The sequence below is a fragment of the Sinohyriopsis cumingii genome, chromosome 18 (assembly GCF_028554795.1).
Source record: "Sinohyriopsis cumingii isolate HCF-2022 chromosome 18, ASM2855479v2, whole genome shotgun sequence".
Taxonomy (NCBI): domain Eukaryota; kingdom Metazoa; phylum Mollusca; class Bivalvia; order Unionida; family Unionidae; genus Sinohyriopsis; species Sinohyriopsis cumingii.
This window is the reverse complement of record NC_142978.1, coordinates 89,286,219-89,343,523: the sequence shown is the minus strand read 5'-3', so window position 1 is coordinate 89,343,523 and position 57,305 is coordinate 89,286,219. Positions and strand designations below refer to the sequence as shown.

General features: G+C 34.9%; 1 protein-coding gene across 3 annotated transcripts; it reads right to left on the bottom strand.

The window, feature by feature from the left end:
• Window positions 1-8,701: 8,701 nt before the first annotated feature.
• LOC149777404 (CUE domain-containing protein 1-like) lies at window positions 8,702-57,089 on the bottom strand. 3 transcript variants are annotated; one of them, XM_089942028.1, is made up of 9 exons: window positions 57,030-57,089; window positions 52,915-53,321; window positions 46,511-47,263; window positions 38,957-39,164; window positions 37,982-38,065; window positions 33,733-33,864; window positions 26,833-26,905; window positions 22,415-22,541; window positions 8,702-18,224 (listed from the first exon to the last, which is right to left on the bottom strand). In XM_089942028.1, exons 2-9 carry the CDS (start codon window positions 53,230-53,232, stop codon window positions 18,117-18,119), a joined length of 1,803 nt encoding a protein of 600 aa, XP_089798154.1. In that variant the 5' UTR covers window positions 53,233-53,321; window positions 57,030-57,089; the 3' UTR covers window positions 8,702-18,116. The 3 variants fall into 3 exon arrangements, with proteins under 3 accessions (XP_089798154.1, XP_089798153.1, XP_089798155.1); XM_089942027.1 differs by having other exon boundaries at window positions 57,016-57,083; XM_089942029.1 differs by having other exon boundaries at window positions 33,733-33,861; window positions 57,016-57,083.
• Window positions 57,090-57,305: the final 216 nt, after the last annotated feature.

Below are 57,305 nucleotides of genomic sequence, written 5' to 3'. Positions count from 1 at the left end.
TTCGCGTAACGGCATCTTGTACGTTCCATATAGCAAGAATGGCAATACAGTTAAACACTAGATCAATATCTGATCTCAGGCCTGGTGTGGTTGACCCTTCAATCTGACTGCCAAATACGTTAATTTAGGTGTATTTATCTTTTACATTTATATTCATTATTTATTCAGTTGTTAAAACTGTTTCCACGTGTTCTTTCTTTTACAGCGGATCATTTCATTGACTCCAAGTTGATGCAATATTTCCGTAAGAATCAAGGAGACTTGTATCCTCTGTGTCACTGTTTGCCAAGGAATCTGAAATTATAGATTAACTACAAATAATAATAATAATAATAATAATAATAATAATAATAATTGGATTAATTATGTATATTATTCGTTGCATTTAAAGGTCACCTGTATTAAAAGGAAAGTTTGCCTTTTCCGATGAGTGGCTGCTTAAGAAAGATTTGAAATTACCTATCTTTGCGTGGGGCTCTTTGTGCCTAAGATTCTTATGACATTGTTATTTATACGCTGGATGGCAATGTTTTCTTACCATAATGAATATAGCTTGATTATTCCACCTAATTGTAGTTATTTCATCGTAAAACTACAGAATGATTGAATGTGGTGATCTGTGTACTGAGTATCTGAGGAAAAAAATCATTTGCCACCAAAACTTCTTGTTTTTTTAAGTGATCTTTCATGTTGCTATTATATGAAAAGTCTCTTTAATAGCTTTCATAGACGTCTATTTCTGCTACAGCATTTTTTGATCATATTCAAGAATATTCATACAAGTATAAAGTGCAAATAAACATATACAATGAGAACATACACAATAAGTGAGAGTAAATAATCAACTTGTGTTGACTTGTATATCTAGCTCCGTGAATTATATGCACTAACAGTTTTAAACAACTTGCAAAATCTGACACATTATTAATGGAGTATGAAAATGACATCATTTGTTTCTCATAAAAAAGGATGTTTCCATTATTAATTTATGGTTTGTAGATTTCTTCCATATTAAAACATCTCTTTACTTTGCACAAGAGAATTCAGGCTGATATCCATTCATGTATAATGTATTTCTTTCCTTTACAAAGATGATTTCAGATTGATATCCATTCATGTATAATGCATTTCTTACTTGAAAAGGGTAAATTCAGAATGATATATATTGATGTGTAATACATTTCATGTTTGAGATTCACTTTATTTGGGTACTGAAACATTTGTGAAATGATTGGAAGGGCAATGAACTCCTAACATTCAATCCAAAATTACCTGTGAGGAAAACTGGCTATGACAAAAGTAATAGGTTACCATAAAATTAATTTGTGTTATCTTTCTTTATACTTGCCATATTCACTTATGACCGTAATTGGAAGATCTTGAATTTAATCAGATTCTTATACAAAACATAGGTATATAATATATTTCATTATAATGTGCCATAGTCAACGCTGTTATTTTGAAACTGATTTGTTTGAACTGTTTGATATAAAAGTATTGGCGTACTTCTGAAACTGATGTACATTTCTCACTGCTTTAATGTCTAGAAGTTGGAAGGTTCTAACAGTTAAATTGTGGGTGAGGTTGGAGCTGGAATATTCATTCAAGCCGAACTTTATGTTATTCTTTTTGCCCTTATAAAGGATAAGCATTTAGTAACCTAAATATATCAGATAAATTGACATTTTTCTAGTAGAGGACCAATGCGTAAAAGGACGTAGAGTATAAAACATTTCCGGTACAACGCCCAGTGTGCTTTGTGTGGTGTTGTATGGTATGTTATGGTATAGTGTGGTGTGACATGATATGAAATATTGTTTCATAAATATCGCATTTCGTGGAATGGATTCTTTTCAGTATATTACATGCCTTAATAATATTCTTCAATTCAGTGTGTTTGTATTTATATAGTCAGGTTTACTCAGTCCCAGTTGGTATTTCGTGTATAAACTAAGGTATTATTACAGGCCATGGTTTGATGTCTAAACATTGCCGCAGGCTACAGTTAATCGCTTACGCAAGGTTACCGTGACCAGAGAGAAGACCCGACATCTTGGATCGGCACAGGTGTTTGATCGAGCGACTTGACCCACCTATGTGTTACAGCTTAGTCGTAAGATCAGAGGAACCCGCGATGTGATGCAATTTATTGATTTATGTATGAGGAGTAATAGTTTCCGTGCTTTTATTATGACGTTGTTTTACCATTCAAGAATGTACGAGTATTTCGATGTGAATGAATGCGTGACCGACGAAATTTAATAGTCGTTATCTGATGATAGACTGGGTGTAGTGTGAGATGAGAGGGCTAAGATAAATAATGTACCGTTCTTGTGTTTTCAAAGGAAGCTTTTTGGGGTACATAACTTCCGGTTTAGTTGAGTCCCAAGTCTCTAAGTTGGGAGACAGAAGTGAGACTAGCAGAGCAGTCGTCGACAAGTCTAGTCGGTGGAGACAGTCGAGGAGGAGGATGAAGGGAAACGAGGAGGAGGAAGTGGGGGAAGGATGAGGAGTATAGAGAAGTCAAGAAAAAGAAGGAATTTGGAGGAAGTCAGGAGGAAGAGGAGAATGAATTGGAGGAATAGGAGAGAAGAATACACAGATGAGTAGAATACAAGGACAGATGGAAAGCTATCTCACTACGAATCAAGTAATACAATAATCTATCACAGGGTCGAGTGGAAGGAGAGTACTTGGGAAATTTTGATCAATTTTTTGACTTTTGAATTGTCATTAAAATGTTAATCGCTGAATTTCATATTTTTGTATATTCAATGATTTAACCATCGGCATCGATGACTGGGGTCTCAGAGCTTTACAGCTATCTTTCAGTGATCTTACTTGCAATCAAAATCGAACCAGGGTGGGTCTTCTATAATAATTTAAATAAAATATTGGAAGCACCCCACACCTACCACTGTGACGGCATCGCAACCCCTCACGTCTCACACACACACACACACACACATATATATATATATATATATATATATATATATATATATATATATATATATATATAGGCTGCATGGTGGATGAAACATGAACTAATAGAAATTTTAATTATTTTCAGCACTTAGCAGTTCCTGTGTATAAATATTTTCTTTTACAAAAGAAACTTGGCAATTATTGGTATTTTTACAATGGATACATTTACAAGAAAGGAAATTGGTAATTGTCCGTATCTTTACAAAGAAAAAATGAGATCTATGGATACTTTTGCAAAGGAAAATTGGGAATTGATGATAATTTTACAATGGAGAATTGCGGGTACTTCTACAAAAGATAAATGGGAACTGTGGTAAGTTTCACAAAAAAAGAAAAATCGGGTATGTGGGAGCTATTACAAATGAAAACTGAGAATTGTGTCTTTGTGTCTGCTTTTATAATGGAAAATTTGGAATTTTGGCAACGTTTACAAATAAAAATTGAGAAAAGTGTTTTTTTATTAAAGACATTTGAGAACTGGTAGTACTTTTATAAAGGATAATTGGGATTTGTGTGTACATTTACAAAAGAAAATTATGGATTGTGTGAACTTTTACAAAAAGGCAAAATTGGGAACTGTGGATACTTTTACAAAAGAAAATTTGGATTTGTGTGTACTTTTGTAAGGATTATTACGGAATTGTGTGTATTTTTTACACAGAATAAAATTGGGAATTGTGGGTAGTTTAACAAATAAAAATCGAGAAATATAGGAACTCTTACAAAGGACAGTTGGGAATTGTGTGTAGTTTTACAAAGGAAAATTGGGAATTGTGTGATCCTTTCCAAGGGACAGATGGGAATTATGGGTATTCTAACAAAGGAAAATTGGGAATTGTGTCAACTTTTGCAAAGGACAATTGTGAACCATAGGTACTTTTACAAAGGAAAATTTGGAATTGTGGATAGTATAATAGTTATAGTTAATATTCTGTCTAGAAAGAGACTTGGAGATAGTATTGACTCTCGTTATTTGTCAACTGGTTAAAGTAGAAATAGAATGAACTACACTTTACAACATTTGCTAGGTTTTTTTTACTCAATCCACATGCTCACATAGATAATGCAAGACTACATTAAAGCGATAAATCTGATCAATTGCTAATTTGAATATGACTGGCATAACAGCCATTGTATCTAAGACCCACTTGGATATCGTCATTTATGATAGTAAGCACATATACTCACTTGTAGTCCTTGAAAAGGTTTGCATCCAGTCATTTTCTGACAATAAACCTCGCAAATGTCAAGAACATTAACAAATGCTTTATGCATCTCATTAAATACTGCAAGGCCTATTTGTTCTAATCACCATATTTTTGAATTTTCCAATATCAAAACAAGATCATGTGGAATGCTTTCTCTCTTAATGTGTCGATTCTTATTACACACAAGCAATTTACAACATGATCGGTTTTATGGTTACTGTACTTTTGAAGCATTAGCTTAGCAGATAGTCTTTCAGTTTTAAGGATATTGGGCCCCACAAAAACTATCTGGGGACCTTGTTTGGCCGAATAGTCTAAAGCGTTCACTTTTACCAATCTCTGCCATTACACCTCGTTCCGCTTGGGTTCAAGTCTTGGGCTTGGCCAGCGTGGGAATGTAAGAGAGCTTGCCAGTAGCTTCCAGTGGGTCGGTGCTTCTTACCAGGCTTTTCCTGGGTTCTTCCTCCACCAGTTATACTGTCGCCATATATTTGTGCTGAGAAATGGCAATACAACCCTCCCCCACAAAAAAACAAACAGCAAAAAACTATTTGAATGATTACTTAATTGGCTGTCTTTCAAGGTAAGGCATATAAACTATTTCACTATAAGAAATAAAATCTATCATGTACTGTATAGTATATATATATATATATATATATATAATATATATATATATATATATATATATATATATATATATATATATATATATATATATAATGGTAACTTGTTTAGTAGAGTATCAGAGTTGTAATCAAAAAATTGCAGGTTCGACACCTGCCTGGCTAGCCCAAGTTGTCAGGCTAGGTGTGTCCTTGAAAAAGGGACTCAGTTCTCATTTTCTTGTCATGGTATAGCCACTAATGTGTTGAAAGCGTGATTAGAAACCAACATACTCCTCACAGTAGCCCAAGTTGTCAGGCTAGGTGTGTCCTTGAAAAAGGAACTCAGTTCCCATTTTCTTGTCATGGTATAGCCACTAATGTGTTGAAAGCGTGATTAGAAACCAACATACTCCTCACAGTAGGTTATCTTTAGTTTCCATGTACCACCACACCATAAAAATGACACCTGGAGAAACTGTATTCTTTGATATACACATTGTATCACAATGCAAGTGAGCTACTAAGTGTTTTTGTATAAAGAAATGTCTGTGAGAAAAATAGTATTAATATGATGTTGTATGCATTAGCTAGTAATTGTAATATATTCATCATCTGATGTCATATGCAAATGTATTATCATGAATAACAATTCCAATTATTAGCCTAGGAAAGAGGATGAAAAATTGTTTCATACTTCAATTTGTGTTCTTTCTTATAGGTAGACATGGGCTTACTGCTTTAAATTGCACTTGCTGTAAAACTGCGTTTACTTTATCTGAGGTTGCGGGGCTAGTGAATTGGTCTTCCCCAATAATCCCACATCACTCATTAATTATATCATATCGATGATTTGCAAATATTAAGTAAGTCTATCTTAATGCAGTAGTATGTAAATTTACATCACCTTCAATGTTGTGTAGTAATGAGAGTTATTACTTAAATTTTGAAACAATATATTATAAAAAGGAATCTGATTAAAAGTAAGGTCTACTTATCAATAAATAGATCTGATAGGCTCCAGCTGGAGACACTGTTCTATTGACCTTTTGATTCACCAAATTATAGCACACTTACTGCTGAAAGTGACAACTTATTCAGGTTATAATTTGTTAATGATATCTGTCTGTAAAACAAAATGTAATACTTTATTTGAGAGGCTACTGAAATAAGAGGACAGGGTTCCAAAGGTTGTTAGAATGTAAATTTGTATATATGCCTGTCATATCCACCATATTTGAATCATTGATTTTCAACATTATGGCTGCCTATTATTTTTACAGACCTGGGATTTTCAAACTAATGGCTACCTATTATTTTTACACACCTGGGATTTTCAACTTAATGGCTGACTACTATTTTTACCCACCTGGGATAATCAACTTAATGGGTGAAAGTATTACTGTACCCAGAATGTGATTCTATTTTTAGACACTGGCAGTCTTTCAAGGTGTAAGATGAGTAAACTTTTTTTGAAAAGCCATTATACTATACCTTTCTGTCCTAAAACTGCATTATGCTGGCATTTCCTTTCTGTCCTAAAACTGCATAATGCTGGCATTTCCTTTCCGTCCTAAAACTGTATTATGCTGGCATTTCCTTTCTGTCTTAAAACTGCGTTATGCTGGCATTTCCTTTCCATCCTAAAACTGCATTATGCTGGCATTTCCTTTCTGTCTTAAAGCTGCATTATGCTGGCATTTCCTTTCCGTCCTAAAACTACATTATGCTGGCATTTCCTTTCTGTCCTAAAACTGCATTATGCTGGCATTTCCTTTCTGTCTTAAAGCTGCATTATGCTGGCATTTCCTTTCTGTCCTAAAACTGCATTATGCTGGCATTTCCTTTCCGTCCTAAAACTGCATTATGCTGGCATTTCCTTTCTGTCCTAAAACTGCATTACGTGGCATTTCTGAATGTTTTGCATTTATGCTATTTTATATATGTAGTTCTTTAAGTCAATTCTCTGTCCATTTATGTTTATATTTAAATCTATCTCATGCACACAATATACGTTTTATTTCCAAGGCTGACATTTTTTTCCAAACCTACCATACTGATGGTAAAACAATTGTTAACAATAGTATTAAGACTTAAAGGCAATATATTTTGATAACATGTAAAAACAGTTACACAATTCTGGTTTGATGTGGTCACAATGTCCTATTGTAAGACTGAAAAACGACAAGTCTTCTGATTTTACATTATGTATGGAAAGGAATTACACTGGCAAATTGCCACTGGAAACAAGGCAGACTTTTTTTTTTAGATTTCTTTAGTAGTATGGAATTGTCTAAAAGTTCAGAAATGGTTTTGTCTTACAAATCTATTATATATATATATATATATATATATATATATATATATATATATATATATATATATATATATATATATGTAAAGACATGTCCATATTCATATAATACATTCATTGTATCATAAGTATTCACAGAAATAGTAAGATAAAAAGGTCAAACATCAATCTGCATACATCATAGATGTAAGGACCCAATCTTAGCTCTAAGCACAAATGATAAAGTTTAAGTTTTCAATATCTTGGCTTCCTTCATTTACATAACATATAGTTGCTTAGCCAGCAGTATTGTCCCATCAGGCCTATTCTACATCCTAATGCTCATAGGGGAATACCTTATTATGGTGGAAGTCCCATCATTCTTATTTGACATTTCATAGCTCATTGGGGACAATTTATTATGGTGAAGGTCCCATTAGGCCTATGCTATATCCCATAGCTCATTGGGGAATACGTTATTATGGTGGAGGTTCCATTACCTCATTGCCTGAGGTAAGATGGCAGTGTTCAGTAAAGACAAGTGCTAAAGATCACTTGGCCACCCATTGCCCTATCTGACTGGGTCAGTAAATATCAATCTCCTTTTACTAATCAATAACCCAGCCATATGTAGACAGCAGGATCATAATGTATGCCTGGTTTTTCTGGCAGGACCAGAACACCCTCACCCCTTTAACTAATGTATGACCCAACTACATGGAGATAGTAGGATCATTCTGTATGCCCGGTTTCTATGACTGGACCAGTATCAATCTCCTAATAGATAACTCCTGTATAATGAGTCAGCTGAATCATTCTGTATGCTCAGTTTCCATGACTGGACCAGTATCAATCTCTTAATAGATAACTCCTCTATAAGGAGTCAGCTGGATTATTATGTATGCCCGGTTTCTATGACTGGAGCAGTATCAATCTCTTAATAGATAACTCCTCTATAAGGAGTCAGCTGGATTATTATGTATGCCCGGTTTCTATGACTGGAGCAGTATCGATCTCCTTTAACTAATAGATAAGTCCTGTATAAGGAGTCAGCTGGATCATTCTGTATGCCCTGTTTCTATGACTGGACCAGTATCAATCTCCTAATAGATAACTCCTGTATAAGAAGTCAGCTGGATCATTCTGTATGCCCAGTTTCTATGACTGGACCAGTATCAATCTCCTTTAACTAATAGATAAGTCCTGTATAAGGAGTCAGCTGGATCATTCTGTATACCCAGTTTCTATGACTGGACCAGTATCAATCTCCTAATAGATAACTCCTGTATAATGAGTCAGCTGGATCATTCTGTATGCCCAGTTTCTATGACTGGAGCAGTATCGATCTCCTTTAACTAATAAATAAGTCCTCTATAAGGAGTCAGCTGGATTATTATGTATGCCTGGTTTCTCTGGATGGACCAGTAAATATCAATTAATATGACAGTAGGCACCTATTCCAACAGTCTGGATCCAGGAATAATTCTATGAATGCTTATCTAGTTATTTTTGTCTGATCTAGAACTTTCCAAACTTGAATCAGAAAGAGTAAAAATGCAATGGGTACAAGCAGAGGGATTGATGGAAGAAAGTGGAAAACTAATACATGTATTTGTACAGTTTTAATGAAAAAGTCGCTTAAAATCTATTACATGTACATGCAATACATGCAACAAGTCTATGTAATTTAATCTACATAACACAATAACCCCATCATCTATAGGTATTAACTCTGTAAGCTGTGCAGTGAAAGATCTCATACATTGTAAAACAAGAGATCCTCATTTTGTTAAGCCTGCCTTTTATTTAACATGATCTCATACACTGTCAAACAATAGATCCCCATCTTGTTAAGCCTGCCTTTTCTTTAGCTAAGACTGAGGTTGATCTAAACTTTGACACTGTGATTAAAACAGGGTGTGGACAGACACATGTAGTCAATGCTTAATCTCATGCTAACTTAGTAGCATATCTGTTCTTTCCTGTATATTAGGGCAGATCCGATATAAATAAATTTGGGCTGTGTGAGTGCTACAGATGAGATATATATGGTATGAGGTATTAAAAAAGTAACCACATACAGATATAAAGGATTAAAAAGTAGTCCCATATCAATATCATGGGTAAAAAAGTAGTCCCATATCGATATCAAGGGTACAAAAGTAGTCCCATATCAATATCAAGGGTAAAAAAGTAGCTCCATATTAATATCATGGTTAAAAAGTAGCCCCACTTGTTACTATCAATTCCATTTTCTTTTTGTTCCTGGATATATATTTTCTTGGTTTTGTGAATTTAAAGTCAATTTTCTTGGTCTTGTGAAAGAGACAAACATTTTTGGCCACTACTTAAATTCATGGATTTTAGAAAATCTTATTGATTTCTACAGAAAGATTATCATTCAGTGGGTCTTTAAATCGTTAAATTTGTGGCATGTAGCATCCCCCAAAAGCTGTGAAAATTGTTACCCTCAAAAATAAAGAAATCAATGACCTTAAGGAAGGTCCGATTGTTTCCTTGAAGAACAAAAGCTCATGAATACATAGCAAATAAGTGTCCCTTCTTCAATTTTTATTCAACAACAAAAGGGAAACAGAAGGACTTCAACAAGCAATGAGGTATATTTAACAAAATTGCTACCTAACAAGTGCATGAATCTATTACACTGAATTTATTGCATCAATAAATAATTACCATACATTCTCCTTGTCCCATATGGGATAAATGACAAATAGTAATTACATATAGTTTCACTGACCCATATGAGACCAACAAAAAATAGTAATTACATATATTCTCATTATACCATATGGGATAAAAACAAATAGTAATTATATACATTCTTACTGTCCCATATGGGACAAATGACAAATAGTAATTACCTACATTCTCATTGTCACATATGATAAAAGACAAATAGTAATTACATACATTTTAATAAATATTAATTACATATGTTTTCATTGTTCCACATGGATAAAAGACAAATATTACTTAGATGTATTACCCTAAACAAAATTCCAATGCATAAGTCAAATGTTTCAAGTATCAAATGAAACAGAGTTAATGACTTGTGTATACTTTCTTATTTATGTGGGTAGATGCATGAAAGTAGGTCACTGTGCTTATATCATATTTCATGTGAATATTCTTTCAATTAACTACTAGTAAATAACAACAAAAATTATCATTCAAAACAATTTTAACATTCATCAGTTTACCAACAAATTTAAGGAAGAATGAATACAGTACACATAAATGAAACTTGATACAAATTTTAAATTGTGCTGGTGTAATTTCAAATATGCAAATGCTAAGATGTTCTAATGTACTAATAAAACTGAAATAACCAACAGTTCGACCTAATAACTCTGTATACTGGACTTGATAATTGAACATTACAACCAAATAACTATGTAAGCTGGGCATGATAATTTAACATTACAACCAAATAACTGAATGATGCACATAACAATTTAATATCAAATTTACAAAGAAAAGAAAACACTTTAAACATGCAGTAATGTTCTTACTTTATGAAGTATAATTTTCATCACCCATTTTTGATTCAAAACATTTTAATAAAGTTGTTCAATCATCGCTACCTATATTCTAAATTACATCTGGACTTCTAACAAAAGGAAGCAAGATACATGATACTAACAAATTGTACATTTATGTTTTTAGTTGTTGTGGGCATAAACATGGTGGACAGTAAATCTGGTAGAGGAAGAATCCAGGAACACCCCCAGCAAGAACCATTGATTTATAGGAGGCTACTGGTAAGAGGCAAGATTTCTCACATATCCATGTTGACTGATCCTGAGTCTCAAACCCATGCAGACAGAGGTGAAATGTCAGCGATCTTTAAAGGCAAGTACCTAAGACCACGCAAAACATGCCAACCCTAACAAGGCCTTCTCAGTCAATTTGTATCCATAAGCTAGACCAGTTTTCAGTAAAGTGTAACAAATTATCATGTACTGCTACTGTCAAGCTGGAAAACATGCATTAAAAGTACTGAACTGTGATTCAAGACTGATGCAGTGACAGTAAACATTGTGTTCAACTAGGCCTAACAAGTTTGAAAACTTTACTTGAACCTTAATTGCCTCCAGTACAGTTTCACAAACTGCAGTTCCAAACCCTATGGAGCTCAAATGACTTCTTGCTCTCAACTTGATGTAAGCTGTATAAAACATTATATTTCACATGGGCCATAGTGATGGCAATCATCTTTCATGCCATGTGACAGATCAACACATATTGTTCAATAAATGTAATTGTTGCCCTTCCTGCATTATTTCTCAAAGAATCTGAACATTCCTTTTTATTCCTATGGCCTATTATTTAAGAGGTATATTTCATTCTGAAAATGTCACTGGATGGATGCCATTAAAAAAAAAAAGTTTGATCATACAGACATTTTGCTTTAAAAATATGTGCAGTCTCAAGCGTCTGCGGTACTCCTGTAAAGTTGGTCTGGTTCCTGACAAATCCCACTGAATCTAAGAGGAAACTTGGATCTGAATCAAACATGAACAAGCCAGAATCTGGATTTTACTGCAAACAATCCTATTTCTGTACTTTGTGCTTTTATTTCGAAGTCCTTATTTTAAGGGTGACTTCAATAAGACTTATAGAGAAATCATAATGGTTGGCAGGTATGCCACTCAGCCAGCCCCCTTTTTTTATAGATCAATTTACATACAGATATTGATTGTTTGTTTTAAAATCACTTTTAACACATTACTGGCTTTAACATACTGAAGAAATGGCAGCTAGGTGCCTTTCTCAAGGACACATCAAACCAGCAGACCCTGGCTGGCCTAGGCAGGTAATCAACCCATGACCTTGGATTATGAGTCTGACCATATACCATCTGAAACACTGTGGAATTTCTTACATGCAGAAATACATAAATACTCAAAGATGGTGGTTACCTCAATCCTACAGATAAAACAAAAATGCATAATACTGATAATTAAAAATTAAACTTATTTTCAAGGAGGCACAAGACTATATCACTAAAGAAAACAAAAATAATGACTACAGGGTATCCATTAAAAGATATCCAAACACATCTTACACCCAAATTAGTTTACAAGAAGTGCAGAATTTTATCACTACAATGCATTACATTCATTGACTCAATCTATTCTGTTTAACGGATATCCAAGCATATTAAAGACCAGATTTGTCAAGTGGCCAAGTGGTCTAAAGCGCTCACCATTCTGGGTCACTGCCATCTCACCTCTGCGTGGGTTCGAGTCTCAGGCTCGGCTAACATGGGTATGTGAGAAAGCCTGCCAGTAGCTTGTCGTGGGGTGGTGGTTCTTCCCAGGTTTTCCAGAGTTCTTCCTCCACCAGTTATACTGGCCACCATGTATAGCCTATCTTGTGCTGAGAAATGGACTTAAACCCTACAACAACAACAAGAGTTCCCAGCCTAGACTGGTATCACATTTCTAAGGCTTGAATGGTTCTGCATCTCAAGAAAATTTTTCTGACATACCTAATAACCAGACAGGATACTGGTCTAATTCTAAGCTGGAAGTATGAGACATAGTGAGTCTACTTTGCATGAATCCCTCAAGGGTTTGTCCTGGCTGAAAGAGTGCTAATGTTTGGTAGATATTCATTTCAAACTCAATAATGCAACTTTTTATAAGAGTTTTGTTTTGTTATCATGCTCACCTTCCATTTTGCTAGAAAGTAAATTACTTTAACACTGAGAACAATCTAAACAACAGAAACAATGGCCTTAATTTAGAATGAGGATGGAATGATAGATGGATGCATGGAAATACATATGGATGCCAAAGTGAGCATTATATCAAGGTGGGATAAAACAAAATCAAGAGAAAATCCAAAGTATTTCTTTTACCTATAAATGATTTCTACACCTACAAGTAATAAATAACAAGTGCATTAAAATTAATAGACAACATAGTACGCAGACATACATATATACACACATATACATATACACACACATAAAACAAAAACTTTGATTTGCTCAAGAACTGATGGTCTATATAATCATTCACAACATATAATATCTTCAATAATTCTAGTTTCTGTAAACAGAAAAACAAAAGTGTATTGCAAATATAACAATATTAAAATACATTTTTAATTACTTTTTTAATATTTAGAAATTAAATATAAGCTATGTCACAATGCAAATAAATGTACAATGAAGTGCCATTTTTAACATATGCCATTTTAACACAACACATTTCAAACAAAACATGAGTAACATGAATGGCACATTATACACCTACATCAGGTTTAATAGTCTTCTCTGCAGATAACTTAAATTTCTGAACAGGAGAAGAAAAAAAAATCAGTCAATGACCTTGACCTTTGACCACAAATCAAAGTCTTCTGCCTTGCCAAGAATGAAGCTCTGACAAAGTTTTTGTTAGTTTTGTTTAGATATGTCAAGGAGGACTAATGTTATTGTGTTGAAGCCATTTTTCCTTCTTTTAATCAACATGATCTTGACCTTTGACTCCTGAATCAACAGCATTCTTCCTCATACCAAGTGCAAACCATCCATGAAGTTTGGTAACTGTACATAAAGGAGAATTCAAATCATTGTGCAGAAACACTTTTTCTTCTTTAAGTCAGTGACCAAGACCTCAGGATTTTTTAATAGCCTAAGATCTATTGGTTTCTTCCGTAACCTATGTGCAAACAATCCATAAAGTTTGGTAAATGGATGGTGGAGAGCAAGTTATTTTATGGAAACCCTATTTCTTCTTCCTGACAGTGAAATTTAAACTTTAGACCAATAAATTGAATGAGTTCTTCCCTACCCAAAGTGCAACCTATCCATAAAGTTTGATAACTGCAGATGGTGGACAACAAGAGTTATTGTACAGAAATCAAGGCGGCAATGGAATGACTACATTTCAAAAAAGTATCTTCATTAGAAAAGTACCATGAATTAGCAAATATAACACATAGGTTATCCAAGTTTTTCCTTAACATGCCCCCTCCCCCTGGGTAGATATGTCTGTGTGTTATATAAAATTTGATTTTTACTCATATTACCATGTTGTAGTAATATTTTAAAAGACTTGTTTCCTATTTCAATCAATGCACCAAATTCAAAATACTAAATGAGTCACATGTTCATTATAAATTGCACATTTCAGCTAAATATTTTTAAGTTTAAAGATGATATAATAACGAGAAATCATGAGCAACATAATTGAATCAGCATCTTCAATTTAATAACTTACTAATTTATGAGGAGTGGAAATACTGTTGTGTTTGCTAAATTCTCAAAGTGCCAGAGATATAATTTTAGAATATGAACTTATATAGTGCAGTATATCAATGTCAATAGCATTAAAAATGAGTGATAAAATGTTTATTAATTATAATTTCAACATATTCGCTGTCTTAAAAAACATCCATAATCTCTGATAAGTGTTCTTTATTGATGGTTGAGACCTGTGATGATGCATTTACTTCGCTATCATAGTCAGATTCAAAGCCAGAAAAACCCACTTGTGGAAGAGTTTCACAATTTCAGAAACCATTGCGAACAGTAACCAGTGTTATTCTTGCCCAAGCTACCATATACTAATAGACTACACTGATCATTGTAAAACTGGATGGTGTGTAGTTCATGCCATCTGACATTTATTTACGAGTCATTGATCGTTTTACTCATTTTAAATTAACGGATAAGCATGGCTTTTTTTCCTGCATTAAGCAAAGAAAGCACATGGCGTAATCAAGGAACGGTTGAGACAGCTCAAGGTGAGGAAAATAATTTTTAATTGACCCAGCTCTGTTGCAGTGTGTACTTTATCAAGCGGAGCAAGTGGATTGAAATTTAGTTTAGGGTTTCAGTGGTAAACAAACAATGATTCACCATACCTTTGTATTTCGGTTGTTTATTATTCTTTACGAAAACCTGTTGGTAATGCAAGTCTGTGGGTAATTTCCACTGTCCAATACTAATCATAATGTAGATCATAGTCATCCATTTCTGATGCAACTGTATAGTAATCCTTGGCAGTGATCCCTTTTAATGACCCTATAGTGATTATTGCTTGATGAATCAACTTAAACACATAATTTATCCATAGACAATGAAGCACTGAATATAGTTCACACTGACCTATATACCAGGTCCTATGTTGCTCATATATAAATGCATGCCCTAGCCAAATTTCATGACAACCATAAAAAGTATATAAAAAAAATTTGCACTAAGAAAGAAGTCAAATAAGTTTAAAATTGCTCAACGATGATGATAAAAAGCAAGTACTGTAAATTACAAAAAAAATGAAAGTAAAAGGGATGCAACAAATTCAACTTGCCTCAAACCTGTTACTTGTATACAACAATGTCTAACACATTACTAGCATGTCATTTACAATGTTTTTACACTTGGGTTATACCAAAACTAGAAGGCTATATTGTTATTTATATTTTTGCTTCCCCAGAAATTTTTGTCCCAATCAGAAGTTTTAAATACTATATAAACTAGTTTGTCACATAGTTGGTACACGTTATATAGTGTTAGCAGTTTTATATTTCTTATATTCCAACACGTTACTGCATCACTTTCTGAGAATCTGATTGGTCCAAATAAGCCCTGAATGTCCTGCAGACCTGGGCCTATGCAATTTGTTAGGAGTTACCAGTAGATGAAACAATGCTGACCCTAATTTGCCAGTGCATTATGCGATGACAGATTAGGGTCTACAATCTCTGTTGTTTTACCCAGCTTACAAGGAAGTGCACATGGTATGAAAATTGAATCAATAATATTCAATTATGCAAAATCCTTACTGAACATCTGGTTGTTTGACATTTTTGCCCGGTCTTCAATTAATTTAACAGTTACAAATGTAGTAAAATGCAGTCTTATCATATAGGTCTTACAACGTAACCCTAGATCATATATTTGTTCCTATTAGCAAACATTAACCAATTATTTATAAAACAGAAATAGAAATGTAACAAAATCCCTTGTCCAAAATTGTTCCCCAAATTAAATTCATGTCTTTAGCTGGAAAACAAACAGATACTTAGTCTGAAGTTTTCTGTGGTATAGAATGGGGTTTCTTGTCATAATTATGAAAGGGAGACAACTACCACAAGCATTTCCTCTGACAGCTCTAATTCTCATGAACTGCACAAACCAGATCCAATGAAAATGACCTCCATGAATATACCTTTGCAACTACCTCCATGTCACTACAATGTTTCTTACACATGCTTACATTTTTTTAATTCACAAGACATAAAATATATACATCTTACAAAACAAAACATATCTTTACATGTAATAAAAATAATACACATCTTACAAAACAATACAAATCTTTACAGGTATTAAAGGTAATATGACTAAGTTTACTGCTTTATGTTCATATTTTTCAGTAACAGAAAAGTCCAACACAAAATGATAAATTGAAACATTTATTTGACATACTAATTTATTTTCTGATACAGTAAAGAAATTAATTGACATAGTTTGCATTATTAGTTCACAAATGTCCATCAAGACTCGATGAGTTCATCCTAATTAGAAAACTTCAGAAAAATGGCTATATATAATCTCTGTACTTACATAATCATGTGGAAAGTTGAAATAAACTCAATTATTTTCATGAATCCTTTGTCAGACTATAATTATATTACAAATACTCTGTATTACTCCCATGGTACAAATACTCTGCATTACTCCCATGGTACCAAATATTCTGTATTACTCCCACGGTACAAATACTCTGTATTACTCCCATGGTATCTGATGACTGCCATCAGTCTCCATCTATTATATGAACAAATATTGTTAATTTTGTTTCATTAATACTGTTGGATAAATTTAACTCTTGGATAAATTTGATAAATTTAACTGTTCACTGGATGACTACTACTGAATAGATGACTACTATTGGATAGATGACTGCTATTGGATAGATGGTTACTATTGGATAGATGACTACTATTGGATAGATGGTTACTTTTGGATAGATGGTTACTACTGGATAGATGGCTTCTATTGGATAGATGGTTACTATTGGATAGATGGCTACTATTGGACAGATGGTTACTATTGAATAGATGGTTACTAGTTTTTGATTAATCTTCAGTAAACTCATCACAACATTAACTTGTACAAATTGCAACAACTGAAATGGCTTGTCATTAGATGTCACCATCTTTTTATTTTTACCTACTGCCTAATTTTAAACAAATTTTGACCCCATATTCCCAGCCAGAAACATAGGGGTCATAATATGAAATTCAATAAATTTGTCTTCCTGTATAGAGTTTGATTAAACTTTAAATGTGTTCAAAGAAATGCCACCACAGTATATATAAAACTAACCTAAATTAAAATCTTAAACGAGGTGTGATGGATGGCCATGCATGGATAGTTCTATATACCCTATCACTGTCATTTTTAATATTTAGACTGAAAGAAAACATATTGAACATTTTAAAAATGTTTTTTGTACCTCTTTCCAGGACCCTTACGGCTAAAAGAAAAAAGATGAAAAGAAAAGAAATAAAAGCCCATTTGGGTGGTTAGCTACTATATAAATGAGTTCCATACAAAGTTTGGTGAAATACTACTAAGTGGTTCAAAAGGAGATAAAATAATGGGCAGACAGACTGATGGCACCATAATATTCTTAATGACAAGACATTAATCCAAGCTAAAGTCTGATTCATAAGACTAGTCAGCAATGCATGAAAATATGTTAAACTATATCCACCAATGACTGCTGAAATGTGTTACACCATATCCACTCATGATTGCTGAAATGTGTTACACCATATCCACTGGATGACTGCTGAAATGTGTTACTCCATTTCAGCTGGGTAATTGCTGAAATGTGTTACACCATATCCACTGATGATTGCTGAAATGTGTTACACCATATCCACTGGATGATTGCTGAAATGTGTTACTCCATTTCAGCTGGGTAATTGCTGAAATGTGTTACTCCATATCAGCTGGGTAATTGCTGAAATGTGTTACACCATATCTACTGGATGATTGCTGAAATGTGTGACAACTCCTTCTGGCCGGTAAGGAGGTCGCTGCACCGTCCTGTAGCTTGGTATCTGCTGAAGATTTGATGGCTATGAAAAAAGGAAATATTTATATTTTTAAGCATACAACTGAATCTTTCAGATGTGACAAATTAATTAAATTGATGGTCAGTTTACTTCTGGACATTGTTTTACAGTTTATTTGATATTGCAAACTGGTTTAAAATAAAAGATGATATTCAATTTTGGGAGAAGAGTTAGCTCGTAAAATATAATAGTTTTTCCCCAATTTAATTTCCATGTATAACAGACTCTATGACACAAATTATTTAATTAGGACAAGCATCAATGCTTAATTTATAAATTATTAACTCTGTGTGCAACATTTAGATATGCAATTATAGTACAGCTCATGGTTTTTTATTTCTCCACCCAATGTAATGCAGCAGTTAATCCCCTCCATGCTCACACCATATTGAAACTTGACTGTGGATGGGAAATTATGTAGGAAATCACCGCCATAATTAAGGAGGCATGTGTTGGTAGACATTATTGACTGACTTTTGAATAACCAATACATGAAGACCACTCATTTAAAAATTGAGATGTTTGAGAGATTTACAATTCGTTACCAAATGAAGAATCAATCACTTATGTCAAGTATATATCTAGACAATACAAAATTCAAAAGAGTCTTGTATATTCAATACATGTGTGTTTAAAAATGGTTAGTCTGCTTCTGTGCGTAACTTCTATTTTTAGTCATTGTCAATGTATATAATGCATGTGCATTCATAATAATTTAAATGATGCAGTCTAACAATTATGCATCATGACTTATGGAAAGAAGACACAAGTGTCATTTCTAGGAATTTAACATTCTGACTTTATTCAGTGTAATCTGAACTAAATGATTCACTGACCTGATGAAAGGAACACCTATCAGCTTCTCTTACATGGCATATATTTATCCACATGTTACATGGGAATCTTAAATGGCATACATTTATCACAATGTTACAAGGGAATCTTAAATGGCATACATTTATCCCAATTTTACAAGGGAATCTTAAATGACATACATTTATCCCAATGTTACAAAGGAATCTTAAATGACATACATTTATCCCAATTTTACAAGGGAATCTTAAATGACATACATTTATCTCTATGTTACAAGGGAATCTTAAATGACATACATTTATCCCAATGTTACAAAGGAATCTTAAATGACATACATTTATCCCAATGTTACAAAGGAATCTTAAATGACATACATTTATCCCAGTGTTACAAAGGAATCTTTAATGTCATATATTTATCCTAATATTCAAAAGAAATCTCTAATGGCATACATTTATCCCTAGGTTACAAAGGAATCTTTAATGTCATACAGTTATCCCAATATTACAAAGGAAAAGCAATCTGACACAATATGAACTATTAAAAATTCCAAAGGACGAGCAATGCTATTTAAAACAGAGAAAACAGAAAACCAAATTTACATCAAAAAGCAAAACCATGTACAGGTAAAACCAGTTATAATGCGATGCTCAGGGTCCAAAGAATAACATCAAGTTAAATTTTTTTCTTCGAAAAACGTCCCCATAGAAAATGTGCCTGGAAATTTCAATGTCATCAGTTTTAACTAACCTCTTGATCACATACTGTTTGAACTTGATAGCTTTTCTTATCTTCATTAACAAATGTGCCAGCGCAATAAGTTTTTTAAAAAATCTTAAGTTAAGGCAACACGAAGCACAGTGCTGGGATTACAAAAATGCTAGGGATATAAATAATCGGCTTTTCCGATGTATTTAAGATATTAAAAAAAGAGGTCACCTTAAATTAAAAAATGAAAGTCATGCTGACATCACCTTATAAGTGGAATTGCATTATAACGAGTTTTACATGAACTTAGTATTTAAGCACTAATGGTGGTACATATGTCTACACGATTGTGCAATACACAACTTTGAGCCAGCTAGATTCTGATCCAAAATGACCCCACTTATAGCCCAGCAAGTTAACAGTGGACATTCAATAGCTGTCCATAATTAAACTGAATTAAGTTTATTGTTGAAATGAATAATGTGGGGATATTTTATCCTACTTCAAGACTAATTAATCTTAGTATCTGAAGATTAAGTTGCAATCACATAATGCTCAGGTATTTCATTTCCAACAAAGTAGAAACACATTGTACAATCAATTATACCTCGCTCACTTGCACTCTCCTATTTTGGTCTAAAATTGTAATGTACTACCAGAACCCTGTATCCAAAATCAAAATCAGTCACTCTTCCTTGTGTTAAGTGAATATCTGATCCACTTAGTTACCTAGATGTGTCACTAAGCTTCTGTACTGTAGGTTGCTGTTGGCATTAAAATTGTCATTTTTCATGTCTTTTATGCAAAACAATCATGCAAAGTACTTTGCACAGGGATATACGATATCATCTTTAACTGCCTTGGTATTAAATAACTCCAACTTTCATATTAATCTCTATCTGTTTGTTCCCTCATTTTCTTGTTATTCTCAACGTTTGATTTTACATCTTTTCCCAATCAAGGTTAATTTAAAATAATGGCGTTCATTTTAAGCTACAACTCATATCCTGCAGCAAATATTTCAACTACTGCTCACAACTTACTCCTGCTGTATGCTTTTTAAACATCTCACTCACAACCTGCTCTCTCTCTCTCCATGTATTTTGTTGAACATTTTGATCACAACCTATTCTCTCTCTCTCTCCATGTATTTTGCTGAACATTTTTATCACAACCTATTCTCTCTCTCTCCATGTATTTTGGTGAACATTTTTATCACAACCTATTCTCTCTCTCTCCATGTATTTTGCTGAACATTTTTATCACAACCTATTCTCTCTCTCTCTCTCTCCATGTATTTTGTTTAACATTTTGATCACAACCCACTCTGTTTTTTGATGATCTTGCTCAAAACTGTCCTCTCTCCATAACGTCTTGCTTACAACCTGTCCTCTCTCCATAACATCTTGCTTACAACCTGTCCTCTCTTCATAACATCTTGTTTACAACCTGTCCTCTCTTCATAACATCTTGCTTACAACCTGTCCTCTCTTCTTAACATCTTGCTTACAACCTGTCCTCTCTTCATAACATCTTGCTTACAACCTGTCCTCTCTTCATAACATCTTGCTTGCAACCTACTTTCTCTCCATATTTGTTGAGCATCTTTGCCAGCACTTGGACTCTGATGCTGATGATTAGTTAAAACTCATCAAATATATGATATTCTTCATAAAGTTTGGGGGAAATGACTGCATGCATTATGAAACTACCAGTAGAGTTTACACATTTTCAGCATTTGTCAGCAGTTTGATATCACTGCTTGCTTTCTCTCTCTTAACAAAAAATTTGATAATTTGATATGCTGTATTTTCATCTGACATTTAGCTGATAATAAAACTGCCATTTCATGACATTCTATTTTTCTTGATGTTGGGACAGCACTGAGATTCTTATCCAGCCCTAGTTCTGAAATCCTTATCCTTTGCTGTTTTGTCTTCATTTCTGTTCTTCTCATAGCTTGATTTTCTTCTTCTTTCCAACTGTGGTTAATTTAAAATAATCAACATTCAATTTTACCTGCAACTTAGTATCCTGCAGGGCTGTTTCTTGTGACCACAACCCCTACCCCTCTATCTCTCTGCCCTTAATTTCATTCTATGTACATAAAATTAATTTCCACAATACTTATTAAACAATTAAATTTTTCCTACAATTAGCAAACTCTGGCTTTGTCAGCTTCTGCAGATAAAGATTTCAGTAACTTTGTTTTTAAATATATAACATTTTAACAACCAAAGAAACCATGTTTTATGGTTTTAATTATTTTGATGATTAAAAAACTGCCTGTAGTTTGGATAAAACAAGATTTTTAATAAAAACAATGGGAGAAAAAAAGCACCCTCCCCAAAATGAAAGTTTGATACTTTAAGAGATATATAGTATTATGAATTTTTTTCGCATCATTGGCATCATGCTCATGTAATCTAAAATTTAATGGATAATTACATAGGTAACTCAGTGTCTCAAAATAGTACCCATGAAAAATATCCCCATGAAAATAATATCCCTGAAAATTATGCTCATAAAAATTATACCCATTAAAATAATATCCATGAAATGTATAGCCCTGAAAATCCTAACTGAAATAACACCCCTGAAAATCATACACATCAAAATTAACGGATTCAATGGGTTCACAGTTCTAACATAGGAGAAAAGAATCTTACAATAGGTTCAATTTCTGTCCTCTGACCATATTGAGTCAGAGGGTTAAAGTTGTCATCTGGTTCATCATCCCCTCCTTCCTCATTGTCAAGGAGATTCATCATAGAAGGCGCTGTCTGCTCCTTCAATCTGGGAAAGCTAAGGAAAATGGTGACTACTGGCAGTGTAGAATATGTGAATATGAAAGAAAATATTATCATCTTCTCTAGATATCATATCATATGTACCTTTATGCACTTGTAACTTTTTTAAACTTTGTGGGTTTAACGAGTCCTTCTGTAAATTTCAAAAACATCAACTTTTAGATAGGTCAGTATGTATCGTTTTAACTTGGTCTTTAAACTTATAAAGAAAAATGGTTGATTCAGATGATGACTGCAGCTATTACCAATGTAAAATAACATAATTTTGCAACTGCATGTCCAGTGACCCTGAACTTCGATATCTCAGACTCAATAGGGGTCTGCCCTTTCTTTCTCAAATGTATTGAAACTCTGAAGATGCTAAATATTTTGGGTAGGAAAGCTGACTTGTTACATGGAGTCCCAAACCATTTGCTAGGGCCATATAAATAATTTGGGTAGGAAAGCAGATCTGTCATGTTTGTTAAAGTCATGTTTTTTTTTTTACTCTTTGAATTTAAATTTGGAAGCAGTTCAAAAGAAAAGCACACTGGGTTATTATTTGATTAAAAGCTAATAACATAAAAGAATGCGTTTTTAACAAATTGAGTAATGCATGATACATGTAATACAAACAAAACGGCAATGTTTTTGGTACTTTAACAGGGCCAGAGTAGCAACAGTCAAATCCTATTTTACCAATGTGTCAAAGTTGCTTTAAAAAATACTTAAAAATTTCAAATGTGGCAAAAAATGCAGAAACTTAGACATAGTTTTTGTTCAGATACACTAGTATATCACTATAATGTATGCTTCATAAAAAAGTCAAATTTCTCCACTGACTGAGCTAATAAAATGCAAGATGGCCTCATTAACTGGTGTGGACCCAGCTCATTACTGAACCTATCCAAGGGCTTCATCATGCATTGTAGGTTTGATCAAAGTCAGATCCAACATGTGGCTTCAGAGTGGTAACATTCTCAGTCAACCTTTACAAGATGACCTCCTTTGGGCCTTGGATCTTTCCTATTATCTTGATGATACAAGACCATATACTAAGTCTGATCAAAATTATGTCAGAAATATGGCTCCTAGAGGGTAAAAACATGATATGGCTCCTAGCAGGTAAAAACTCAATATGGATCCTTAACGGTAAAAACTCAGTATGGCTCTTAGCAGGCAAAAGTTCAATATGGCACCTTAAGAGTAAAAACTCTGTATGGCTCCTTAAGGGTAAAAACTCGATATGGCTCCTTAAGGGTAAAAACTCAATATGGCTCTTAGCAGGTAAGAAATCAATATGGCTCCTAGAGGGTAAAGACTCAAATGGCTCCTTAAGGGTGAAAACTCGATATGGCTCCTTAAGGGTAAAAACTCAATATGGCTCCTAGCAGGTAAGAAATCAATATGGCTCCTAAAGGGTAAAGACTCAAATGGCTCCTTAAGGGTGAAAACTCGATATGGCTCCTTAAGGGTAAAAACTCAATATGGCTCTTAGCAGGTAAGAAATCAATATGGCTCCTAGAGGGTAAAGACTCAATCAGGTACAAGAGGACCTCATTATTATGTTATTTCTCCAGCTATCAAAACTGTCCAAAACCTTCATGGTACACACATACAAAGTTTGATCAAAACTGGACCAAATGGAAACAAGTTTAACCAATCAGATACAAGATCATCTAATGCATTATCTTTGGATTTATCCCCGATATTGTTGAGATAAGCCCACAGTTTTAACAAGCTCAGTCAATCCCATGGATGATGACCCCATTAGTATGCATAGATCTTGCTCACATTGGAACTTGTCCAAGATACAGAGAAGATAAACAAGTTCCAATTTTTATCGAGATCAGACACAAAACATGGGCTGAAGAGTGGTAACAAGCAAATGTTGATGTACAAACACAGGACTAAGCCATAAGCTTATTACGTCATTATGGTCAGGTGAACAAATACATTTCCAGCAAATGAAAAACAAACAACCACACAACCATATGGAAGCATATATGAATAGCAACTTTAGATACTACTTCTAGCAAGAAAGTCTGCAAGAATATGGTCATCAATTAATGTAAATAATATTATGAATATTTAATCTGTATTGTGTGCTTGACCATTGTCTTTTTTGTAAGTTATATATAGGTTGCTTACTGATATTTGAGTTCAAGGTTTAACCTTGTTTACAAACTTAAAATATTCTTGAATCAATTTTTTTACTCACATCCTTAGTTTTTTTTATAAGGCCGATGTAAACAAAATTAATGTTTTCATACTTTAAATTCAGTCTGAGGAATTATTTTTAATTGTACTCAGATATAATTTGAGAGAAATCAGTTATTTAAATTGTTCATTGGAATTACAAAGTACTTATTGATATTTTGGACCAAAACACTATTCTGGGATTATTGGGAATTCATTCAGAGACATTCTGGATTATATCATTGTGATACAAGACTATTGGAAAATCAGCTTATTCAAGACTTGGTACACCAACACATTCAAGACCTGGAACTCATTCAGAATATTCTATGTTTAGACTTGTGATAGAACATACAGGATTATTTGGGATTTAATTCATGGCACTATCAGTTTCTTTTACATTTTCACTTTGTATTCCAGGGAAATAAATTATTTCTTGAATTTTACAAAACATTTCGGTTTCACTTCTTTCCGTCACTTAGTTTTAAGCCCATAGACTTGTGACAACATCTATGCCAAATCAATTTTATTTCAACTTAAATACACCTTATGTGTGTATACAAGAGAGTGATTGATTGATCCACCTGAAGGAATCTCATTCATACTGAAGCTACAGATTTTGAATGGAGGAGAACTGCAGAGCAGTGCTGAAGTGTGAGCATCATTAATCTAAACAAAAGCACATCCTCCAAGCAAACCCAAGCAGCATCTTCTGTCAAGTGTGCCACAGACTGTTCAGAGGAAATATTTGGCTGATCAGCCATTCATACACTCTGAGAAAACAAACAAGTCAGTGATGTCATGGTCTTCTTCGAACTCAAAGGATGAACAAAACAAAAAAAAACAAGTGAGAGTGAGGAATGCTAACTGAATGGCATACTGTCTGCATTTACCTAGCCAGAAATTACTTGTGACAAAGGAACATTAATAACATGATATGCACGGGTATTTTACCCTAACTTTTGCTCACTCTCCTATGGATTTAAGTAAGATCAATTTCTAAAACCGACACTGGTTGTTTTGGATCACGTCAAGGAGTGTACGCTCTCCATTGTTCTCCAGCCATAGGGGTAAGTGTTAAATTTACATTTTCATTTGATATGCGAAGCTTATTCGGTTTCTAATGTCTTATCTCGTAATAATGCATTTATTACAACGCAGATTTGAACTTTGAATTACAAGTCACTATTAGAGGTTAAAGTATTATCATATATCTAGAGATTATACAGAAACTATTATTATGACCAATTTGGTTTTATTGTAGCTGATTGTGTCTGTCGCTGTGATTGTGTCTGTCGCTGTGATTGGGTCTGTTGCTGTGATTGTGACTGTGAATATGACTAGAGCTGTCTGATGCTGTCTAAAGTTGTTTAGAGCTGTCTGGAGTTTCCAGAGTATTTAGGGCTGTGTGCTGTCGATACGTATGTATGTACGTATGTCTGTGCCACAGACGTAGACGTAGCAAAATAAAAGTGTGCTGTATGCTGTCTGTACATGTGTATACGTATGACTGTACATGTGGTGGATCCATAAAGGGTGTGAGCGGCCAATAAGAGTGTGGGCCAACCCAAAGAATCGTGCGACTGTACAAGGGGTCTAGAAGCATACATTTGGATCAATTGTTGTTCCAATTGCATTTTTATGTTCATAAGATTATTCTGAATCTTCGTTGTGTTCATAAGATCATTTTGAATCTTAATAGAGTACATATTCGAGATTATGTGAATCTCTCTTATAGTGTAAAATACTGTTTGAAGTGTATCTGCAGTCCATGAGGTTTCTTGGATCTGTACATCATATTGATTTAATATTTTTGGTTTATTTTCGATGTGTGAATGTTGTGTAGAGTGATTTGAGTAAATCGTATGTTGAGAGCATGAGAGAATCATTGTATTTTTACATCATATATTTTTCTTTATTAATTCATTCATAAATTTCCATCTTTATCACATTGTGTTTGTCTTATTCATTTAGTCAAAAGACCCACTCGGTTTCTATTCTGTGACGCATAAAACCCTACATATACCTTCACCTGAAGGAAATGGCAAACCATAATACCCAAAAACGTTTAAGGCATGGCATCAAGATAATAAGGATACGTATACCTAGATCCCTTTTTCCTCTTTGGCGTGAAAAATCTCCTAGCCAGAGCAGCAAACTGCTTCCTTGAGGCTGAAATATAAGAAAGATTTCCCATGACAATACAGTTTTAAATAACTCATCCAATGATACTGTACTTGATAGTATATTTACCATACATACTTGCCAGTAACTTGAGTCCATATTTACCATACATACTTGCCAGTAACTTGAGTCCATATTTACCACATATACTTGCCAGTAACTTGAGTCCATATTTACCACACATACGTGCCAGTAACTTGAGTCCATATTTACCACACATACTTGCCAGTAACTTGAGTCCATATTTACCATACATACTTGCCAGTAACTTGAGTCCATATTTACCACACATACTTGCCAGTAACTTGAGTCCATATTTACCACACATACTTGCCAGTAACTTGAGTCCATATTTACCACACATACTTGCCAGTAACTTGAGTCCATATTTACCACACATACTTGCCAGTAACTTGAGTCCATATTTACCACACATACTTGCCAGTAACTTGAGTCCATATTTACCATACATACTTGCCAATAACTTGAGTCCATATTTACCATACATACTTGCCAATAACTTGATTGTATATTTACCATACATACTTGCCAATAACTTGATTGTATATTTACCATACATACTTGCCAATAACTTGATTGTATATTTACCATACATACTTGCCAATAACTTGACTGCATATTTACCATACATACTTGCCAATAACTTGACTGCATATTTACCATACATACTTGCCAATAACTTGACTGCATATTTACCATACATACATACTTGCCAATAACTTGATTACATATCTACCACACATACTTGCCAATAACTTGATTGCATATTTACCATACATAATTGCCAATAGCTTGAGTCCATCTGCAAACAACATGCATAATGTGCTGGCAGATTAGGGTCTAAGTTTCACTAGTTCTACCCTAACAAACTGCACAGACCCAGATCTGCCAGCATAGTAAGTGATGGCAGATCTGGGTCTATGCAGATGGATCTGACTTGCATAAGATTATACACAAAAAAGGAAATAATAATTGACTGATATATGAACATGGATTTTTTTCGAAAGTTATTATATCTGATCTTACTGTCACCAGACACTCCCTCAAACTGTCATCTTCTATGTGTTTGAAACAAATTCTATTTTTTCAGACATCAGGAGTGATGCAACCCTTCAGTCAGCTGTTGTTGTTGTTGTTGTTGTTGTGGGGTTTAACGCCATTTTTCAGCACATGATAGGCTATACATGGCGGCCAGTATTATTGGTGGAGGAAGAACCCGGGAAGACCCGAAAAGAACCACCGACCCACGAGAAGCTACTGGCAAGCTTTCTCACATACCCACATATTGGCTGAATCCGAGACTCGAACCGGCGCAGACAGAGGTGAGATGGCAGTGATCCGTAACGGAGAGCACTTTAGACCACTCGGCCACTCAGGGCCCCTTCAGTCAGCTGTAAATAATTCCATAAATTTCTGTAACTTTGAGACTTGCATCCCTTTAAACCCATGTACATAAGAGTTCCACAACTTTTCCTCTTGAATCTGCTAAATGTGTGGAAAAAATATTAAAACTATACATTACAAATATTGACTACAAATGACAATGTTTACCTTCTATGTATGTTTAGTGCATGATTCTCACTCCTACACTTAAAATAGACTTTTCCAGAAACCAGAAGAAAAAAAAAACACATGAGCAGACATGTTCTTTGCACTGAAAACTCCTGCATGGTTTGAAACACAAAACAAAATGATATTGTTGGGGACCCCTGCAACAATTAGTTTAGGAATTCAAACACATCAAGGAATTTATAACTGATGTGTTCAGAACCATTCTACTAAGATGCATAATGTGGAATAATTTATACCAAATTCTATAAATACAAAGACTTAAAACATTTTTTTTGTATTGGGTTTTAATACTGTTCTACTTAATAAAATAAAGGAGTTAATTAATATTCTGAAGGTTAATTATTTAAGGTGATTACAACACTCCCATCATTTGCAATTTGACTCCTTTTGAGAAATTATGCATCAAATATTTTTTCTTAACACACAGAACCCCAAATAATTATTAAAAACTCTTCATATTTCCTAATCATGACCATCCAAAAATAAGAGTATAGAAATTTTTTTCAGTATGAAAATATAAGAAGCTGAATCAATAATTTAAAAAAAAAATGTTTCTCACCAATACTCGATTAGTTTCTAATGAATAACGGAAGGAAACTACACTGAATAAACTAAGCATAACGTAGCTGATTCGCCATCATCAAAGTTGACTTCAAAGACTGCATTTTGATTGAAAACTTTCTATTGTGCATCTATGTATCTAGTTATATAATTACACAGTTTCTAAGAATCTGAGCTAAATGCGATTTTTAAAACAGGTCATGCAACTGTAAAATAAAGGTCATTGTGACCTACTTGGAAAATATTTCCATGTCAGTTAAGTTAAAACATGAATTCTACAAAGTGCTACATCTGTTTCACCACTGAATCATCCTAAACCATAACCTGACCTTGATCTAAATCTGGACCAAGTTTCATCTGACCTTTCTTACCATGTTTAAATATCTGGACAGTCATGTTGGGATGAGATTTCAGCATTTATTCCCTTCAGTGAGAAGATTTTTAAAACTAAATTATGCTTCACCAACAATACTTACCGAATCACATTAACATTAGGAAATTACTCTCTGCTTTCTCTGAATCCAACCCTCCCAGAAAGATGAAAAAGCATCTTTCCATCTAGTTATCATAAAGACAAAAGGAAGTAACTGTTACAGATTAACTCCCCTTCTTCCTCAAAGGTGGTTACTTGTATCCCAGATGGTTACAAGTTTCAACCTGAATAAAACCTGTAATGGGATGCTCGAATCAGCAGGGAAAGGGATTCATAGTGTAGTAATATGATCAGTCAAGTGTTTTCTGAGAAATAAAAATTAGTTCATTTCTCCATTAAATACACTATATGATGACTTTAACATCAGAAGAATAGGTAAGATGAGGCAATCTGCCCACATCAACCTGATTGAGCATGATGAGTGCAATCCTGAAGGCAAAAACATATAACGAAGTTGTGCTGTCATCAACCTGGCCTGGTAATTTTCTGGGCAGCTACTAGTGGCCGTATGAGGGCATGCCTGAGGCTGAAGTTGTGCTGTCATTAATGAGGCCTGGTAATTTTCTGGGCAGCTACCAGCGGCCCTACGAGGTCATACTTGGGGCTGAAGTTGTACTGCCATGTATGGGACCTGGTAACTGACCAGGCAGTTACTAGTGGCCCAATAAGACTGATCTCTCCCCCTTTGTGATGCCATGTTAAGTACATGTACATAGAAGCTGGAGAAAGTAGACTGAGCTAGCTTACCAAATGTCTGCACTATGTCTTGAATTAAGACATTAAGTTCTAAGGCTAAACTCAAGTGAACTGATTATATTTTGTAAGCTGAAGTAATCATTTGTCATACCTGATCCTGTGAGAGTTCTGAGTACACCAATCTAATAACCCCCTTTAGCAAAGAGGCAGGTGCTTGTGGGGGTCATGTCTTACTTTCCTGCATTAACTGGTTGGAAGAGTCGTTGATGGCTGCATTGATCAATTGCTGTGGATCTCAGATAGCTTCTAAGTGTGTTCTGTGTGCCGCAGCCTTGCTGCGCTTGACATGGCAATCAATGAAAGAGGGCAAATGATTATTTGTTCATTGCCTTTTGACAGTAACCTGTTCTAAGAAGCAAAACCAGATTGTATGATCAGAATGACTGAAATGTTAGTAAATGTAGTTACAAAGACAGCACATGCATCTCATTAACCCTGACTATGGAAGCTAGATATCAAGAAGCCAACTCGTATGATAACTGCTTCAGCAAGCTGTAAACAACGCTTCAAGTTCAGACACATCAAGACCCAGAGGAGGTTTCATTTTAGAAACAAGGTAAGTGAGCCTGACCTGGGTACAGCAAGTCAGAAAGATCCTTGTTGCGGATGATATCATATCTTCCATTATGTCTCAACAATGTCCGAAATATTGAACAGTATTTCTTGATTATGTCAGGGGCATCAAAGAGGAAAAGTAGTTAGCCAATAGAAGGAGACAGGCTGAATGTGGTATGTCATCACTAATGTAACACCAGTCATGAATAGGAATAACATCAACCAGCCAAATAGATCGCAAACTCAAATGACGAAGAAAGAATGGAGAAATCACTCTAATCTAAATAAGGCATTTGTCCTTTCCATGATAATGAATTGGCCAGGACTCTAAGCCTGCCCAGAATGTGTTTGACAATTATGCTTATTTGATACTGAGCACACAATCAAAGGGTACTTCCATACCATAACGCAGAGATTCATTGCCCCCACCCTTTGTTTGAAGAGGTAGTTCACAACAACAGAAAATTATAAGAGACATCCTTTGTATGTGCTCCACCCAAACCCAGGAGGCATGAAAAACAGCCTTTGTTTCCAGGTGAATGGTGTGTAGAACTTCTGTTGAAGTGACCACTTGACACTGACTATTATTAAGTCTGGTAAAAAGTATAAGTCCCAGCCTGACCAAATGCCATCTGTAAAGATTTCAGCTTAAGGGTCATCTAAAGGTATTATCTAGACCAGACACATCCAAGTGGTGAACAACAGAATGTGATTTTTACACAGTGAGATGAGAAAGTTGCCAGCAGATGACCTGCTGAAACAAAGGCCCTCAAATTTCTGGGGTTACAAGCCTTATCCAAGAGATGCTTCAAAATTCTGACAATCTTTGCAGACTGGCAAATTTGGAAAGATGGATCCGCATCCCATTCATCAGAGTGTATCAAGGTCTCAACGTTTTACACAGTATTAAGTGCCAGAGAAGAAAGGCAAACAAAAAGCAGCAAAATTCTATATATTTCTCCTATTGCCACCTAAACCAAAATTCTGTCCTTTCCATAGTCAGATTGGAATATTGACAGAAGTTTGTGTCATTCCCCTCATTGATGGTGTTGTCATCCTCCAGCCCATTGTGCATCCGCAAAGGTAAAATATTGCATGGCAGTAATTATGGTCAGTTCTCACCATGCATAGCGTGGGCCCTACTTGCCTAGTAAGTCAGCAGTGCTGTGTTCAGCATGGAGGATATTAGATCAAGGCTGGCTGAGCAACAAAAATTATGAGATCGGTCTGACACAATGTGTTGGCATGTATCTGGTGGGCATATGGGACTGGGGAAGTAAGCTGAGTGTAGTCAGATGCTGCTGTTCAAACTGTCAACCAGCCAGAACATCGTATGGTTCAGGCCTAGCCCGCCAGTGAAATCAGAATGTAGTTTCAAAGGCAGTGCCCAGCTTCAAAGGCACTATGGCCATGCACAAGTGTGGTGATGGAACTTATGCCACTGGGATGCAAAAATGGGCAAATTATATGGGGTACTTCTTATGATTATCTTCTGCAACTGCAAAGTGCTTGCATTTCTCGCATTTGCCTGACATCTTCAAGACGACAGAGACCGCTCCAGTGCTAGACATCACTATAAACTACCACAATGCAAAGGTTGTAGCGATGTGACAGAAAAAGTGTTCAAGCTACATTAAAAATCCAAATCACACACACTCAAAATGACAGAAAAAACAAGTGAATATAACAAATATACAAATGCTATCTGATTAGGTGAACTCACATTACTGAGTTACTGAGGAAACTTACAAAGGAAATACATAATAAACCAAAGTTTACCCACAAATTTAAAACATGAGAATGAAAACATCAATTGAATTTTACTGATCAATATAACTTGGACAAGAATGCCATGAACACACTGATTGCAGACAACACAAATGTTGTCCACATGTCAACCTTCTGACTTACTAAACCATTGACAAATATTGCTGGACGGTCTAAAAATTCCACTGGACTTTGGTGGCACTATTAATAGTCTTTTGGTGAAGACTTAAAATGGTAATGTCCAGAATATAGGTACCCCCTTGTTGGGGCAAGAGAATGCATCTGTAGGAGTTACTTCCCTTTGTCTCTGTGCCTTACAGATCAAAACAGGGTAACCCAAAAATGTAACATTTGTAGGACACACACACACAGATATATATATATATATATATATATATATATATATATATATATATATATATATACACTATAATTATAGAACTAGTTTTTTCAGTTTCAGTGCGGATCACATATAAAAAAGCTATATGGGACCGAAGTTGGATCATTCTAGACTAAAATATGCCTATCAATCTTTTGAAAATTGCTGGATTTGGAGGTAACGGATTATTTTCAAATGTTAATGTGATCAGGTTATATATTCAACAAAGAAATGTATTTCTACCACCAACAAATTTTAGGACTTCTAATCATAGGTCTCCCATTAAAGCTGGTCGTCATGAATCCCTTTCTGTTAAGAGCACAAATTAGGTGAATGAAAAATTCAAAGGTTGTTCAGTTGTCTTCTTAGTTTCTGTGTATGAGAGTATGAATTATTTTAATTGTTTTCAATTTCTAAAGCAATGTGCAGAAATACATAACTGAACATATGATCAACCTTAAAAAGAAAACCAATTCAACTAAATATAAAAGTTATTATAGTGTTTCATGCAATTTTTATTATTTAGGCATTCACAAAATTTCGCAGATTTTAGAAAAAGTTAAAATGGCCAAATCTCCTAAGCATACATGTTTTCAATGACTTCTATATATTTTTCTTCAACCCTGTGAAATTCTATTTGTCTCCCAAATTTTGGAGGGCATGGGGACAAATTGGACCCTCCTTTTGGAATTCTGGGTAGCCTGGCATTTCACTGTATTAACTGATCTCGGTACATGCCTTACACATGTAATTATTTCAAAATTCTTCTACCTTTGCCCATGTGTTTAAGCTGTCCTCTCAACTCAGCATCTTCGTCTTTATCCTTCTCTATGGGAGGTATGGACTGACTGAATGGAAAAGCTTCTAGAGTTTCCTGCTTGTCTTTGCCATATCCTTCCACTGCTAAAAGGAAGAAAAAAATCTTAATGAAATAGCAACTCTTTGACGGTCATACACACTCTACTCAAGATGATGAAAACAAGATTAGCAGTCAGAATACACATGACAGGCAGACAAGGTAAGATTTTTCTTTTAATTTTAACACCAATTTAACCTCAAAGGCCCTAATGCTAATTTTATAACAAATTATTGCAATGCCTTAGTCAACATAAGGATTCTGCAAACAGCAAAGACAACATGAGGATACTGCAAATGGCACATTCAACATAAGGATACTGCCAATGACACAGTCAACATGAGGATACTGTATATAGCACAGTCAACATAAAGATACTGCAAATAGGACAGTCAACATAAGGATACTCCATATGGCACAGTCAACATAAGGATATTGCAAATGGCACAGTCAACATAAGGATATTGCAAATAGAACAGTCAACATAAGGATACTGCATATGGCACAGTCAACATAAGGATACTGCATATGGCACAGTCAACATAAGGATATTGCAAATAGGGCAGTCATACTGCATATGGCACAGTCAGCATAAGGATACTGCATATGGCACAGTCAACATAAGGATACTGCATATGGCACAGTCAACATAAGGATACTGCATATGGCACAGTCAACATAAGGATATTGCAAATAGGGCAGTCAACATAAGGATACTCCATATGGCACAGTCAACATAAGGATATTGCAAATAGGGCAGTCAACATAAGGATACTCCATATGGCACAGTCAACATAAGGATATTGCAAATAGGACAGTCAACATAAGGATACTCCATATGGCACAGTCAACATAAGGATACTGCAAATAGGGCAGTCAACATAAGGATACTGCATATGGCACAGTCAACATGACGATACTGCATATGGCACAGCCAACATGAGGATAATGCAAATGTCACATTCAATGTAAGGCTATTGTAAATGGCACATTCAATGTAAGGATACTGTAAATGACACATTCAATATAAGGCTATTGTAAATGGCACAGCCAACATAAGGATACTGTATATGGCACAGCCAACATAAGGATACTGCATATGGCACAGCCAACATAAGGATAGTACAAATGGTGCATTCAATATAAGACTACTGTGAATGGTTGTTGTTGTGGGGTTTAACGCCATTTTTCAGCACAGAATAGGCTATACATGGTGGCCAGTATTAATGGTGGAGGAAGAACCTGGGAAAACCTCGGAAAGAACCACTGACCCACGAGAAGCTACTGGCAAGCTTTCTCATGTACCCACGTTGGCTGAATCTGAGATTCGAACAAGAGCAGACAGAGGTAAGATGGCAGTGATCCGTAACGGAAAGCATTCTAGCCCACTCGGCCACTTGGGGCCCCTACTGTAAATGGCACATTCAACGTAAGGCTATTGTAAATGATACAGCCAACATAAGAATAGTATAAATGGTGCATTCAATGTAACTCTATTGTAAATGGCACATTCAACGTAAGGCTATTGTAAATGGCACAGCCAACATAAGGATACTGTAAATGGCACATTCAATGTTAGGCTATTGTAAATGGCACAGCCAAAATAAGGATACTGTAAATGGCACATTCAATGTAAGGCTATTTAAATGGCACAGCTAACAAAGATACTGTAAATGGCACATTCAATGTAAGGCTATTATAAATGGCATAGCCAACATAAGGATACTGTAAATGGCACATTCAGTGTAAGGCTATTGTAAATGGCACAGCCAACATAAAGATACTACAAATGGCACATTCAATGTAAGGCTATTGTAAATGGCACAGCCAACATAACAGTTATTTCTTTTACTGTATTTTCAACTGTATATGTTAATCACACATAAAAAGACATACACAGACATGGTTCCTACCATACTTCAAGGTCAATCTTCACCCATTTATAATTTCTTTTTGCCCTATAAGTTTCTTATAACTGCTCTGTTCTCGGTTCTTTCTTGTGCAAGGAAACAAAACACCAAAGATAGTAAGTTTCTTTGAAATCAGCTACAAATTCTGTTATCGCTCAGAAATTTAATGCAAGAGCAAAATCAATGTTTAGTAACACTGACTTTATTGTTCAAGCTACTGACTCCCAAATTGATACAACTCTTCTTAGGTAAAAGCCTTAAAACATATTTACCAGGTTTGTTTTGTAACTGATTGAAGAAAATATTTAGGTCTGGTCTGGAATAATATGCTAAGGTCAAATCTATTTCAACAATCAGAGACCATGACCTTGAAGGTATGTCCACCAAATCAATAGGGGTCTTTCTTGGACAAAGGGGAATGCATGTATAAGTTTTACACAAGTTTTCTGGAATTAAATGCAATTACCAAATTTAGTTTTAGGTACAGTGACCTTGACTTTGGGGTATCTGATCCCCAAACTAAAGGGTTCATCTTGCAGTGAGGGTGAATACTTGTACTGAATTTTATTGAAATATGTAGAACTTTACATACATACATACAAACTTTACCCACCCCCACCGCTACCCCTGCCAGTGGCCAGCCATTTTTTATGGTCAGAATCGCTTTGCACCAATGAGCTGTGTTCAAAAGTAACCCTAAAAAATGGCCACCCATCTAACATGACAAGCGGCCAGCATATTATTACAAAAAAAAGTAAAATTTACCTCTCCCAAGCAGCCATATTTTACTTTAAAGGTGTCCTGAACCAATATTTAATTCATATGGTAAGGTAAGAAATCTGATTATGATTTCTGTTTCCTGATGTCCGGTTTTTGTTACTGAAAGTACATGTACCACTAAGGTCAAGCTCATAACATGGTCAGCATAGGCTACATATAGATTTTGTTGATTAACAGAGTGAAATTTTAATCTTAAACAAAACAGGGTACCAGACTGAAAAATCATGCGAGTGCATGTAGCATGACTTCTTTTATAAACAAGTATTTCATCTATTCTACCAAAGTTTTGTTTGCATAATTAAATTGCAGTACTGTACAACCAACAACACAGGAATGAATCATCACTAAACTTTAACATGTCATCACATAAAAGAACAACTATACTTAGAAGAAAAAGTAAAGGTTATCTGACTCACTGACAATGGGGAGAGTTCAAGAGTTCTTGACCCAATTAACAACATCATAACATGTAAAGAGAATATTCTGCAGCAGTGGGAAAGTGGAGTAAATGGAACGAGAATGATTCTAAGTACCAAGTGATGTTTGTATTAAGATTTAAATAATGTTTTAATATGGATTTGCCATGTGCGCACCAACAACATACCACACATAGCCTTCTTACTACATACACTTCTCACAAACAGACAGCCACTTTCCCCATGCAGAAGGGATGGACATATAAGAGGGGTCCAATGTATCAGTTGGAATGAATACACAGGGAAAATCTTCTTTTCCCGTGAAAGTTGTTGTTGTTGTGGGGTTTTAACGCCATTTTTCAGCACACGATAGGCTATGCATGGCGACCAGTATTACTGGTGGAGGAAGAACCCGGAAAAACCCACGGAAAGAACCACCAACCCATGAGAAGCTACTGGCAAGCTTTCTCACATACCCACATTGGCCAAATCCTAACTCGAACCCACGCTTACAGAGGTGAGATGGCAGTGATCCGTAATGGAGAGCGCTTTACACCACTCGGCCACTCGGGGATCTTTAGTGAGAGTAACCTTGACCTAGGAACTATTGACTTGTATGTCTACATGGTTCTTTCTTTGGATAAATGAAACATGCTGTCTACCCACCTGCCCATGCATATGGACTGTGGTAAACATGGTACATATACAACTTTGAGAATTATTTCCAGGAGTTTTCAATTACTTCTAAATGGTTTCATGGAGTAATTTGTCTTATGGGAACCCTCTCCATACACTACATTAAACAAACAGTGTTGTGTATCTACTCTACCTTATAAATCATCTTTAAGAAACAATCACTGTTCTCAATGAGCCATTTGTCTTAGTCTCCATAATGAATTTAATTTAGAGCCAAACTAGAGCAACCAAATGTCACAGGAGGCAAGTTTTATTATTTGTTCCAAAAGTTCCACTCAAGAAATGTTTTTCTGTACTACATTCAGGTAAAATAAAAAATGGGGGGGGTCTCTTTTCTTTTTTGTTGTTGTTGGTACACTTACCAGAATCTGTCATTGGTGTCCTAATGACAGCCACCTGAGGCTCAGTTGGTGTTTTTGGTTCAAAGGCTGAGGCATGCAAACGATCTGAAAGAAAAAAAATTGCAGAATATTGTTTCTTGCAGGCTCCAGAAATTTGTAACCCTTTCCCCAACCCAATATAGCTGTTGATGTTTAAGTTAGGTTCCAAAAGTTATGAATGTAAACTGCATACATGTACAGTGGTAAATTAAATGAAAATTACTGAAACCTGATAACGATTCTCAGAACACTATCTCGAACCATTTTTTGGATTTAATGGTTTTACACATAAATTTAAACTCTGACTTAAGGTCTTACACATAAATCTAAACTTGGACTTACATTCTTACACAAAAACTTGAACTCTGACTTGCACATAAACATTAACTCTTGAGCTGATTCTGCCATGAAAGATATGAACAACACTCATTTTTCATGTCCAAAAAGGTGAGACAAAGAAAAATAAGCTTGAAAAATGTTTGCATAACTATAAACAGCAGTTACGTTTAGGTTTCATAAGGTAAATATTAACTGTCATGACTGTACAAATTTCACTCAAAACCTCAGCAAAAGACAACAGGGCTAATAAAAATCCAACTGTCATGACTGTACAAATTTCAGTCAAAACCTCCGCAAAAGACAACAGGGTTAATAAAAATCCAATAAACCTCTTGTCTAACAATGAGAAGCTGTAACTTAGTGTTTCTATGAAAAATGAAAATTTGTATGGTCACATGATGGTCATTGTTTATTTAGGATGGGCAGCGATGGAAACAAATGGTATGCCTCCCCGCATATAAGGATTATGGATCTGGCTTAAAAATATAACCATGATGTACACTCATGATATATATTGCTTTCTAAAACCTGGACACAAAATTGTAACTTTGACATCCATGTTATCACCATAACTGTGTAAGATGTTTTGTTTTAAAAAAAAAAAATCTTTTCATTAACCTCTTTCTAATGTCTTCATGAAGTCCTCATTGCTTCGTAGCTCTTGAAGAAATTCACCATTCTGCAGTAAAATTGCAAGTCTTTCATCTTCAAGGTACTGGGCCATCTCTGGGTCTATATCGAATGACAACCGCTTCCTGCGGCGTTCATTCTCTTTCATCTTTTCACTAAGGATGTCACAGCTCAATTCATGGTGATGGGGAAACGTCTGCAAGAAATGCGTACTTCTTAAGAATCTTCTTTCCTATAATACTGGATAAGTTTTTGTTGATATTATGTTGCATAATGTCAATGTTTAAAGCCAAGCAGATTAACTGTTACAGTATTTTGACAATGATACTTGTTAGGTGAAAATTGGTGGGAATCAACAGAGACACTTAAAACATTTCTTTCAAATGTAAGTTTGTAACAAAAAATGAAATTCTATACCTACAAAGTGACACTAATAATAAAGCTGCAAATACTAGGTGACCTTGGGATAACATTATATTGTGTGATCAGACATAAAATAAAAGGTGTGTGACAGTTCTGTCAATTTCTCCACATTAACATGATGCATAAATTACCAAAAAATGTCACTCTATATCCAAATATAATTAGGCCAAATACCATTAAGCCAAATACCATTAAGCCAAATACCATTAAGCCAAATACAATTAAGCCAAATACCATTAAGCCAAATACCATTAAGCCAAATACAATTAAGCAAACTGCAATTTCTCAGTTTAGTGAAACTACTTTTCATTTTGATACCAGGCTATGTGTTAGAAGGGTTTTGAAACAACTGTTTTCACTACAAAGCAATTTTTTAGTTCATAGTTTGCATTAGTACATGTTTAAAAAGAAAGCCCTGGGCTGCGAGTGGTCTAAGGTGCTTGCCTTTACGGATTACTCACACACCGCAACTCTGTCCATACAAGTTCAAGGCTTAGCTTAAATAGTGTACATATATTAAAAAGCTTGTGAGTAGCTTCCCATGGATTGATAGTTCTTCCCTGTCTTCCCCCACCAAATGTATTGGCTGCAATGTATAGTATATCTGTGCTTAAAAATGGCATTAAACCCCACAAAACCAAACCAAATCTGTGTTAAAAAAAATCAGCTTCCTTTGTGACATATAGTCAAAAGTAATAATACTTGATGCACACGATATGTCAAGCAATGTACAGATGTATTCTCAAGGTGTGAATCTGCATCAACTCAGCTCAGAGATGATTAAAAGTAAAAATTTCCTTGACAATACCAATTTTTAACCAGTCAGGATAAACAAACAAGTGGTTTTTCTGGACTCTGCCATTGTGGTTAACATACTGGAAGTCAGATTGGGACTGTTTCCATTTAGGACTAATCAGACATCATAAGAAGTCCATGCTGATATTACCATTTATGCAGAAGTAGTGAGGTGATTTTCATGATGTCAACACAGTGGCCATATTGAATGCCTGAGTAGCACTAATTTCATTAGGACCTACAAGACATAATAAGAAGTTGTTTAGTAGGAAGTCTCGTGCTGATAAGTGGTAAGATTTTCAAGTGGCCATACTAGTTGTGCAATTGGTACCATTGTCATTTAGGACCAACAAGACATCAAAGTCTTCTGTTCAAAACTCAGAGGTCTCGCTAGGATTTTAAAACTACAAGTCCAGGACTTCTAATTTGGGAAAAACCAGCAAAAGTTGCTGTCCCCTACCAGAATCATATTGGGCATACCTGAAGTGGCTAAATTTCTAGATGAGTAAAACCAGTGGCTGCCACTGAGTTTAATTTTCTAACTTCTTTACACCACTGACATATAATTGTTTGTCCATTAGAGTGAGAGTGAATTATGTCAAGCCAAGGAAAGGTCTTATTCCAAGCTCTAAGCTGGGCATCACACATAGTGTTCAATGAGAAATTAAAGTCCCAGCAACTTCAGCACTCTGCTGAATCTCATTACAATCTTTGCCAATTTGCCCTTTAACCCCAAAATACTTAACCAAATTTGCAAACAGCATTTAGTTGAACTCTCAACACATCTTGATTTCGAGGTCACATGCACTACATATTCAGCTGGAAAAGAACACAATAATGAAAGCTAAATTTATTCATTGGATGTACTCATATACACAAGTACATCAATGGGTCGTTCTGCCTCTGAATTTAGTCAATGTAAGTATCAGCACATTTCCCCACCACACAGCAGCTAGTCAAAGTCTTTGAGCTTTCCGCCAAGCTAATGGGTCATGTTCTTCTGATGTACTCTTGCAATGACAACATGTACTTCTGGGGACCTTACAGCCACTGAAATCTGTCATTGTAAATATCAGCACAGCTAAAATGATCAACTGATCAACATATTTTCCTACTCAGCAGGTGGTTGAAGCAGAACTGGCAAGCCCTTGAATTCACTGTCCAACAATTGCCTGCATCTGAAGGACTCCTGCATAAGTGATTTTCTGCATCCCAGATAAAAAAATTGCATCCAAATACGCGTGATTAGGCATTTCTGAGACCTCTGCTACATGTCTATATTACTTTTCATTCAGAATGAGCAAGTTTAACAAGGTTTTCAAGATGGACACTACAATAAGAAGTTGTTTAGTGAAAATGCTATTTCTATATAACCATCTATTCAGGTGAAGTAGTTACAGCTATACTTATATTACAATACATTCAGGTGAAGTAGCTATAACTACTTTTAAAATGATTAAAATGGCAGCAATATTGGACGCAAGATTGGCACCATTTTCATTTAGGCCTACACTGGACATCATAAGAAATCTATTCATAAAGCCTCATGTGAATAAAGAATTTCAATTCAGGAGCAGTAGTGACAACAAGGTTAGCATGACGACTGCTGTGTGGAGGCCATATTGGAATCAGACTAGTACCATCTGCATTTAGGAAAAATATATATCATAAAAAGTCATTTAGTGCAACACAGTGTTGACCTGACTATGCAGTTAAATATTAATTTGGCAACCAGTATAGCTAACTTCCCACCAGTCTCTGTCATTCAAAGGCTCATCTACCCAATGCACACTACAAATAAATAGCAGAATTAACAAGTGGCAATTGATCAACATTGATACAATACCTGTATAGAATATTTTGACACTGCATCATGTGGACATGTCTTATACAGTATAGTGTGTCATCAAGATTGTTTTGTACCACTAAAGGAAATGGTTCAGGTCTCGGGTTTGGCCTATGTGGGTATGTGAGAACGCTTGCCAGTAGCTTATCATTGGTCGGTGGTTCTTTCCGGGTTTTCCTGGATTCTTCCTCCACCATTAATACTGGCTGCTGTGTATAGCCTATCATGTGCTGAAAAATGACGTTAAACCCCACAACAACACCTAGAGGAAATGTACAGCCTAGACTGTACCCAAATGTATCTGAGAAAAGAGTCTGAATTGATAACTGGAAAACAGAAAGCACAACAGTTTGAGGAACAATGAAAGACAGACAGACGGACAAGGGATTTTGTAATAATTATATTTTTCTGGTACCTGCTGAATGGTAATTCTGCCAGTCATGTACACATCAGATCATCATGGAGATGAGTGCCTTTTATTTCCAAAAACAGCTCTTACAAAATCTTGCAAGTTATGTCATTAATAGTTAGTATCTAATAACCCTGATATTGGCAACATGCATCAAAAGAATCTTGTAGAAGTTGACTTTTGTGAGTCAGCAAGCTAGGCCTAATTCAGTTTCATAGTTTGGGACATGCCTACTCCATGCTTGTGCCCATTGGGACATGCCTACTTCATGCTTGTGCCCACTGGGACATGCCTACTTCATGCTTGTGCCCATGTAAAGACTGAATGTGGCAAAGTATGGACTAAGTGTAACAAGGTATAGACTAAATGCTGCAAGGTATGAACTGAATTAGAGATTTCAACATTTTCGAAAATTTCTACCAGATACGTGTCAATCATAACGGTTAGTTACTCAGGTACCCGATCAAAGGGAAATTGTATTAAATGTTAACCTGAACTGCTTTGTTGTAGGTTCTGACATGCCAACCCACAAGAGAGGTAATCCAGGTATAAGCATAATTTATTACTAATATAAGTGGTAAAAAAGCGTAATCTGAGCACAAAAAGATCAATCTTTATATTACATGCCATAATTACAGAAAATTAAATGAAAAACATACATATTTTTTTTATTTAACGTACATTTATTTTTGTTACTTACCTGGATCTGCAGTTAAAATTTTTGGTCACAAATTGGTTAAGTCCATGTGGTTTAATAGTTAATACAAGAGTATAGACACAAAAGAAGTGGATAATTTATTTATGTATAACAGTCACTTAAATTAGTGTACATGTCTATAGTAACTTTTGCAAATAGTTGTAAAGTCCACAAATGAAGACTGTTTTAGTATCCTCGACCTGCCACGGTTAATCCCTCAATGATGGTCCAGTGCAACATGATTTTAAGTTATACAATATCCCTCTCCTCTAACATTTTTCAGTCATATAACATCCAACAGTCACATGATATAGCTCATTTATGACATCCTGTGCCATCTATTTTCAATTTAGACTGGTCCACTACATATGTAGTATCAAATTAGAATGAATCTATGACAAGTGGTTTCACATTCAAGAATCCCATCTGTTTCAAGTAAAATTAATGCAAAAATTACCATATTTACACATGTAAATTTTCATTAGATATTTTTTCAGTGTTATTAAACAACAAAGATTTCCATTGTAGTTAAATATTTCAGTGAAAAATTTCATTCTGTATAGTTGTCCATTTTTCTAAACATGGTATAAAAAGTACATGTTACGGTAACCAAGTTTTTGTGTTCCCTTTGCCGTGACAAAAATATCTGCCTTGGGGTTACCTTTAATAAAGATTGGTCATCTAGAGATCGTCTATGGCTGGTCATTTAGAGATCATTTATGGCTGGTCATTTAGAGATCATCTATGGCTGGTCATTTAGAGATCATCTATGGCTGGTCATTTAGAGATCATCTATGGCTGGTCATTTAGAGATCATTTATGGCTGGTCATTTAGAGATCATCTATGGCTGGTCATTTAGAGATCATCTATGGCTGGTCATTTAAAGATCACTTATGGCTGGTCATTTAGAGATCATCTATGGCTGGTCATTTAGAGATCATCTATGGCTGGTCATTTAAAGATTATCTATGGTTGGTCATTTAAAGATCATCTATGGCTGGTCATTTAGAGATCATCTATGGCTGGTCATTTAGAGATCATCTATGGCTGGTCATTTAAAGATAATTTATGGATGGTCATTTAGAGATCATTTATGGCTGGTCATTTAGAGATCATCTATGGCTGGTCATTTAGAGATCATTTATGGCTGGTCATTTAGAGATCATTTATGGCTGGTCATTTAGAGATCATCTATGGCTGGTCATTTAGAGATCATTTATGGCTGGTCATTTAGAGACTGAGAAATCTACTTCTTGTGATTCATTATTATGTGCCAGTGTAGGATAATTCAATGGAGAAGAAAGGTGTATGTCTTGTAGTTTACTGCCAAGATTTAAAACAAATAAAACCCACTAACATTTTCAGTTTCATTCACAAGATAAGTGATTGGTGACCACTAAAGGCATTAACTTTTATTATCAAGTTTCACACCTACCAGGCCCATAATGGTTTTCAATTTCCCCTTCAGTATTTTTTATTTTTGAGAATGGAAAATGTCTTCTCACTATCAGCATTAGAATGTGGCAATGACAGAACAACAATGTTCTGTCTTCAAGAAATGTCAAATGTTAGTTTTCTGTGGCAGGTTTTTTAAGGCTGTTGACTGCTCTTCAGTATTCCTTCAAGCCAAGTTCATCCTAAGAAGAAAGTTTCAGTGTCAGACAGAACACAAGATGTATTCCTGAATTTCTTATTTCTTTGTCACTGCTATTTTTCTTTACAGTAAGTATTGGGTGAAAGCTTACGTGTCTGCATTTTGACATAACTAAAATATATCAACTTCCCTTAAACATTCCTCTATAAACACCTTCGGCAATGCAAGAACAATTCAACAATACAAAAATATACAGTCAGCAGATCTCTATTCAGAGACCTGAAAGCCATCTTGAACTACCTTTGATCCCTTTATTACTTACAACATCTCATAAAACATTCCACATCTGGCCTCAATTCTTGCAACTACAACAGTAAAGTAATCAATTAACGGCTTTTGCGTACACATGTCAACATTTGTAACCTGATTACCACATATTTGATTTGTACCCATATTACATTTCCCATCTCCAGCAGACTGCTTCCCACTGGATGCTGTAATATGGGGATAATATTCACAAATATACTAATGATTTTTGTCTTAAAAAAAATAATTATTTTTTTAAAGTACTAGATTGTAACTATATTGTATGCATAACAGATGGCCTTTCAAATGAAATTTTGCCCTACCACATGCAGGATTGCAAACATGTTGATGGGCAATCAAACAAATGTTGATATATTAATCAAAAGTTGAATCCAGTCAAGTCATGACTGATTCCCTCTTCCTCTATCATAAATATCAAACAAATGTTGATATATTAATCAAAAGTTTAATCCAGTCAAGTCATGACTGATTCCCTCTTCCTCTATCATAATCATCAAAGATAACCTCAAAACAATCTAACATTGATTCAGATATGTCCACCTAAGTGTGACATCAGTGACCCGAGGCTCTGCTCAGTTTACACTGATTTAGAATAGGGGCCAATAGGTGGAAAATAGTAGTCTATCTAGAAAATATCAATCACTGGTGCATAGTCAATATGTTATGGACAGCGTATGCTCAATAGGAAATTATGCCAAAGGCAAACCAAGAGTAATTAAGTCCAATGTTCTGGCCCATATCAACACAAGTCACAAAAGCATACAGCTTGGAATTTCCATGCATCAGAAATGGGTAACATTTAAATTCCATGTGTTGAAACACAAGGGTATAAATCTATGAAAGTCTTTGGGAAAACCCAATGTCAATATGACCATCAATTTGGGAGTAGTAATATTTTCATTATGGTTGTCAAGGTGGCCAAAATGGATGTCAGATCTGCATCATAGGACCAAGTACATATGATAAGTAGTCATCTGGTGATAACCCCATGTCATATGACTATTTGTTCAGGAGAAGTAGTGATAATCCCATGTAAAATGACTTTTTATTCATAAGTAGTGACAAGATTTATAAGATGGCTGCTTCAGAGGCCCTATTGGATGTCAGATCATATCAGCACCATATTTCACATAGATTCAACCTGAAATCATAAGAAGTCTTTGAGAGAAAACCTATTTTGTTTCAGAAGGCCATCCATTCAGGTGGAGTACTATTAACAAGATTTCATCTTGGCCATTTGTGGTGACCATAAAGGTTGTTCAATTAGCACCATTTTTATTTAGGACCATCTAGACCTTGGGATGAATGTGTACATACAATTTCATAGCAATCCTCCAAGTAGTTTACAAGGAACTGTGATAACAATCTTGTGCTAACAGAATGGCAAACAACAGAAAACAAGCCATCTCCTAAGCTCTGCTAGTCTATAATACATAGAACTAAAATTTACCATTGGATGCTGAATTGAAGACGACATTGTGCGACTTCCATCATTACTTCTGCTGTGTTTTTCTCGTTTCTTGCTTGCATGTTGCTGTGACGGCAATTCCTCTCTGACTGGCCCTGCATCAGAGGACTTTTCTGCCATACTCAATGTTCTGTGAATCTTTTCTGCTGATTTTGATTTTCTTCCCGACTTACTTTGCTCCTTCAAGTCTCTTGAATCTTTTGCTGTGACACTTAAAGATTTGGACAACTTCACTGATCTTCCTTTAGATTTATGAACTTTTGGTTTTTCATCCTGTATAGGGGTACTTGTAAATGTGGACGAGTTTGCATGCCACACACTAGAGGTTGATGGAGTGTCAAGTCTTAAAAAATCATCTGGTAAAGTCCCAAGCATTGGAGGATTCCAATTTCTAAACACAGTCTTCCTTGCGGTGGATGAATTATTACTCTGTATACTTTGATCACTGAGTCTTCTACCTGAACTAGTTTGTCTTATTACAGGTGAAAAGGGCATTTGCAAACTCTTGGACTCTGTGTCTGTGTCTGAAAACGACAGCTCATCACTGTCAGGAAAATCTGAAGATTCCTTCGATTTCAAGTTGTGGGTAGGTTGTGACATGTGAGAAGAAACTGGTGTGGTCCAAATGCTTTGTTTCTGCATGGCTCGCATAGCTTCCGAGTACGAAGGTGGTGATTCTTCAGATTGCCTATCTCTGTCTTCAGACTGCAAACAGTGTTCCTCATATGACTGAAGCTGAAATAATATAGGTTCGAACAGATAATCTGAGTTTCATAATGAGCAAATTTTACTGTAAACAGGTCATACCACTATAGTCAATTTGCAACTATGGGTAGTACATTAACTGCGTGACTTGGTTCATAGGTAACTCTTCAGCACATCTGAATGCACGAAGTGAACCAAATGACATTCAAAAATGGACTCCGTTTGTATGCTTATTGATGTAATTTTACATTTGTGGACTTATAACCTGATAACTCAGGTTATTTTATCAGCAAATTAAATAATAATATAACAATAGTACCTGGATAATGCAGTGGTAATGTGCTTACTTTGCACCTCTGTTGTCCTGGGTTTAACCCCCAGTTTTGACTGGTACATGGGTATATAATCACCCATGCAAAGTTTGTGGTTTTCCCCACCCAAAAAGACAAAATTATGAAATCAAGTATAAAGACAGCGCTGCACCCAGGATCATCAGAGTAAAGGGACATGATGCTCTAGTAAATAAATCAATCCTCTCAATATCTCTTACGAGGCCAGTAATACTGTTAAGAATGATAATCCTTTTATATACCAAGCCAGTATGCAGTAGAGAAAATGCAATACTGGGGCTTTGAATGAGTCACCTGGTATTCTGAAACACTAGTTGCAATAAACAAATCAGGTGTTCTAATTCTAGCCAATCAAGTAATAGGATAGTGAGATCTTTCACCAGAACTAATGTCAATATTGGATCACGTGATGTTTATCTGAACTTAAGCACATCTCAACATTGAAAATTTATCAATGAACTTGACCTATACACTATTATCATTAATTTGGAATTATAGAGAATTTCAGTCAATTACATTTTGGATTATAATATTGTGACACCTCAAAAGACTTAACACATCAATGCATTCCAAACCATTGGTACATTAGCACATCTGAGCTATAGGCATGAGGGGTCAAGCTAGAATAAAATTTTAGGGAGAAGTGACTTCTCCTTTTGGTTGGACAGAACAGGGAGAAGTGAGAGCTGAACAAGGAGAAGTGGGACCTGAACAGGGAAAGTGGGAGCAAAGCAAGACACGCAATATATATATATATGTGTGTGTGTCTTGTTTTCATTCTCTTATCTGAATTATGCGATCTATTTCCCAGTATGCATATTGCAATTAACATTGGTTTTAAGCAGAGCTTTATTTTCAAGTAGAGTTTAATCTATATTATAAACACATCTGGTGCATGTTTAAGAACTATTCAGTGTATCTTGGCAATATGACTTAAAACAAGAACAACAGAAGCTATACATTCTAATGAATTTTAACTGAGTAACTAGATTTCAATACTGTAACTGCAAGTTAGAACAAATGCTTAATCAACTACCCTTAATCAAGAATTTGTGTCTTTTTACTTTCTGAAAGAACATTATCAAAAGGCTTTTGAAAAGATTTCTAAACTTGTTTGAAATAACCCATGCACAATGTACATGACAGAAAATGCACACGTCTTTCAGATCATACTGTTCATCCTAAAGTCTTTGTTGCCGATAAAACTTTACCGTAATTATTCATAGACAATACTCTGAAGAATTAAAGTCAGTATATGAATGAACTAAACCTTTTTTTAACTAAATCGACAAAGCCAACATGCAATTGCATCTACTTTTAGAAAGATGGGTTTTCTTAAGGTAACCACTCACTTTAAAGGTTCATAACAACTGTCCATAACTGATAGGATTGCTAACGTAAGATTTTATTAGATCTACGTACTTAGTGTAACATTAGGCATTGGTTAAGTAGTATTTGCTACGCTGTTTTGTTGTTTTCCTGTTTTCTTTGTATTTTCACACAAAAATTTAAGCTCAAAATACAACCTTGACCTTAAAGCATCTCTTCGAATTCCAAAACACAGCACTGTCCCGTCTATTTATGACCGACAGAATTGTATTTTAATTCTAAATCTTTAATAACGTAATATTTAGTCTCTGCTTTCTTACAGATTGTATATTTTCCTGAATATACATGTGGTTTACGAAAAGAAACAATCGAATAAAACGGTACTTCCCAGAACAAACAAACAGATTTTTATCAGGAAAATAATGTACATGTGGCAGTTAATATATTCATGTTACTGACTCTCTTCTTTAAACTCAGATTGCTATTTATATAAATTTAAGTTTCGAAACACAAGTTTGTATGTTTTTATCATCAAAGGATAACTTGTGGAAATCGGGCAGTAATAGTTGCTAACTTACTCAGGAAATGGTTAATGGTCAATCAACTATCAAACCACATGCCTTTGAATGTGAAGAGTTTGTTTGTCAGTGTAATTGATATCAACACCAACTATTTAATGGCTTGAAGTATAAATTTTGCCTTGAGCTATATATATATATATATATATATATATATATATATAACACTGCAACTAACCTGGTAAAAGTGAGGGAGCATCTCAAAAGGGATTGTCATTCAATGTTCCTCTAAAAAAAAAAATCACAGGGTGAAGTTGTTTTTGCTTTCCAAACAGATGAAGGTGAAGTTTACTGTTTTTAGGCGACTTAGTCGCTCACTTTACCTGGTAGTGTGACCCCTGGGCACAATAGCATATTTAATATTGGAATTTGTTCAGATCACCACTAAAATTCATCAGGAACTCAAAACATTTGGATTTTGTAATATAACTTTTTAGATTTAATTCATAATTATGTATGTTTTTTTTTTTAAATTTTTTATTTATATATCACAGGGAAATAAATTGTTTGTTGAATTTTACAGAACTTGTTGGTTGTCACTCTTTTTTTGTTTAAGACCATAGAGTTGTAACATGAAACACTGCAATAAAGGTAGGATTTAACATGGGGTCCATAGAAAAAATGAATTAATCTTGGTACATATACAGCACTTCAATACATGTAACTTGAGACTGCAGATTTGAACTGTTGTCAAGATGAATTCACACACACTTCATGTACTCAAAATGAAATACTACCAATCAAATGGAATTTTCACCTTTTTTTTTGTTCTTCCTTTTCTTGGGTCAGTTTTATCACAAGACCGTTTCCCACAAAATGAAAATAGATTTTTCCAACTCAATTTTGGTATGTACTTTTCTGTACTCTTGACAAAAGTTTTTTTTTACTGATAATGTAGAAGTTACATGTCTGTAGAAGTTACATGTACCTAAACAGCAGTTATTATTATCATCATTATGGCATAACCATAATTTGACAATAATGTCCAAATGAGGCTCTAAAAGTTTTGATTACACTATGATTTATATTTGCATCATTACCAATTATACTTAAACACCATTAAAACAATACAGGACATCGTTTATTTGGCAGTAAATCGTAGATGCTTACATAAATATTTAATAGAACATGGTTTATTTGAAGTATGTTGCAAGGGCAGTCCTTTTCATGAGATAATTGCAATAATAAGGATTAATTGTTCATTAATCATGCTGCCTTTCTTGTTTGTTTACATAAGGCTAACCTTTAGCTTTTGTTCAGATTGGCCATGGCTAACCAGAATATAACAAGAAGGAGCATCTGGGGAAAATAAGATACATCACAGGGATTTGTCACAGGGAGAAATGATTTGTAATTTGAGAATTTCACATGAATTTGACTTAAAAACTTGGGTTCCTGACAGCACTGCATAAATGGATATGAAATGTTACGCTTCATGGATTTCTATGGATTTTACCACACAAAGACAACATGTAAGTTGTAAATTTATTTGTAACATATTCCACTTAATAGTACTGTTTTGTCTTTATCTATTTATCCATCCACCCAGTTTTGCAAGTTCACTTTTACAAAGTGCAAGACTGACAACAAATCACCCTTTACAAAAAAAAACTGATTTGCAAAGTAAACCTTTATTTATTGGAGGGTCAATGAACACTTAGCATTTTGCAGCCATAGAGTGGGGGGGGGAAGAGGGCACTTATAGTGGAGTATCTGCATTACTTAAAAGTTATCTGTAGTAATAGTTGAGAACGAACAAAACCTGAATGATGGTTTAGAATGAATTAAAGAAAATATTGTATAAATCTTTGACATCAAATCTATGGGCTTTAAAGCTGATACACTTGGTTGCAAATAGCTAAATTTTAGTGACCTGACTAGCAGTGGATTTATCTGTCCCTAAAGGTGGTACAGTGCACTGAAGCTACAAAGCATTGCACTTCTACAGTGAAATACTAATTATCTGGATGCCAACTATCATGATTACTTACAGCCTTGTCTCCCTTACATTGCTGCTCATTAAAATGTAAAAACAACTAATTTTTTGATCCTGGCACAAAAATGGAAGAGAGGAACAGATATCAGAAACAGGTACAATTTTACATGATCTCTTGCAATTATACTTACAACAGCATTATAAATAAATGAATTATCTCCCTCAAGTAACAATAATGATATTAGGACAGAGGTGAGACAAAAAGTTTATGTGAGTGACACTCTGACAAAATGTAATCTGCTGTACAGAAATCCCAAGATGTTCAAGCCTAAATGAACACACATAATGGTCTTATCAAAGCCTAATAAACACACATAATGGTCTTATTAAAGCCTAAATGAAGACACATAATGGTCTAATCAAAGCCTAAATAAAGACACATAATGGTCTTATCAAAGCCTAAATAAGCACACATAATGGAATTATCAAAATCTAAATGAAGACACATAATGGTCTTATCAAAACCTAAATGAAGACACATAATGGTCTTATCAAAACCTAAATGAAGACACATAATGGTCTTATCAAAGCCTAAATGAAGACACATAATGGTCTTATCAAAGCCTAAATGAACACACATAATGGTCTTATCAAAACCTAAATGAAGACACATAATGGTCTTATCAAAACCTAAATGAAGACACATAATGGTCTTATCAAAGCCCAAATGAACACACATAATGGTCTTATCAAAGCCTAAATGAACACACATAATGATCTTATCAAAACCTAAATGAACACACATAATAGTCTTATCAAAGCCGAAACAAATGCACATAATGGTCTTATCAAAGGCATTCTGTAGTCCAAACATTCATAATTAACTATCAGTTAAAGAATGGCTCAAATGCCCTTTTCCTTTACAAAGCATCTAAAATAGGCAGAATATGCATTGGCACAGCACTTAAAATGCTAATTCAATCAATACAGGACCAGTCATAATTCAATGTACTAGCTTTAGATCAAATAATAATTTTATGTACTAGCCTTGATCCAGTGATAATATCATCTACTAGCCCAAATCCAGTGATAATTTCATTTACTAACCCAGATCCAGCGATAATTTTATCTACTAGCCCAGATATAGCCATAATTTCATGAAGTTGCCCAGCTCCAGTCATAATTTCATCTACTAGCCCAGATCCAGGAGTTCTGACAGGGTTTTATTAAAACTGTTCCTTTACTGCTTATGATGACTCTTGACAAATGATATAATGCAAAATATAAGATTACTGTGAGTTATTGGCCAATAATGGAACCTGTTTCACCACCACCAACAAAAACTAATGAAGAATTCTCAATTTAGTACTGGTTATTTAATTCTGAATAGTATATTTCCAATCTTTGTAATAGTCTCCTACCTCCAAAAAGCACAAACACCATGTTGAATTCCCTTAAATAAACCCAGCTATTGTTTACATAACTCACCATAGCCGTGTGTAAAAATGTATCTTGTTCCTCAGAGTCTTCACTGTCTATTGTCATAGTCAATAGTTGGTCAATTGTATCATCAACTGCCCCATCATTAGCCCTCAGCACTGCCTCAATAACTTCACTGTCCATTGTTGGAAACATATGTTTAAAATCTGTCATTGCTTGGGTAAAGTCCAACTGTCGTGTTGGTTTAGAGGTTTTGGACCTAGAACACGATCTGGACTGATGATTCTCAGGACTCGAGTCCTTCCCTGTAGAGGCCATGTTTGTATCCTCAGGAGACTGTAGCTTCTGCGTATCAGCTGAGGCCATTTTAAATTTGCAGGAGATGAATTATCCAATGCCAAACAAAACTGGACAAGCCATACTGACTCTTTCTCTAGGCTATGAACTTTATAAATCTGAAAAAGAGTAAAATTCATTTTCAGTGATAATAATTTCAATATGTATTATTTTGGGGGTAAAACAAATTATATATACCCTGAATAGTACATGTTTTTTTTACCTTTATGACAACCTTTTCTATCGATCTTAGCTTAATAAAAGTACTTCAAAAATTTACATTTTGGTCTACCATTTGGGCTCCATAAACATCCATCTGTTTTCCTTTGGGTTTCAATTTTAGTGAATTTAAGCTTGTTTAGGACAGTTGTAGAAAACAATCATTTGGAAACCTGGGTGAGGTTGGAAATCGTGCTGGGCAAGTAAAAATTTCTGTCACTTGCTAAGGATCTTTATAAAGAATATAATGGAAAATTACAGAATTTGGTTTCGTGACTACAGATTTAATGATTCAAGCAATCCTAGAATTTAACATAAATTTCTTTGTAGCCAGAAGAACCAGTAGATGAGGAATTTACTTCTCCTGCTGAATCTTCACTAGTACTTGCCACAAATCAATATTACAAAAATACTGAAATTAGCAACGTATTTATTTCATAACTATTCGGGGGATTTATGGAATTAGTTTTGTGAAATACAGTACATCAAATCTCAATTGTTCTAACCGTCTAGCGGGGCAAATAAATCCAAGATACATACTATTACTTCAGACGTGTGTGTGTGTGATTTGGATTTTTAACATAGCTTTAACAATTTTTCAGTCATATCGCTACGATGTCTGCAGTGTGGCAGTTTATAGCGATGTATAGCACTGAGGCATCATGCCGCAGACATGTAGCATGATGTCCCACCCAGTCATATTATCCTGACACCAGGCCGACCAGTCCTAACACTAACCTCTTAATGTTGAGCGCCAAGCGAGGTAGCTGTTAGTACCATTTTTGTAAGTATTTGGTATGACTCGACCAGGGATCGATCCCCCAATCTCCCGCATCCGAGGCGGACGCTCTAACCACTAGGCCACCGAAGCGGTCATACTTCAGACACATTGCAATCATTCAGATTTTTCAAAATTATCTATGACATCATAAGAAAGTGGACTGGTGAGAAAGGCAACTTTAATAACCCACGGACAATTGAAATTATGAAAACTACCAGTCCAACTGAAAATGTACAAGCCTTGGGCTCATAAACTAGTGCTTACTTCAAGTGTTTTCAAGAAAAGGAGACTTTAAAAACTTTCCATCTTGTTGTTCATTGTGTGCATCTGTGTATGTGTTGTCTGTCTGCACGTCTGGGAATGAAAAGTTTTCAACTATGTATGTTGGTGTACACAATGCTGCATGCTGAATCCATACCTAGTTGCTCTAATGTACACCAATCCATTATACCTTTTTTGTATGATGTTTGTTTAACTCACAGATTCTACTTTTTAGACCTACATCACATCAAATTTGACGCGCTATCCTTTAGGCAATGCCAGTCTGCTGGACATGGCCATAACTGCAGTTACTTAATATACAAGTCCAACACATTAAATGGAATTTCACTCTTTGAATGGTTAACTGAAAATGATGCCCTGTGCCTAAAAGATAAGTAACCAATGAAATTGAAATATGAATGACAGAATTTGCAATTTTACACAGCTATAGCTTCTGATGCATGTAATTGATTATAATAAAGGTGTGGACCTACAAATGAACAGGAGGCTGAAAGTCAGAATTGCAAAGCTTGCTCTAAAGTTTGTCAGAAAAATTACAGAACACTGTGGGCAACTCACTCAAAATACAGGCGAGGTGGGATCTAGATTTTGAGAGGACTCTGACATCAGGCTTTCTAATCTTTACAGCCCTGATGTATTTAAAATAAATGTATCAATAGCTCTATATATACCACTCTATCTACATTTCTACCAAGTTTATTACAAGATAAAAATTATCTCACATGCTGAAGCATTTAGATATCAGGGCAATCAATGTGAGAAAAATGACAAGAGACATACTCAGAAAGTGAGACAGAGTGAGAAAAAAGAACAAGAAGAATACTGAAAAGTCACCTCCTCTAATGGGGAAGAGAATTATATACAGAAAACATTTCCACCTTTGATTTACTGATTAATGAAGAGGTTTTAATAGCTGAAAATATAAAGTATAACATGAGCAAAGATTATGTAAAGTTCTACTGGCTACATTTAAAGATGGGGGCAGGGCTGAGGGGTATTCCCTAGTTCTAATATCAGTACCCCTACTCCTACCTCGTGGATAGGGTACTAACATGAGCATATATGTGTCAATGGAGCAAGTCTGGTGTGATTCACACCCTGCGCTCTTTTAGTCTAATATCAACAATTTGAATATATTCTTTGCACATAATGAAATAAATTGAGTAGTCTTCTTATTTAATACCGGAAGTATCACAAATCATTGTAGAAATAGTTGTAAAATCTCATTTACCTTTCTTATCTGATATTTTTGTTTAGACTGTCCGCCATATTAGTTCAAATAATGATTACTTCCGTTCTCAGCCTTGTTTGTTTGTGTGCCATATAAGGACACTGAGGCCTTATTTGGAAACGTAAACAAATCGTAGTAAAAATATGATGTGGTTTGAGTCTGAAATTCTGTGCATTAAAAGTAAACACAGTTTATCAGCAACTCTGAAATTCCACCAAGAACCCATTCACCACTTGATTGATAATAACATAGTGTAGTATTCTACACTAAATATGGTCCGGCAAGCCTTATATAGAAAAGGTGTCACAGTGAGAGTCTCACGTTTTCTGTCATGGTGGACATGGTAAGGTTAGTGTAACCATACCAATTTATATTATCATGTACGGGCATAATACATTCAAAATAAGCCAAACTTCTTTCACAACATGATTATACTTATGTAGATTTCTAAACTATGTTTTTCTGACTTAAGTGATGATGTTTTTGCTCCATTACCTCATATAGGATCAGTTCATAGCCTCAACCACAACAAATCAAACTGAGGCTATGACATCATAGCTAGGGTATTCCCATATTAATGACCAGTATATTATCTGATGCATTTATATACGCTGTCAGTTAACAATGAAAAGAATCATCCCTCTCCTTTCCCCTCCACTCACTGTAACTGTCTACATTCAGATTTTTAAACAACAAGATGGTTCTAATGTAAAGAACTCTCTTTCCAACTTTCAACATTTAAGTTTTCCTTTTCTTTCCTCTCAATAATTACACCGACTTAATTATAACATTAGTTGTTTCGATTTCTTCCATTTCCACCAGATCACTATTTTATAATATACTGTAGATATATACTACAATGTCTACAATAGCAAGGTTCAAGTCATAACACCATTTGGACATATGTAATACGTGTGTCAACTTTTGTGAAAACCTGGCTTCTTAATTATTCAGTAATGCAACCGATTTTCATAACGAAAAGGTACTTGCTAGATCGTTAGAAATTAGCACCGAGTTGTAATAACCATGAACACTAAAACATTAAATCACGTCGAGAGAAAATATATGTATATGTATAACTAATTATACCAATTAAACCTTTTGCTTCAAGTCGGAATGTATAAGAAAGAAGAAAAAATAGGTTTTTGGGTTTCTTCTTTCAAGTAACTGGCGCAAAATTTTACGAAGATACAAGCAATGGGCGCTCTAATACTGGTCATATGCTCTAATTATATTATAAATTAATATTTTTTGCCGTTCATTTGAATCAAAATCTTCTAAAATTGATAAATTTTTGTACTTTTTCGATGCCACCTGTTAAACAGTAGATAGGCCTTCCTCTTCGCGCACCTGTTCACATCCGGTCATATTCTGAGTTTCTTTTCACTCTACGTGAGGTACACCCTTGTGAAGAACCAAGAAGGTATACAAATGAATAGTTTCATAGTCTGGTACCCAATTCTTAACATTGAACGGACAGCGTATAAGACACTCATGGTCTAAGCTCCCCTTAGATCTTGTGAAAAGGTATTCTTTGGGAGGGGGTATAGCTAACTACTGAATCCGAGAAGTGTGAACTTTATTCAACAG

Excerpts from the sequence above, each read along its gene's own strand:
- LOC149777404 (XM_089942028.1), bottom strand. The coding sequence starts at position 53,232 with ATGGCCTCAGCTGATACGCAGAAGCTACAGTCTCCTGAGGATACAAAC. Across the intron at positions 47,264-52,914 it reads CATTTTTACACACGGCTATG|CTTCAGTCATATGAGGAACA; the intron begins GTGAGTTATGTA and ends ATATTATTTCAG. Across the intron at positions 33,865-37,981 it reads GACACCAATGACAGATTCTG|CAGTGGAAGGATATGGCAAA; the intron begins GTAAGTGTACCA and ends TCTTCCTTTTAG.